Source organism: Camponotus vicinus, unplaced genomic scaffold (genome assembly GCF_025532165.1).
Source record: "Camponotus vicinus isolate PSW18456_S1 unplaced genomic scaffold, iyCamVici1.0 SCAF_10, whole genome shotgun sequence".
Classification (NCBI taxonomy): domain Eukaryota; kingdom Metazoa; phylum Arthropoda; class Insecta; order Hymenoptera; family Formicidae; genus Camponotus; species Camponotus vicinus.
In genome coordinates this window covers 14940018-15012106 of record NW_028141946.1, presented here as the reverse complement: position 1 = coordinate 15012106, position 72089 = coordinate 14940018, and the positions used below count along the sequence as shown (strand labels likewise).

The 72089-nt window shown below is 34.6% G+C and overlaps 1 protein-coding gene, 1 long non-coding RNA gene and 2 pseudogenes across 2 annotated transcripts; 3 read left to right on the top strand and 1 right to left on the bottom strand.

Moving 5' to 3' along the window:
• The first annotated feature begins 37233 nt into the window (after positions 1-37233).
• Positions 37234-48752, top strand: LOC145960681 (uncharacterized). Its single transcript, XM_083080301.1, has 6 exons — positions 37234-37309; positions 37681-38014; positions 38547-38915; positions 39014-39220; positions 39633-40013; positions 46822-48752. The coding sequence occupies exons 2-6, from the start codon at positions 37924-37926 to the stop codon at positions 48435-48437; spliced, it is 2664 nt and encodes an 887-aa protein (XP_082936427.1). The 5' UTR covers positions 37234-37309; positions 37681-37923; the 3' UTR covers positions 48438-48752.
• On the bottom strand, positions 41656-44144 carry LOC145960814 (uncharacterized; annotated as a pseudogene).
• Positions 48753-53136: 4384 nt separating the features above from the next.
• LOC145960928 (uncharacterized) lies at positions 53137-54153 on the top strand. The gene is made up of 3 exons (XR_014435497.1): positions 53137-53359; positions 53546-53719; positions 53820-54153. It is a non-coding gene; the product is annotated as an uncharacterized LOC145960928 (long non-coding RNA).
• Positions 54154-70319: 16166 nt separating this feature from the next.
• The window catches only part of LOC145960128 (uncharacterized), a 2429-nt pseudogene continuing 659 nt past the window's right edge, over positions 70320-72089 (top strand).

Here is a 72089-nt window from a genome sequence, read left to right as displayed (position 1 = left end):
CCAACTCATACCTCTTTGGTCTTTCAATCATGGAGGGGATCGACCTATGACACGACAAATGTGACAAGATGTGCGATAATTCTTTATTTTTATTCGACCTCGATGGATTTAATTAACACCGGAAAGTTCACATTATCTTGTTCCATTGTATTCTATTCCTTTAATTCGTTGCGCTGAAGATGACCCAAAAAAAGGGTCGAAACGTTCGCGTCATTTAAATATTTAATGTAATTCGAAGAAATGGTGCATGATTTGTAAACCTATCAATCGTTACATAATATACGTGCAAAAAACCTGCGCTGGCTCTTATTACCTTATTCCTTCTATATATCTATTTATTTATTTATTTATTTATCTTATTCTTTCTTAATTATTATTCTTCTCTCTAATTTTTTTAGTTAATATGGAAACACCCGATGAATTAAAGAAAAGATCAAAGCAAAAATTCTCGCTAGCTAGCCAAGCTTCTGCTAAGCCACAGCGATGATCATTACAAATCTTGGATTCGCCAAACATCAGATGACACGCTTTATTTTTGTATCGTTTGTAATAAAGCTTTTTCATGTTTATCGCGTGTTTTCAGGCATGCGGATTCTGCGTGTCATAGAAAAAATAGTGAAGAAAATCTTGTACATACTGATGGCAATATACAAGAAAAAAAAGAACAGTACAAAAGAAAATTCAGACAGCAATGGCTAGATATACAAGATTTTAAATCATGGTTACGCGAAGGACCCGATAATACTAACCATTGCTTAATTTGTGATAAATTAATTGATAGCACTCTACATCATATATATCGACACGCAGAATCCGACATGCATAAAACAAAATCAGAGAAAAGTAATATTAATGCGAACAAATTGAATGAGGATTTAAATGCGCAAACTGATGAATCTCTTTCAACATTTGATGAACGGAAAAAAATAGCTGAAATAAGATATGCGGCATTGATTACGGAGAAAAATATCCCTCATCAAACAGTAAAAGAAATTCTCAGTCTTTCAAAACATAGAAAAAGATCCTAATATCTTGAAAAACTGAATATGGGTTATCTGTCAACCCGAAAAAGTTTTCAGCAACAATATATTCAGATCATGATTATTTCTTCTTTAACAAGATTTTTTTTTTAATAATTGAAGAATGCTAAGCTGGGCATTCTTGGTGCATATCTTTTACGATTTTCAATCCTGATGATTGTTTATACATCAACTTTACCGGCCGGTGATATCAAAGAAAATGCATTTCTCCGGTGATATGAAGATTCTATCTCATATAAACGACTTGTTTACAAGCTGTGATGACGAGGAATGTGACTTGTCAGTAAAAAAATAAACTTGTACCACTACGTTGCATTACAGTGATACAATAGATGCATTAATGTACATATTAATAGTATTGTACAATCAAATATAGAAGTATATACATGTACATGTAAAATGTGAGAATATATCGGGTCACGTTTTGCTCGAAGTTCCAAAGGTCGTTCTAATTTGCTACACATGATTTATGAAATGAATGTTTTACTACTTTTAAATGTTTAAAGTCAATACCAATAACAATAGCAATGTTGTGCAGAACAAAATGCAAAAATATAATTTCCAACGTTTCATGTTCGGTTAAGACGGAACGTGTTGTTAATAATATCCAAAACACGAGATTTTCCATTTTTATTGACGAAACATCGGATATTACTAATGAAAAATGGATGACGTTTCTCGTTAGATATGTTGATCTCGAAACTTTAAATATTCAAACGCAATTAGTAAAGTTAATTAATATCGATGCTAAAGATTGTAGCGCAGAAAAATTATTTAAAGTTTTTAAATTAGAAATGATTAGACTACAGATTCTATTTCTAAATATCATTGCTTTGTCATGCGACAATGCATCCGTCATGACAGGAAAACATTTATCTTTTAAAAAAAAATCTAGAATCCAAATGCAAAAATTTATTAACATTTTCGTGTCCTTGTCATTCTGCTGCATTAACTGCACACGCTGCATGCGCTAAGATGCCTGAATGTTGCGAAGAATTTCTGAGAAAAATTGCAAGTTTCATTAACAGCAGTCCAAAACGTTTAGCCATTTTTAATGAATTTTGTGAATGTTCAAGATACGAATCGCAAAATTTTAAAGTTATGTGATGGTTACTCGATGGCTTTCGCATTATCAATATATTGAGAGACTCCTTGTGTCATGGGATTCGATAAAATATTTTCTTAATGAAATAGTCGTGAGCGAGAAAACAAAATCTGGGGAATATTTATTATCTCTAATAGAAAATATAGATATAAAAGCATATTATTTATTTTTAAAATATGTTTTAAATTTCATCAATTCTTTTAATGCTTTTTTCCAAGCTTATGAAACTAGAATTCATTTATTACAATTGAAATCCGTTAATTTTCTTATACAAATTTCTAAACACTTTTTAAAGCCAGAATTATTGCATTCACTTACAAATATTTCATTTCATGAAAAAAAAAATCACAAGTCTCTTGATAACGTATCTTGATCAGAATGTGAAGAATATCTTTGTAAATTAGTAAAAGAAGGACATGCAAATGTTATAATAATTATTCGACAAAACTGTTTGCAGTTTTATATTACTGCGGCTGAGAAAATTAGAAAGAGGTTACCTATTAATAATATATTTTTACACAAATTACAAGTATTTGAATCACATATAGCTTTATTTGATAATAATAGAGAAACATCTTTTAACGATGTTTCTTTTATCGCGAAAACCCTTAACGGCTTCGATCAAGACGGTTTAGAAAGAATGGTTTCAATTATATTTTGATTTAACTATGGAAGAGAAACAAAATCTTTCAAAAATTAATTTTGATAACATGTGGAAGGAAATTTTGAAACGTCAATCCATTAGTAATCCTAAATATCCGAATTTAAAATCACTTGTATATGCAGTAAGATTACTGCCAAATTCTAACACGAATACTCAGAAGAGATTTAATAACACTAAACTCTCTCTGTTTGTGTGTGTGTGTGTGTGTGTGTGTGTGTGTGTGTGTGTGGGTGGGTGGGTATGTATCACAGCAGAGATCAGGACCCCGTGGTTCGTCACTCCCACAGTATTTAACGAGTCCAAACACTCTCTGTCTGTGTGTGCCTTAAGTTCTTAAAACTTTGAATACCCATATATTATGTACGCTAAATAATATATCATATTATATGAATAATAATAATATTAGAGAGAGAGAGAGAGAGAGATTGTATGTATTCGCATGTTTGTATATCATATGTAGCGACCAGCTGAACGCAGCAAGCGCCCCGCGTAAGCACCCGCGTCTGACGGTGAATCGCTTCATCCTTGCCTGCCTCTTGTATCTGACCCGTCATAAGTTAACTACTTCCTTTAATAATTCAAAAACTAAGCTTCGGACGAAATTTTGCCAAAGGAAAAATCACCTTAGAATTGATTCAAGAATGTGTCATTTCAAAGACAATAGGGTTATTTTAAATCACCCTATATATATATATATATATATATATATATATATATATACATATATATATTATACACACACACACACACACATATATATATACAGGGTGTCCCGAAACTAATGCTTGATATTTTAAAGGCAGATTCTCTGGCCAATTTAAAAACGATTTTTCCTCAGCGAAAATGTCGAGGGAGATCATTATTTTTTGCATGTTCCCAATTTTTGTCATCATGTATCTTTCTAACTAAGCCTTAAATTAAAATTCTATTAAAGTAAATTCTACCTAAAATTAACTAAAGAATGTGTTATTAATATTTTATTCCCATAAGCCTTAGTTTGCGAAAAACCCTTTATTTTCAATCGTTTATAACTCGAAAAGTATTAGTGCCGCGACATTTTCGCTGAGGAAAAATCGTTTGTAAATTGGCCAGAGAATCTACCTTTAAAATATCAAGCGTTAGTTTCGGGACACCCTGTATATATATATATATACATATATATATATATATACAGGGTAAATCACAATGGTTGTACCAACCTTTTACCATTAGAGATCAATTACCGACTGCAACTGTAATCAATTGAATGATTCATAGATGACAGCTGCTTGGATCGACCGTGTCTGCAGTAACGTACAAGCGAGTTAAATACTGTGAATCAAATAATATACATATTCTATGCATACATACTTTTCTAATATATTTAACTCTTTTATGTACATATTTTTCTTTCTACACGGTTTCTTTGTAATAACGCGATTTCTTATTATTGTGAAACGTATCTGCCGCGTAAAAAGAGATATCTTTTGCATTCGTTTATTTTTTAATACGATTTTTTTAAAATAATGGTTTTTTAATATAAAAAATTTGACGGCGATTTTTTTCATTCTTACGCAGAACATTTTAACGCGTAAAAAGAGTTGGAATGGTAAAGATAAAAAAGTATTCTTTTTTTATAAAAAAAATGCATAATTCTACTTTCTACAAGAAATATTCTGCTGTAGACATTAAGAATGTAAAAGTTATAACTTAGAAAATGAACAATAATAATAGTAGACTTCTTCACACCACTTTATGTATTATTAATGGCGCGTTAGATTCTTTAAAGTGGACCTTTTTAAAAAAATCGTAATAAAAAATACACGAATGCAAAAGATATTTCTTTTTACGCGGCAGATACGTTTCACAATAATAAGAAATCGCGTTATTAGAAAAAAACCGTGTAGAAAGAAAAATATGTACATAAAAGAGTTAAATATATTAGAAAAGTATGTATGCATAGAATATGTATATTATTTGATTCACAGTATTTAACTCGCTTGTACGTTACTGCAGACACGGTCGATCCAAGCAGCTATCATCTATGAATCATTCAATTGATTACAGTTGCAGTCGGTAATTGATCTCTAATGGTAAAAGGTTGGTACAACCATTATGATTCACCCTGTATATATGTATATACAGGATGTCGCAGACCACCCGTATCAGCCGAATATCTCAAAAACTGAGCACAGCAGACAAAAATATTTCAGACAGAAGTTGTAGGGCTTAAAATAACCTATTTAACGATCATATCAGTTTGACTTTGAATAGCACCGTCAAGGTCACATAAAAAATACTTTGAATTTTTTAAATGGAAACCCTCATTTTTTATTGCATATTCTTGTAGCTTACCTCGAGAGCTTTCCAAAACACTATAATAAAATATTTTTTTCTTAAGTACTTTTCGAGTTATGAGGCTTAAAATCATTTCTTAATTTTACATAAACCGTAAAATATCTAGCAAGATATTAATTTTTCGATTATCTTACCTTAATACTTTTATGTACAAAATAATGAGAGGAATCAATTGGTGTAATGAAAACACATAGTTGTTTTGAAGAAAAAATATGTAATTTGCAATTAACAATTCCATATTTTTTCTTAAAAATAACTGTATGTTTTCTTCACACCAATTGATTACCCTCATTATTTTGTACATAAAAGTATTAAGGTAAGATAATCGAAAAATGAATATTTTATTAGATATTTTATGGTTTATGTAAAATTAAGAAATTATTTCAAGCCTCATAACTCAAAAAGTACTCAATAAAGAAATACTTTATTATAGTGTTTTAGAAAGCTCTCGAGGCAAGCTATAAGAATATGCAAAAGTATATAGGGTGTCCCATTCAAAAAGTTGGAGTTGACCTTCACGTGACCTTCAAACGACTTTTCAAGGTAAAACCAATGACACCATCTTATGGCTCCCTTAAAACCATACAACTTTTGTTTAAAACATTCTCACCCAAACCGCCATGGTTTCGAGTTACTTCGATGTCTCAAGTTAAATGGGATACCCTGTATATACAGGGTCATTTTTCGATTATCTTACCTTAATACTTTTATGTACAAAATAATGAGGGTAATCAATTGGTGTGAAGAAAACATACAGTTATTTTTAAGAAAAAATATGGAATTGTTAATTGCAAATTACATATTTTTTCTTCAAAACAACTATGTGTTTTCTTTATACCAATTGATTCCTCTCATTATTTTGTACATAAAAGTGTTAAGGTAATGTAATCGAAAAATGAATATTTTACTAGATATTTTACGGTTTATGTAAAATTAAGAAATTATTTCAAGCCTCATAAATCGAAAAGTACTCATTGAAGAAATACTATATTATAGTGTTTTGGAAAGCTCTCGAGGCAAGCTATAAGAATATGCAAAAGTATATAGGGTGTCCCATTTAAAAAGTTGGAAGTGACCTTCACGTGGCCTTCAAACGACTTTTCAAGGTAAAACCAATGACACTATCTTATGGCCCCCTTAAAAACCATACAACTTTTGTTTAAAACATTCTCACCGAAACCGCCATGGTTTTGAGTTACTTCGATGTCTCAAGTTAAATGGGACACCCTGTATATATATATATACAGGGTGACCCATTTTAACTTAGGCAGCCAAATAACTCGAAAAATAAGCAAGATAGAGAAAAATGTTTTAGACAAAAGTTGTATGGTTTCGAGGGGGCCATAAGATGGTATCATTGGTTTAACCTTGAAGAGTCATTTGAAGGTCACGTGAAGGTCACTTCAATTTTTTTAAATGGAATACCCTATATATTTTTGTACATTCTTGTAGCTTATTTCGAGAGCTTTCCAAAACACTATAATTAAGTACCTTTCCGTTAAGTACTTTTTGAGTTATGATGCTTGAAATAATTTCTTAATTTTACATAAACCGTAAAATATCTTGTAAAATATTCATTTTTCGATTATCTTACCTTAATACTTTTATGTACAAAATAATGAGAGGAATCAATTGGTGTAAAGAAAACACATAGTTGTTTTTAAGAAAAAATATGGAATTGTTAATTGCAAATTACATATTTTTTCTTCGAAACAACTATGTGTTTTCTTTACACCAATTGATTCCTCTCATTATTTTGTACATAAAACTATTAAGGTAAGGTAATCGAAAAATGAATATTTTACAAGATATTTTACGGTTTATGTAAAATTAAGAAATTATTTCAAGCCTCATAACTCAAAAAGTACTTAACGAAAATGTACTTAATTATAGTGTTTTGGAAAGCTCTCGAGATGAGCTACAAGAATGTACAAAAATATATAGGATGTTCCATTTAAAACAATTGAAGTGACCTTCACGTGACCTTCAAATGACTCTTCAAGGTCAAACCAATGATACCATCTTATGGCCCCCTCGAAACCATACAACTTTTGTCTAAAACATTTTTCTCTATCTTGCTTATTTTTCGAGTTATTTGGCTGCCTAAGTTAAAATGGGTCACCCTGTATATATATATATATATATATATATATATATATATATATATATATACAGGGTGTCCTAGACCACACGTACACCCCTTTTCTTTCAAAAACTAAGCATTTTAGAGAAAAACGTTTTCGACAAAAATTGTATGGTTTTGAGGGGAACATAAGATGGTGTCATTGGTTTGACCTTGGATGGCATCGTTAAGGTGAGGTCAAGGACATCTTTAATTTCTTAAATGAAACCACCTATTTTTTATTGCATATTCTTGTAGCTTATCTCGAAAGCTTTCCAAAACACTATAATTAAGTACCTTTTCGTTAAGTACTTTTTGAGTTATGAGGCTTGAAATAATTTCTTAATTTTACATAAACCGTAAAATATCTTGTAAAATATTCATTTTTCGATTATATTACCTTAATACTTTTATGTACAAAATAATGAGAGGAATCAATTGGTGTAAAGAAAACACATAATTGTTTTTAAGAAAAAATATGGAATTAATTGCAAATTACATATTTTTTCTTCAAAACAACTATGTGTTTTCTTTACACCAATTGATTCCTCTCATTATTTTGTACGTAAAAGTATTAAGGTAAGATAATCGGAAAATGAATATTTTACAAGATATTTTACGGTTTATGTAAAATTAAGAAATTATTTCAAGCCTCATAACTCAAAAAGTACTTAACGAAAAGGTACTTAATTATAGTGTTTTGGAAAGCTCTCGAGATAAGCTACAAGAATATGCAAAAGCATATAGGGTATCCCATTTAAAAAGTTGGAGGTGACCTTCACGTGACCTTCAAATGACTCTTCATGGTCAAACCGATGGTATCATCTTATGGCCCCCTCGAAACCAAACAACTTTTGTCTGAAACATTTTTCTCTCCTGGGTTTGGTTTTCGAGATATTCGACTGGATGGATTAGAATGGGCCACCCTGTATATATATATATATATATATATATACAGGGTGACCCATTTTAACTTAGGCAGCCAAATAACTCGAAAAATAAGCAAGATAGAGAAAAATGTTTTAGACAAAAGTTGTATGGTTTCGAGGGGGCCATAAGATGGTATCATTGGTTTGACCTTGAAGAGTCATTTGAAGGTCACGTGAAGGTCACTTCAATTTTTTTAAATGGAACATCCTATATATTTTTGTACATTCTTGTAGCTCATCTCGAGAGCTTTCCAAAACACTATAATTAAGTACATTTTCGTTAAGTACTTTTTGAGTTATGAGGCTTGAAATAATTTCTTAATTTTACATAAACCGTAAAATATCTTGTAAAATATTCATTTTTCGATTACCTTACCTTAATAGTTTTATGTACAAAATAATGAGAGGAATCAATGTAATTTGCAATTAACAATTCCATATTTTTTCTTAAAAACAACTATGTGTTTTCTTTACACCAATTGATTCCTCTCATTATTTTGTACGTAAAAGTATTAAGGTAAGATAATCGAAAAATGAATATTTTACAAGATATTTTACGGTTTATGTAAAATTAAGAAATTATTTCAAGCATCATAACTCAAAAAGTACTTAACGGAAAGGTACTTAATTATAGTGTTTTGGAAAGCTCTCGAAATAAGCTACAAGAATGTACAAAAATATATAGGGTATTCCATTTAAAAAAATTGAAGTGACCTTCACGTGACCTTCAAATGACTCTTCAAGGTCAAACCAATGATACCATCTTATGGCCCCCTCGAAACCATACAACTTTTGTCTAAAACATTTTTCTCTATCTTGCTTATTTTTCGAGTTATTTGGCTGCCTAAGTTAAAATGGGTCACCCTGTATATATATATATATATATACATATATATATATATATATATATATATATATATATATATATACAGGGTGATTGAAAAAATATATATATATATATATATATATATATATATGCACATTATTTTCTTGATATTATATTAAGTGAAACATGTGCGCTTTTTTCTGGTTTTGTGCTTTTTCTATGTTCTATTCTTTATATTCATTTAAATTTTATATCTTTTTATATTTATTTTATATCTCTATCTTTTCTATAACTATCCTCTGTTCTATCCTCTGTATTCTTTGGAAATGTACAAAAATCTTTTCTTAGATTTTCTAAGAAAACATTTTTTATATTTCCTCTTGACGGAGGAGACCACCACCTTCTCGCGGTTTCCGTTGAGCAACAAGATGTACTTTATTTATTTACGAATTGATAAATTATACATGTTATTAGAATATTATTTGTTAGAGGATATTATTAACATGCATGATTTTTTGAGGGAAAAACGTATATGTTTGCAAATGAACGCAAGGGTGTTGCATTCTGTATAAGATAATTAATATTATATTACGATTATTGTACGGTAATCAACCAAGAATTATCGTTATTGGTCCTAATAAAGTAGCACCCAAACAATATTTTCTTGAAGTGGACAAGAAATTTATTTTATTACCAACGAACGACATTATTAAATCAATTGATTACCTTTTCAAGGACTACGCTTTTCATGTGGAATTTGAAAACGATCTTAAAAATTTTTAGATTTTTCTACAACATTATTTTTACACAATTCCAAGTAAATGTACGAGCAAACTGATTAAAGTACACACGAAATCTTAGATTACAGAAAACAAATTATCGTCAAATTAAAGGTACTATCCAAACAATTATAAGAAAAATATAATAATATTTCTTATATTGTTTAAAAGATTATAGAAAAAAATATATAAGTATTAAAGTATTGAAAATTGACATTCATGCAAAAATTTATGAACGCATTGTAATAACAAACAGTTATTACAATTATTACAGTTATAATATTGTTACGTCCCTGCTTCGTGTTTCGGTGCCGCGTCGTGCGACCGCTCGTTGCGGCAAAAGAGAAGATCGTCTCCGGGATATTGTGGATTCAAATGTCAAACGGAGTCGGAAAATAGCTGTCAAGCTATACGGACGCGTTTCGGTTTACGAGCGATAATTGTGATATAAATACGTTGTGAATCTGTTGTTCGTGTGTGTGTTCTGTGTTCAGTTATTAAAGTTCTTTGTTACTTTTAAAAGTGTCTTGTCATTTAACGCGATCCGCGACCGCCGTTCTTAGTACGCGCGCGTTCGAGATATATCGTCCCGCGGACGTAACATTTTGGGGGCTCGTCCGGGATAGACGGACGAATTTGGGAGTGAAACCCAGAGAATTTTGTGAATACTTGAATCTTGTGATGGCTTCCGGCGAAGGGAATGAGAATGTGGAAGTTGCGGACCCTCCGGCGGCAACGGTCGCGCGGAAAAGGATGCGGGCCGCTACGCCCCTCAAGGCGGCGGAAACCACGGCGTTACAGGCTGCGTTGCAAGAGATTCACCAATTGCGACAGGAGCAACGGCAGCAAAGGGACAATTTTGAGGCGCTTCTACAACAACGCGATGAGGAGATTCGTCGGTTGACGGAGCAATGGGAGCCGCATTTAAACCAGCTAAGTCATTTCCAATTAAGAGAATCTCCTATGGTAGAAGAAAATAGAGACCGGAGAGTAATAAACGAGATCGGTTATAAGTTGAAATCGGATATTTTTGACGGGAGTGTTCCGTTAAGGGAATATTTTGCTCAATTCAATTTGATAGCGCGCGCTAACGGGTGGAACGATTCGTTAAAAACGGTAGCGTTAGCTTCGAATTTGAGAGGAAAGGCGCGTTCGGTTTTGGACGGTGTACTAGAAATTGAAAATCTCTCTTTCGAAGTGTTGAAAAATAAGTTAGAACTCCGTTTTGGAGAAGCGCATTTGGCGCAAACCTACTATACTCAGTTCACAAATAGAAAGCAGAAATCGTCGGAAGATTTGCCTTCTTTGGCTGCCGATTTAGAGAGATTATCGCGGTTGGCGTATCCGGAGTGCTCTCATGAGGTGAGAGACAAAATCGCGTGCGCGCAGTTTGTTACCGCATTATCTGACGGTTTCTTGAAGAGAACGTTGCAGTTGGAGAACGTCTCTTCTCTGAAATCTGCCGTAGAGAGGGCAATGGCCGTGAAGGTCATTCAGGAGGGTTGTTTTCCAAAAAAATATGGAAATCGGAATTTTAGTAATTTCTCCGGTAATGACAGAAGGAATAATGGCGATTTTAATGGAAACAAATTTGAAAACATTAACAAAAGTAAAAATAACGTTGCGCCCCGGAAATAAATAAAGTTAATTCGATTTATAAAAAAAGTTTTCGGTTAAGTAGAATTATTTCCGAGACCCCTTTTTGTTTTAAAGGGATATTAGATGGTAAGGATTGTGTTTTTAAAATTGATACGGGTTCCGATGTTTCCATTTTAAATAGGAATATGGTAGAAAGATCTAAATCTAGAATCTTAGTGAAGGGTTGTTGTCTTATATACCCAATTTAGGGAGATGTCCTGAAATGAGAATTCCGATGCTAGTGGCGGATATTTCGGACGAGTGTATTTTGGGAATAGATTTTCTTGAAAAAAACAATTTGTTGGGAATTTTTTATTCAATTTTCGGGAGTCAAGGTTCTGAAACGTTTTCTTGTTCGCGTGTAACTTCTTCTGTAATAGTGCCTGATTTTCTTGAGGAGCTTTTTGCTTTAAATTCGGAAAATTTGAATTCGCTGCAAAAGGATATTTTTGCAAAATTCTTATGGGAATTTCGGGATGTTTTCTTCGATAATGTTACTCCTGGGAATTGTAAAATTTTGGAACATGCAATTAATTTAAATAATTCAAATCCTATTAAACAAGCTCCTCGTCGAATTCCAATTCACCTTAGAAAAGAAGTGAGTGGGATTATAGAAGATATGAAGCGTCAGGGTATCATCGAAGAATCAAATAGCCCTTGAGTGTCTCCTGCGGTTTTAGTGAAGAAAAAGGATGGTTCGTTAAGATTTTGTGTTGATTACAGGAAGCTGAATGCGGTTACTATCAAGGACTCTTATCCCTTGCCAAGAATAGAAGATATCCTTGACCAGCTTTCGGGAAACTCTTGGTTCTCTACATTAGATCTGAAGAGTGGGTATTGGCAAGTGAAGCTTCGTCCTGAAGACAAGGGAAAGACAGCTTTTTCTGTCGGGAACGGACTGTGGCAGTTCACCGTGATGCCTTTTGGTCTGTGCAACGCACCAGCTACGTTCGAGCGTTTAATGGAAAAGGTTCTTCGTGAGGTTTTATTTAAAATCTGTTTCGTTTATTTGGACGATATAATTGTTTTTAGTAAAACATTCGAAGAAATGATTGGTAATTTAAGGAAAGTCTTTCTTCAGTTTCGTTCTGCCAACTTGAAAATAAATGTTCTCTTTTTAATAAAAAAGTCAATTATTTGGGTCATGTCATTTCCGAGCAGGGAATCTCTACGGACCCGGAGAAAATTAGCGCGGTAAAGGATTGGCCAGTTCCTCTGAATAAAAAACAAATTCGAAGTTTTCTGGGATTTTGTTCCTACTATAGGAAATTTGTTAAAGATTTTTCGTTAGTAGCTAAACCCTTATTTGATCTGACTGGGGATCGAATTAAGTTTAATTGGACACAGGAATGTCAAGAGGCTTTTGACAAATTAAAGGAAAGATTAGTTTCTTCAAGGATTTTGTCTTTCCCAAACGAGTTTGAAGACTTTATTTTAGATACTGATGCTTCGAATCATGGGATAGGGGCAGTTTTATCGCAGATTCAGGGTGATTCTGAAAAAGTCATTGCCTATTACAGTCGGATTTTGACTAAAACAGAGAGGAATTATTGTGTTACGCGTAGGGAACTTTTAGCCATTGTAGACTCAGTTAAATCTTTTCATCATTATTTGTATGGAAGGAAATTTTTAATTCTCACAGATCATATTTCCCTTCGTTGGCTTTTATCTTTTAAAGATTTAGAGGGCCAGTTAGCTCGCTGGATGGAGAGACTTCAACAATACGAATTTGAAGTGATTCATCGTAAAGGGCGTTTACACTTGAATGCCGATGGTTTATCGAGGCGGCCTTGTGCGGAAAATCGATGCAATTATTGCAACAAAATAGAATTTAGGGAAAAATTATTAGGACGAATAACTTTTTCAGAGGATAGTCCCGTGGATTGGAGGAAACTTCAATTGGAGGATTCGGTCGTTTCGATTTTCTTGCAAGCAAAGCAAGAAGATAGGCGTCCTCTTCGACAGGAGATTTTTGCTCTTGATAATTCGGCGAAGATATATTGGTCCTATTGGGATTCCTTATTTGTTAAAGATGGGGTTCTTTTTAAGAAATGGGAATCTCCAAATTTAAAGAAGATTATTTTTCAGATTGTTGTTCCGAGGAAATGCATAGCCCAGATTTTGGAATTGGCTCATGATGTAGCTTCTGGTGGACATTTTGGTGTGAATAAGACTTTGGATAAAATTCGGAAACGATTTTATTGGGCTGTAAAATGGATGTTGAAGATTGGTGTCGTTCTTGCGACCTATGCATAGCTAAGAAAGGCCCTACTGGAAAAGGAAAATCTCCTTTATAAGTCTTCAATTCGGGAGCTCCGTTTGAGAGAATTCAGATGGATATTCTTGGTCCTCTTCCCCGTTCTTCGAAAGGAAATCGGTATTTATTGGTAGTAATAGATTGTTTTTCTAAATGGGTCGAAGCTCTTCCGCTTAAAAGTATTAGAGCTAGAGTTGTAGCGGAAGTTTTTGTGGATCAAATAGTTTCTCGTTTCGGAATTCCTTTAGAAGTTCATACCGATCAGGGGAGGAATTTTGAATGAGACTTTTCCGAGAGACTTTATCCTTATTAGGGATCAAGAAAACTAGAACTACTGCTTTACATCCTCAATCGGATGGGCAGGTTGAAAGACATCATCGAACAATCTTAGAATATTTGGCCAAGTTTGTTTCTTTGAATCAGAGAGATTGGGATAAATGGGTCGCCTTGTATCTTTTAGCTTATCGATCTTCGAGGCATGAGGCCACAGGATATTCCCCTGCAGAATTATATTTCGGGAAGGATCTAAGGTTACCTTTAGATTTAATTAGAGGTGTTCCTCCAGGAAACGAAAGAGTTAATTCTTTTGGAAGTTTCGTTCAGAAACTTAGGCATAAATTAGAGGGTATCCATGGAAATGTAAGGCAGAGTTTAAATATTCATTCCCTTCGAGCCAAGACTCGTTATGATGAAAAAGTTAGACGGTTACATTTTAAGGAAGGTCAGGAGGTTTGGTTTTTCAATCCTCGTAGAATTAAAGGTAGGACTCCTAAGTTACAGAAAAATTGGGAGGGTCCTTATAGGGTAATTACGAAGCTTAGTGATGTTGTTTTTAGGATACAGAAATCTAATAAACATCGATATAAGGTTGTTCATGCGGATAGATTGGCTCCGTATTTTAGAAGAAAGATTTTTGATTAAAAACTTGATACTCAATTTTCTTTTATGATTTTGATGTTCGTTTGATTATTTTTCTTTTTCAGAAATATTTGTGTTATGGGTGGCCTTTAAGGAAGTGGACGTCCAGACCATGGAAAGTACTTCTTTTTCTCAGAAGTCTGCCTTGCCCGCGGTTTTTGAGCCGTGGTTTTCCCGCGGGCCGGAGGGCGAATGCCGAGGCAGGGATTTGGGGAGTCCCCTGTGGACGATGGGTCCACGGCAATTACCCTCCCCCCCTTATCCATAGATCCCGGGGAAAGGCGATTTTTCGAATAAGGACGTCGGCATCTTTGGAATTGTGCAGTTGTTGGGAAGCAAAATTGACGGCGCTCGGTAACCTGTGGCAGTAGCTCAGGGTAGAGCAAGAGACCGTCTAGTTCCCTAGTGAGATTTGGCTGTATCCTGAGGAAGTTGATTGGGACCAAGTACAGCGGCGCTCGGTAACCTGTGGCAGCAGCTCAGGGTAGAGCAGGAAGTCGTTGGGATACCCTGGAGTTAACGTTTGGATAGCGGTCAATCCATTATTAAACGATTGTCGTGGCGACAATTTTTGGAACGGAAGGGGAAGTGTTACGTCCCTGCTTCGTGTTTCGGTGCCGCGTCGTGCGACCGCTCGTTGCGGCAAAAGAGAAGATCGTCTCCGGGATATTGTGGATTCAGATGTCAAACGGAGTCGGAAAATAGCTGTCAAGCTATACGGACGCGTTTCGGTTTACGAGCGATAATTGTGATATAAATACGTTGTGAATCTGTTGTTCGTGTGTGTGTTCTGTGTTCAGTTATTAAAGTTCTTTGTTACTCTTAAAAGTGTCTTGTCATTTAACGCGATCCGCGACCGCCGTTCTTAGTACGCGCGCGTTCGAGATATATTGTCCCGCGGACGTAACAATATTATTACAGTTATTAATATTATCATTTTGTTACAATTATTTTTGTTAGTAAAAACGTGAATATCAAAAGAAAAAAAATATATATACATATATATCATTTTTTGTTTATTTAAAGAAATAAGATTATAATATAATAATAATAATTATAAATTTCACATTTTTCCTTTTTGTATGCTTTTTCCTACGTAATTGTAATTAAAAATGTCTTTTCAGTGTTACTTATGCAAGTATAAAACATTACAGATTAAAGATATAAGCCATCACTTACGTAATGTACATATTTTGTTTGAGAGCTCTAATCTTATTTTAAAATGTACAGGTCATATAGATTGTCTTGCTGTTTTTAGAACATATTGTGGCTTTACAAAGCACTTGAAAAAATGTATTCTCCAAAAAGAAAATATACTTTCTACAAGTAACGATTATGAAAAAACAAGCGACAAAAATGTTGAGATTTTTGAACAGATTAATATTAATGATAGTTGTAATTCGATTGAAAATGAAATTGTAACATCAGATAAGTCAGATACCGAGAAAAAGCAACTAATGCAAGAAAATATATCGAATTACGTAATACACTTATATTCTTTAGGTTTGTCTGATCTTGTTATGACAAGTATTTAAGAAACAACATCAAACTTAATTTTTCCACTCATTGACGATATTATATCACATTCACATTTAAATGAACGTCAAAATCTTGTTCTCGACTTTAGATATGCATTTGAAAATTACATGACTATATATAAACGAAATAAAAATTTGCCAAAAAATTTTGTGCAGCCTATTCAGAAAGCTCATGATATCAAAATGGAAAAAAATACGATAATACAGCACAATACTATAGACAAGTTCCAGTTACACGTACTTTTACGTACATATCTCTACTAGAGACTCTTCAATTTGTATTAAATAATGAAGCTGTTCAACAATTCTTTACAAATAATATTTTTGAAAATAATAATGCTTATACTGATTCATTTATGGTACAGTTTATAAAACTAATCCTTTTTTTTTCAATAAGAATGCAATTCAGATTCAATTTTATTTCGATGAATTCGAAGTATGCAGTCTTTTAAAAAGCAAAAGCTGGAATTCATAAAATCGGAGCGTTTTATTTTACAATTAATAACTTTCCTATTCATATTAATTCAATGTTACAAAATATTTTTTTAGTAGCTTTAAGTTATAATATTAATATTAAAGAATTTGGCTTAAATCCTGTATTAGAGGTAATTGTAAATGATATTAAAATTCTAGGAGAGCAAAGAATATTTATTGAATCTTTGAACACTTATATGAAAAGTACATTAATATCCAAGTTATTATCTTTATCTTGTAATAATTTAGCCGGAACTATGTTGCTTAGTATGAATGAATCTTTCAATTTTCATCACTATTGTGAAATTTGTACAATGTATAAAGAACATGCCCAAAAAATATGTGTTGCAGATTCAAATTTATTACGAACAACAAAAATTTTTTGTCATTTATCATATCAACGAAATTATGCGAACAGCGATACAATTAATTTTTTTGGAATAAAACATAAAAGTGCTCTGATAAAATTAACTTATTTTAAAATTTCCGAAAATCTTAACATAATTGATATAATGTATGATTTTTTGGAGGGCATTTGCCACAGAAACTTAAAGTTATTTATAGATTTTTGTAATAAATCTGGACTTATCACTTTAAATGATTTGAATGATAAAGTACAAGCGTTTGATTATGACTTATGTAATAGAAAAAACCTTCCAAGCATTATACATTTTAATAAAAATTCAAATTCAATTGGACAACGTGCAGCACAAACTCTTTGTTACTTTTTTGTCTTTAATTCTAGAAGATATAGTTCCAAAACTTAGCGAAAATTTTAATAAATGGAAAATAATTTTATTACTTATAAAAATATTAAAGATTACTTTATCGCCAAAAATTACGCCTAATATATTACATGATTTACAAATAACGATAAAAAAATATCATGAACTTTTAATCAAAGAATTTTTTGTTCCTTTAACACCAAAAAATCATATCATTACGCATTAATAATAGAAAAAATGGGCCCTTCAAAAGCTTACTGGACTATGCGATTGGAAGGCAAAAATGGTTATTTTAAAGATTTAGCTCATAAATTAAAAAGCTTTAAAGATATTACATTTACTTTATAGTTACATCATCAAAAATATATTATCTCCGAATGAAAAAATAAATGTAATTTTTTGGAGGAACAGTCAATCCTCCAAAATTTTAAAAAGGAACGTATGAAATCTACAAACTATGCAGCAATAATTGCAAAGCATTTCAATATTACACTTGAGACATTTATTTACGTTGGAAAAAGCGTCCAACTGAGAGATACAAATTTAAGATTAAATAAGTTTATATGTATTACATCTTTTTCTGAAAAGTTTCCAAAACAAAATTACTTTTTTCTGTAAATTCTATAATATTTGTTTTATATGAAAGTTGGAGTACTGTTGATTAAAGACCTATAATCAGAGATGCGCCAATGACTCCCCATCACGATTTCTATCCGCCATCTTGTACCCTATGACGTCATTGACATCACATGTGGGCTGCGTTCCAAAATTCAATACTGAAAATCTATAGTTTACGTGACGTACACCATAGCTTTTCAGTACTGGCAGTGAATTTTGGAACACAGCCGTGCTTGTTCCTAGTAAAACAATCTTTCTTAATTTAAAAAAAATTTATGGAAGCTAATTGAGATTATTGTTATGAACTTATAATATTACATAATACATGAAAAAACAAGACCTTACTCAGATTTAACACGAGCAACAATTAGCATGACGTCAATAAACATCATCAGTAACGTCATTAATGACGTCATGGGGTACAAGATGGCGGAAAAACCACGTGATTTTACAAATGACCAATCAAAAACTGTTCGCCATTGGCGCATCTCTGATTATAGGTATCTACTGTTGATATTTCTCCACTAAATTTAGGATACGTCATAAAAAAATAATTCTTCTTTACTTATAATGAAAATGGTCAATTTTCCATTTACCAAAGCTTTGGAAATGTATACAACATCAAAAAATGATATAGTTATTATAATCGAGTATTTTTTGTAATTTGTAATTTTAAAAAAATTTGTAATTTTGTATAAAAAAATAAAACTAAGAATTTTTCAGTTAATCAGATAAGGAATTATAAAAATAAATTATAAGCAGATATAGATTATAAACAGATTATAAAAATATAATGTATAAAAATTATAAAAATTTTACAATTAAAAAAATTATAACATAAAGTATAAAAACGTACGCAAAAAAGCTTATGTATATGATTATGTAACAAAAGTTATGTATGATATGAATTTAATTTTAATAATTAGAGATTTGGTTCAAGTAATCAAAAAATTAAAAAGAAAATGGCATAAGAGCCAACGCGCGGTAGTTGGAGCGCAGAGAAGCAATAACACTTCTTTCTTTTTTCAATATTAGTTTATTAAAAAACACATTATAATAACAAAAAGCGAACGTTTCGGATCATCTTTTGATCCTTTTTCAGCGCGATGTTAACAATTTATATTACAGATAGTGACGCGTTACATTAAACGAATTTGTTCTCGACGCGTAGGTGACGCTAAATTGCATCCCGCGGAGGTCTAGTAAGCGCTCTGCTTCCAACAGTCAATTATATATACTATAGTTATGCTATGCGACGTCACAGCAGATCAGATTCCGCGCTTTTTACAATTAATAATATAGTATGCCGCTGTGCGCCCCATGTCGATTCGAGATTCGATGACGAACGTTCGTCACTATGCGCACAGCGGCATACTATATTATTAATTGTAAAAAGCGCGGAATCTGATCTGCTATGACGTCGCATAGCATAACTATAGTATATATAATTGACTGTTGGAAGCAGAGCGCTTACTAAACCTCCGCGGGATGCAATTTAGCGTCACCTACGCGTCGAGAACAAATTCGTTTAAGAACGTTTAACGCGTCACTATCTGTAATATAAATTGTTAACATCGCGCTGAAGAAGGATCAAGAGATGATCCGAAACGTTCGTTTTTTGTTATTATAATGTGTTTTTTAATAAACTAATATTGAAAAAAGAAAGAAGTGTTGTTGCTTCTCTGCGCTCCAACTACCGCGCGTTGGCTCTTATGCCATTTTCTTTCTAATTTTTTGATATGAATTTATTTTTATTACGTAATGTATCATTGAACATGTAACATTGAATAAAATAATTTGTGCAGAAAAATGTGTTATTTTTTAACAATAAATAACATTGTAGTATTACTGCAACGATAATAATAATATAATAATAATAATAATAATAATAATAATAATAATAATAATATAATAATAATAATAGTATAATAATAATATAAAACTAATAATATATTAATTAACATTTTGAAAATGTAACGTTAACATTTTTATTTGCGTTAAAATATAGAATTCTTAACACATCAATTATGTAAATTTAACATTGTAATTTTATCAAAATCTTTAAATAACTACTTCTAAAAAATGTAAGAATAACATTTTCTTTTAATTAAATTTAGCATTATAAATATGTTAATTTAACATGAACTTTATTTTCAGATAATGCTTAAGTGTTACATTTTGGTGTTAATTTTTCACATATTACTTGTGTTATTTATTTACATACTTGCCTTCTGTTAAATTAACATTAAAATTAAAGTGGATAAATTGGGACATGTGAAATATGTTAAATTTAACATAAAATTATTTATTGTGTATGCTTAAAATATTCTAAAAATATGCTCAATATACCAAGAAATCTTCTCAATATATACTGATTGTGAGAAGGTTTCTACAGCAGCATGGAAACATCCGCCGTACATTCTCAAAATATCATAGTACGTATTTCGAATTAATGAAATATACACAATCTACGTTTGCGATATACTGCATATACAGGGTTTGCCAAAAGTGTGGAAACCCCTTAATGTTTCGAAAAATACGCATTTTTAGAAAAAATGTTTTATACAAAAGTTATAGGGTTTTATGTGGCGCATTACACAGCAACATTATTATGACCTCGAATAGCGTTGTCAAGGTTATGTGAAGGTCACCTCCAACTTTTTAAACGGGACACCCTATATGCTTTTGCATATTCTTGTAGCTTATCTCGAGAGCTTTCCAAAACACTATAATTAAGTTAGTTTTCATTAAGTACTTTCCGAGTTATGAGGCTTGAAATCATTTCTTAATTTTACATAAACCATAAAATATCTAGTAAAATATTCATTTTTCGATTATCTTACCTTAATACTTTTATGTACAAAATAATGAGAGGAATCAATTGGTGTAAAGAAAAAACATAGTTGTTTCTAAGAAAAAATATGTAATTTGCAATTAACAATTACATTTTTTTTTCTAAAAACAACTATGTTTTTTCTTTACACCAATTGATTCCTCTCATTATTTTGTACATAAAAGTATTAAGGTAAGATAATCGAAAAATGAATATTTTACTAGATATTTTACGGTTTATGTAAAATTAAGAAATGATTTCAAGTCTCATAACTCGGATAGTACTTAATGAAAACTAACTTAATTATAGTGTTTTAGAAAGCTCTCGAGATAAGCTACAAGAATATGCAAAAGCATATAGGGTGTCCCATTTAAAAAGTTGGAGGTGACCTTCACATAACCTTGACAACGCTATTCGAGGTCATAATAATGTTGCTGTGTAATGCGCCACATAAAACCCTATAACTTTTGTATGAAACATTTTTTTTTTAAATGCGTATTTTTCGAAATATTAAGGGGTTTCCACACTTTTGCTAAACCCTGTATACTCCGGATATACCTGTGCTGTATGGGTGCATAGAAACAAAAAAATAATGTTTAATATTCGTTATTATTAAAAACTTACCTTCGTTTTTATTTCTTTTTTCGATATTGTTTTGTGAATAGAAATGTTCCTCAACAGGCTGGAACTATCCCGAGAAGAATACGACGTGCGAACCGGAATGGTAACTGTTAATAAATTCACTTTCAAGGTTCGCAAATGATTTCATTGACGAGTGATTGTTCCTCACTCGTGCACAGTACATAAATTCACAGTTGCGAAATGCGAGAAATCTGTCGCAAGGGCGAGCGGATGTCACCGAACGCGTACAGTTTACAACAGAAATGATTCCTTTAAATGAATAATTGAGAACAAGTGCTCACAAGAATGTTCGCTCAAGTAGACATAAAATAACATTGATGCCGTTACAATGTACATTGAAGTGGACAATATCGCACACGATTAACACTTTCTTACGGAGGCAGTCTGTCGCCATTATAACTCATGCATTAATTAATATTCGTACGAATTGATCACTTGAATATACAATAAAGCCGTCGATTACAACGAGCAATTACGACATGAGCAAAGACACGACAAGATGGCCGAACTCTGGTAGCTTCGTGATCGGCACGTGGAGATCTACGCACGAGAATTCGGCGGCGAAAAGTCGGCGCACTTCACTTATGACACTTCCGTTTAGCAACGCGAAATGCGGTAAATATCCGAGAGAACATTACTCGGACTTTTCCTGATTGTAAATGCAATCGACAATCAGAAAACTTGAGCGATCGAACGTCTCTTGCACAGCACCCTCAGACTCGTTCTGAAGGCAAGGATTGCGAGAAGAAGGATGTGCCAGGACAATCGATCCGGTTAGCCAATCGCGGATTGGCACCTCGAATAACGCGATTAAATCATGGGCTAATACCGTGTATTCATACGCGTCGTGCAATTGTCGCGTGGCACACACTTACAGCGGTGAGGAGTGGCGCGGGGACGGAAAGGTTCGCAGGGTAGCACAAGGATGGCGCCATCGATCCGATTATCGATTCAATTTGGCAGGATTGCGTCGCGAATCATGACTTTTCTATCACGTATTAATCACGAAAACATATTCTATCTGTCCTTCGTGTAACATTTACAGAATTCCCGAACAGATATCAATTCGATTAACAATGAATAGAAATTACTTGGGCGATGAAATAGTAGATACATCATAATTAATTTCTTTATTAACCCTTTCGTACTTCCGCCTTTCCCAAAAGAGATGTGTTTTATATGAAAACAGTTTTATAGGTTTTTGGGGGTGCTGATTCCAAATTTATCATCAAAATTTAAATTCAAAATGGGAGATTCAAGATGGCGACTATGAAAAGCTTAACTATCAATATATTTAAAATATGATCTTATTCTTTTAAGATTTTATTCTTTTAAATATATATTATGTTTTTTCCTGAATATACACACACACGTTCGATTCGTAACGTTGTTATACACTTTTTTTGCAAACCGCGCATCTGCCGCGAGACTTTGATATCTGTCGCACGCGTTTACTTTGATTATACATATAAAATATATATATTATAATATTTATCATAATAAAGTTGTAATCATATTTAAATAAAACTTTAAGTTGATATAATTAGCGCATAAATTCTATAATTTTTCGATTAATATATGGTTCATCTTCATTCTCTAAAAGTTTGATTTTTTTGCAAAGTTTAGATAATTATATTTTATTGTAAACATTACATTTCAAAGTGCGTGGTTTTTTCACATGTAGCTTGAACCTTCTTCTTTAAAACAAGCTAAAGTAAAAAGTCGATAGGATTATTTGTTTAAAAGTTATGATTTTTTTCGTAGATGGGATATATATGTCCCGGAGATACAAAAGAGTTAAGGTTTTTTCATGCCTGTTCAAGCACAGTATGTGAATTGTTCTTAATACTTTATATCTTATTGTATTTATGTTGAATTGCAAATAAAAAAGAAATAACACTTACATGTATATATTACGTAATATTAATAATTTTCTCAGGAAGTACATCAAAATGGAATATCTTAAAAAAATCTACTTCAATATATTAGAACAGTCATTAAGAAGATTCAAAAAGAAATTATGTTCTGTTTTCGATTTCATCGTATAAGTAGTTATTTCGCTTATAATCGATACAAAGACGAAGAAAAACAGTTTAATTATAATGAATATTAAGAGTTAATAGTTTTTACTTGTATATATTGAATAAAACAACATATGCTTTAATAATATCCAACATTACACGATCTTCAATTAGAAGCAATAAAATTTTCTTTTAACCTCATATAACGAAAAAATATCTTCTGTTACAATCTTATAATGCAAATATTATAATCATGCGTGTATTATATATATGTAATGTACGTACTCAATTTTAGTACCAGTGACCGATTTGTAACATATTACAAGTGCCTCAATACAAAGTTGAACCATATTATTAATTTGTTGACAAAGCATTATACAGAAACGCTGGAAGAAGGGGAAAATCTTTTGTCGAATTTCCTTTAAAAACTGTCCAAGAGGTTGAACAATTTCAAGAAAATCTTGTCACATCTTTGGAAATACAAAAACTATACGTAAGCAGATTATTTATTATATTTTCCTTTATAATGTTCAAATTGTAATCTATTTTCATAGATTCGCGAAATAAAAATGGTCGGAGGATCTGATCCGGGTAAATTCATTAGAGCTACATTACATTTCTTAATATCGAATGAGTTAGCATTGCAGTATTTCTGGTCTGGCCAAAAAAATACGCGAAAATTTCGAGATACCCTAATTTCCCAACTCATTGTCGGTTAGTTAATAGGTAATATTTAAGTTTTTTGGTTTTCAGGTAAGCAAATGTTAATATTACATATAAATTTTCCTTTAAAATCTATATATCTAATTATAAAATTTTCTATCGAAGAAACTATTTCAAAAATAAAGAATATTCCTAAGAGTGACATCGAGACAATATTATAAAGAAATGGCTACAACACGCTAGTGACCGATTAAAGAACCGAAAATAGATTATTTCATAACGATATGATTATTTTAATGATAGTATTGAGCAAAATTATTTTTTTCATGATTTATTAATTTTTTGGGAGCTGATCTTGGTCTTACAGTTATGGAGTTGGATATACTCTGTTAATATTATATTAGGATGTGGTATATACAGGGTGATTCAAAATAACCCTATTATCCGTGAAATAACACATTCTTGAGTCAATTCTAAGACGATTTTTCCTTTGGCAAAATTTCGTCCGACGCTTAGTTTTTGAATTATTAAAGGAAGTAATTATAGTAACTTATGATGGGTTGGATACAAGAGGCAGGCAAGGGTGGCGCGATTCACCGTCAGACGCGGGTACTTACGCGGGGGGCGCCTGCTGCGATCAGCTGGTCGCTACATACACACACATGCGAATACATAATTCTCATTCTCTCTCTCTCTCTCTCTCTCTCTCTCTCTCTCTCTCTCTCTCTCTCTCTCTCTCTCTCTCTCTCTCTCTCTCTCCCTCCCCCTCACTCTCTCTCTCTCATTTACTTACTCACTTGAAGTTATTATTACTCTTACTTATATATAAATTATTATTTACTTTTCATTATTATACATTTTCACTTTAATTATTATTATTTTCTTATATTTTACTTTTTTTTACGAGAAAGGGGAAAATGCATTTTATGCATACTCACAAGCCGGTCCGGTGAGTTATATGGGACTCGAGTACCAAGTCGAATTACAAACTCGGTACTCCCTACCCACTAAAAACCCCTCTCTTTCGCGAATTTTCTCTAACACTGTTTATTTGACATCCCGAAATCTGGTTTCATACAATACCAAAGAATAGTTATTGTTACCTTGTTCGATGCATTGCTGTAATTTCATGAGAAATGAATTTTCCGACAGATCGTAACTAACTTTCACTCAAATTGAACGTAGATTTCACGTTCTAAGGGACAGAGATCCACACTAAATAATTAATCGAAAGTTCTTTTTTCTTTTATAAACTGTATTCTTTTATAAACTTCAACATAATCACATTCATTCACTCACTTGATAAGACAAGAAATTTACCAATGATTCTATTACTAATCACTATCCAGACAGCACACGGACGTCTTTTGGATCTCCTAAGGACGTCCTACATGGATATAGGAGATATCCTGAGGATATCTGTTTGTAATCCTCGTACATTCTGAGGATGTCCTGAGGAATAGTAAATGAGCGCCTCACATAAAGCCTAGATATATCCTCAGGAGATTTTATTTCAAAGTCCTAAGGATATTTACAGGATGTCCATAGGAAATTTTATAACTCTTGAAACGTCTACAATACATCCTAAATTGGTCCGGAATATATCGTTGAGATGCTTTATATGCTATTTTTAGGATTTTAATTTAGGTTATATCTAGCATATTTTTTCTCATATTTTATATCGCGTTGCTTGATTTGGCAGTTTATATGTCGAATATATATGTTTGTACCCAAACAGCATCAAGTCGACTGTTAATTGATTGTCAGTCGACAGAAAAAGTCTAAAGTCGATTTCAAAGTCAGATTGAATGTCAACTTAAAGTCGACTAACAGCCAACAAATGACTCGACTATAGTCGATTGTCAGCCAGTTAATAAGTCGACTTACAAGTCAACTTTATGGCGATTATAAGTCAATTTTCAATCAATTTTTAGTCAATTTTCAGTCAATTTAATGTCATGTCCATTAACTACTAAATTTTTATTTTAATATCATTTCTCAAAAATTTGATCGATTTAATGTTCTGTATATAGTTACATATATGATGGAATTAAAAAAAATTAACTGTCTGCGGTTAATTACATGGAACTCTGAAGATCCTTGCAAAAGCTAGAGGAGATGCAACTATAATAGCGCTCTTTGACCGATAAGCTGTGATTCGTGGGACTTGTGTCGCGGCCTTATATTACTGTCTTACAAGAGGAGGTCGCAGTGTGCTACCAATCGATTTCGCCGAAACTCGGTGTATCGGTTGGGTAGCATATGAAATGAATACCTGTAAACGGATAAGACGCGCTTTTCAACCGTTTGCAAAATAATAAATATTAAAAAATTTCAGTTCGATATAAGCAAAGTAAGTAAGACCTTAAATCGAAGAGCGCGTAGCGTAGCAGCAGAGTGCTAGATTCATAGTCCCAACGTTGCGGGTTCGAGTCTCGGAAAAAAATTTTTTTTACTTTTTTTTTAATTATAACTTTTACAATATAAAAATGTATATTATATATATTTATGCGTTTTGTATATTTTTTTTTACATTTATTATTCAAGTGCACATTTATTTATCCATGCATTTTTTTGTTTGCGTTCTCTGATTGTAATCCATTTGTTCACAATTAGATAAAATATTTTACGAAGCAGTTTAAAATAATATAATACGTTATTTTAAACTACTCTATAACCTTCGAAGCAGGTAGAAAAAGATCGTTAGAAGGGTCGATAAATAAAAATAAAAGAAGGGGAAGACCATTGTATAACGGACGAACAAGATTTCGTCATTCGGTTGCTAGCAACGGTAGAATACAGAGTGTACAATTTGTGAGTTAACAATGAACAAAATGGAAAATTTACCTGGTCCTTCGCAAACAGCGGAAGATGAATGTGATGTAAATTCACTTTATAGTGATAAATCAAAATTGCGATTAAAAGATGCAATTATTCATATGGAACAATTAAATATGCATGGATAAGTAAATGTATACTTGATTAATAAATGTAAAAAAAAATATACAAAACGCATAAATATATATAATATACATTTTTATATTGTAAAAGTTATAATGAAAAAAAAAAGTTTAAAAAAAATTTTTTTCCGAGACTCGAACCCGCAACGTTGGGACTATGAATCTAGCACTCTGCTGCTGCGCTACGCGCTCTTCGATCTAAAGTCTTACTTACTTTGCTCATACCGAACTGAAATTTTTTAATATTTATTATTTTGCAAACGGTTGAGAAGCGCGTCTTATCCGTTTACAGGTATTCATTTTATATGCTACCCAAACGATACACCGAGTTTCGGCGAAATCGATTAGTAGCACACTGCGACCACCCCTTGTTAGGTGAATTCCACTTTCGGGTTAAGCGTTTTCCTTTTCGCCACCTAGCGGCGAGGCGTAAAACTCGTGGAAGTATATGAATATTTCTATTTATCCATTGGATATCTTTGGTAGCTACTTGGTGAATATACACTCACACACAAAAAAACAGGCCACAATAATAAACGTCGACTTAAAAAGACGACTTCAAGTTGACTAAAAAATGTCGACTAATAGTCATTCAGTCGGCAAATAGCCATTCGTACTGTGTGGATATATGCAACGCATATATAATTTTTTAAATTTCTTCTTAAATAATCCTTGAAACATATACTGGATATAATCTAAATTAATCCTTCAAATAACATATATATAGTATCAATCACATATTTTCTGAACTAATTTGGGATGCAATGAGGAACACAAAAGGATATCCTTAAAATATCCCTTACAGTTTCGCAAGACTTCCTTAAGAGATCCAAAAAATATCCTGAGCTGTTTGGCTTTATACCATATCCTGAATAAATCCCGCGTATATCCCGAGGATATTTAGGATATATTCAGGATCATCCTGAGGATATCTTGTGCTGTTTGGGTATCAATCACTGTCGAATAATCACTGTTGGCAATTAAAAATCACTCGATTAAAGAAACACACGCGCACATATGCTATTACACGACGCGACGACGCGACAACGCGACGATATTTACCCGGCGACAGCAAACAGTTTTTGGTTATGGTAAGTTACGGTAGGTTCTTCAATCAAACACATGTTCACGTTTGACAGCGCTGTTAGTACCTTAACCTACCGTAACCACACATAACTCACCGGACCGGCCTGTGAGTATGCATAAAATGCATTTTCCCCTCTCTCGTAAAAAAAAAAAAACAGTACAATATAAAAAAATAATAATAATTAAAGTGAAAATGTATAATAATAAAAAGTAGATAATAATTTAAGTAAGAGTAATAATAACTTCAAGTGAGTAAGCAAATGAGAGAGAGAGAGAGAGAGAGTGAGGGAGGGAGAGAGAGAGAGAGAATGAGAATTATGTATTCGCATATGTATGCGACCAGCTGATCGCAGCAAGCGCCCCGCGTAAGCACTCGCGTCTGACGGTGAATCGCGCCACCCTTGCCTGCCTCTTGTATTCGACCCGTCATACGTTAACTACTTCCTTTAATAATTCAAAAACTACGCTTCAAATCAAATTTTGGTAAAGGAAAAATTGTCTTAGAATGGTGTCAGGAATACGTCATTTTATAGACGGATCGTTTTTCGGGATCGCCCTGTATAATTGACTGTTGGAAGCAGAGCGCTTACTAGACCTCCGCGGGATGCAATTTAGTGTCACCTACGCGTCGAGAACAAATTCGTTTAATGTAACGCGTCACTATCTGTAATATAAATTGTTAACATCGCGCTAAAGAAGGATCAAAAGATGATCCGAAACGTTCGTTTTTTGTTATTATAATGTGTTTTTTAATAAACTAATATTGAAAAAAGAAAGAAGTGTTGTTGCTTCTCTGCGCTCCAACTACCGCGCGTTGGCTCTTATGCCAGTTTCTTTTTAATTTTTTTATTATTATTTTGACTCATAATGTTTTCATTGTCCTTATTTGAATTGTCTTGTGTAATGATTTTAGAACTACAATTTTCTTTGTTAAAATTGACACCTTGAAATTTTTCTTTAGTAGATATATCGGGCCAATTCGATCCGAGTAATTCCAATTTATCTGTGAATCCACTAGGGGGGGGCACTACTTTCTGATGTTATATTGTTATTCAAAAAATGGGTTCCATTTTAGCGCCTTTTATCTTGCAATATTACAATATATAACTCCAAAACAAACTCCCTAACCTATGGAACCATATTTACTTATGTAAGCATACACTGTGCAGGCTAAATGGCGATGCCAAAGCCTTTTTCTTTTTATTAAAAAAAAAGTTACTCAAAACAGACGAATTATGTGAAAAAATATTTGATATTTCTGAATCCAGAGCTGGTTAGTTATTATTTATTGGCGTAGAGAATCCCTTTTCTTTTATTTAATGACTTTGGAAAGAATCAGATAATCGACTATTTTTTTTATTTGACTGTGGTACAAAAGAATTTTCCTTATGAATCAGGTTCTCGTTTTGTTTTAGTTTGATTTTAAGCTCAATTAAATTACCTTGAGTATCTAAAATTTTTTAAGATTTTCGATAAATATTAAAATTATAATAGTAAAAAAGTAAAAAAAATCAAATATTCTCAATAAAATAAATAGAAAAGATAATAATTTTATTATATGTAACAAAAGAAATATTTAAAATAATTGAATACTTTTACTAATAAACATATAAATTTATTGCATACGTTATAGCTCAAATAATATTAAATGATATTAAACTAATTTAAGAAAGAATAAACAACTAATTAAAAAATTCCTTGTTCATTGCATTTTAAAAAATTAATTTGAAAATTTTAAAAAATTACTGTTATAATTATTTTAAAGGTAATTATAAAGAAAGAGGGCAACCTCATGTATAACTTTGACTTTGACATATGTTATCAAAGACATGACTCTGAGTAACTTTTCCTTACAACTTAATCGGCGATCTCTTATAATTTCTGAGATATTTAAAGTTAAAGTTGGATTAGAAATAGGTTTGGGTTAGGTTATATCTTTCGGGGTAATTATTTACTTTAGGGGAGCAACCTCCGATGACCTTGACCTTGACATATGTTATAGTGGTCATCCTTCTGAGTAACCTTCAGAAGGTTTTAGCCGTCGCTTGTGATTCGTTGAAAAGTTATCAACATAAGAAGTTATAATGGAATGTAAATTTTATTGACACCGTGTAGATAGAACTATAGTATATATAACCTATATAAACATGAATTGTAGTATTCTCGATTCTTATTCATATACAAGTGTTCAGTTGTTCCTTAGACATCATTGTGAACAATTTCTATTACTTATTCTTGTGAGAGGTCTATGGGTCCTCGTTTCGCATGGAAAATTACACTCATGTGGAACCACACCCTAATAGACCTTGTTTCGCGCTGACTCAGGGGTGGTGTGGGGTGGACCTAGCTTCGCATGGAAAGTTGCAAACCCATGTGAAACCATACAATAATAAACCTCGTTTCACACTGACTCAGGAGTGGTGTAGGGTGGACCTCACTTCGCATGGAAAGTTGCAAATCCATATGGAACCATACAATATAGATCTCGTTTCGCACTGACTCAGGGGTGGTATGGGATAGACCTCGTTTCGTGCTGACTCAGGGGTGGTGTGGGGTGGACTTCGCATGTACTTTGCAAGGTGAAGCAAAGTTCACTCTCTGCGAGAGTCAAAGTAAAATGTATACGCGTGGATACCGATTCCACCCCCATGCGGGAGGCTCCACTTTCGAAAGATATAACCTAGCCCAAATCTATTTTTTATTTAAACCAAATTTTAGTTTTAATGTCTAAGGAACAACTGAACACTTGTATATAAATAAGAATCAAGAATTTTAAAGAGACTACAATTCATGTTTATATAAGTTATATATGTGTACTATAATTTTATCTACACGGTGTCAATAAAATTTACATTCCATTTTAACTTCTAATTTTGATAACTTTTCAACGAATTACGAGCGACGGCTAAAACCTTTTGAAGGTTACTCAGAAGGGTGACCACTATAACATATGTCAAGGTCAAGGTCATCAGAGGTTGCTCCCCTAAAATAAATAATTACAAGAAAATTTTTTTTTCCGTGTGTAATAAATACACATTAACTCATCAACATGATATGATTAGAGCACAACTCTGCTTATTAGGACGCTTTAAACTAGAAATAATGGCACTTGATAATGAAATTCATGAATTTAAAGATATATACACTCGTCAACAAAATTATCGCATAGATAATTTCATGTCAAATTTTCGCATAACTTCAAATAAGTATAACTCCGGTCAAAAATAGTCGTATTTGAAAATTTTTTTTTCATTCTCAAGCTTAAAGCCTCTATTTTAAAAATCATTTGTCAGATTTAGAATTTATCCTCTTCCCTTCTCGTCATCTCCTTAAAAGTAAGGACGTGTTTCGTCTTCAAAAAATTACATAATTTGACGCATTCCACGGGGTGGAATAAATTTTTTTCGCAAATTTCATGATAATTATCATAAAATATGGATTTTTATGTGTGAATTAAAAAAAATAAAGTTTGTTGATTTTTTTCGCGGAGTTACGACACATCACAGTTACCTACACATTTTTGTTCATTTACCGCCAACATTAGTATTACCTGATGCGCATCACGAGGAGATTGCTAGTCGAATATGGAGGATGCGAGTGTGTGTGTGTGTGTGTGTGTTGGAGGACGGGAATGTGGAAATGATCACAGCGCTAAATCAAATATGGAATGAAATTCCCCAGACAATAATTAAAGCCTGCAACAATATACATGAGCGTCTGCAAGAGATTATCCGAAGACGAGGCGACAATACACATTTTTAAATGTGAACATTTCCACATTTCCGTCTTCCAACGCACACACTGCGCCACATCGGACCACCCAGTGAGCATTGTTAAGAGGAAGAGTTCTTTAAGTTATCTTTCTAAAGACGTCTATTAAAAAAGATCTTTATGTTGTCTCACTAATGTTGATATAAATGCGCATGCGCGCAAGTATATATGCTGCTGAGAAATATAGAGATATCTTCCTATTAACTTAAAAGAAATTGAAGTCGGGCACAGAATTTCAGGTAAATATCTTATAAATTATATTAATATAATCTATATTATCATATTTGCTATATAATGGATATATATATATATATATATATATATATATATATCCATTATATCCTAGACCACTCGTACACCCCTTTTCTTTCAAAAACTAAGCATTTTAGAGAAAAACGTTTTCGACAAAAATTGTATGTAATTTTGAGGGGAACATAAGATGGTGTCATTGGTTTGACCTTGGATGGCATCGTTAAGGTGAGGTCAAGGACACCGTTAATTTCTTAAATGGAACCACCTATTTTTTATTGCATATTCTTATAGCTTATGTCGAGAGCTTTCCAAAACACTATAATTAAGTTAGTTTTCATTAAGTACTTTCCGAGTTATGAGGCTTGAAATCATTTCTTAATTTTACATAAACCATAAAATATCTAGTAAAATATTCATTTTTCGATTATCTTACCTTAATACTTTTATGTACAAAATAATGAGAGGAATCAATTGGAGTAAAGAAAACACATAATTGTTTTGAAAGAAAAAATGTAATTTGCAATTAACAATTACATTTTTTTTTTTCGAAACAATTATGTGTTTTCTTTACACCAATTGATTTCTCTCATTATTTTGTACATAAAAGTATTATGGTAAGATAATCGAAAAAAGAATATTTTACAAGATATTTTACGGTTTACGTAAAATTAAGAAATGATTTCAAGCCTCATAACTTGGAAAGTACTTAGTGAAAACTAACTTAATTATAGTGTTTTGGAAAGCTCTCGAGATGAGCTGCAAGAATGTGTAATAAAAAGTAGGCAATTCCATTTAAAAAATTGAAAGTGGCCTTCACGTGACCTTCAAGTAACTATTCAAGGTCAAACTAATGACACCATCTTATGTCCCCCTTGAAACCATACAACTTTTGTCTGAAACATCTTTTTCTAAAATTAAAAATAAGAAAGTTATTTGGGGTGGGACATTAAAATGGGACACCCTGTATATATATATATATATATATATATATATATATATATATATATATACAGGGTGTCCCATTTTAAAAGTTCCACCCTCATAACTTTTCAGGATCAACGTTTGAAGGAAAACGACTCGGATAAAAGTTGTAGAGAACAAAGGGGGCTATCTAATAGTGACCTTGGATTTGACATTAAAGGTCATTTGAAGGTCATTTGAAGGTCATTTTCAAGGTCATTTGAAGGTCAACTTCCGTTTTTTAAATGGGAACCCCTATTTTCTATTACTCATTCTTGTAGCTTATCTCGAGAGCTTTCCAAAACACTATAATAAAGTATTTCTTCATTTAGTACTTTTCGAGTTATGAGGCTTGAAATAATTTCTTAATTTTATATAAACCATAAAATATCTAGTAAAATATTCATTTTTCGATTATCTTACCTTAATACTTTTAGGTGCAAAATAATGAGAGGAATCAATTGGTGTAAAGAAAAAACATAGTTGTTTTTAAGAAAAAATATGTAATTTGCAATTAACAATTCCATATTTTTTCTTAAGAACAACTGTATGTTTTCTTTACACCAATTGATTCCTCTCATTATTTTGTACATGAAAGTATTAAGGTAAGATAATCGAAAAATGAATATTTTACTAGATATTTTATGGTTTATATAAAATTAAGAAATTATTTCAAGCCTCATAACTCGAAAAGTACTGAATGAAGAAATACTTTTTTATAGTGTTTTGGAAAGCTCTCGAGATAAGCTACAAGAATAAGTAATAAAAAATAGGGGTACCCATTTAAAAAACAGAAGTTGACCTTCAAATGACCTTGAAAATGACCTTTAATGTCGAATCCAAGGTCACTATTAGATAGCCCCCTTTGTTCCCTACAACTTTTATCAGAGTCGTTTTCTTTCAAACGTTGATCCTGAAAAGTTATGAGGGTGGAACTTTTAAAATGGGACACCCTGTGTATATATGTATTAATATAATATTTAATATGATTGCAATTATATTAGTGCATGTGACTATCGGGGTTATGTATGTTTCAAGATTTGCATGAGACGAGCATTATTCGTATATAAAAATTGATCCAGTAAAAACTACAGATAATGAGAGTATAGAGAAAAATATGAATTTTAGTGACACTAATTTAGATTTAATTGAAGTTAATAATGAATCACGAACATCTGATGAAAGTACTTCTAATTTACGTGATAGACTTTTTTTATGGGTAATACAAGAAAATATTACACAAAAGTCTGTTACTTCATTGCTACAAATACTACGTGATTGTGGTCATGACACATTACCTCGAGATGCTCGGACTCTAATGCATACTCCAAAATAAGCTACACGAGAAATTAAGAAAATAGCAGGTGGCTCTTATATACACTTTGGAGTAGTGGATGGTCTTCTACGATCAATAGCAAAGTACTTTAAGGTATGTCCAAATACTATTGATATATTAATTAATGTTGATGGTTTATCAATATCAAATAGTTCATCGAGTCAATTTTGGCCTATTTTAATTTCTATTTTTACTAATATCCGTACAAAACCATTTGCCGCTGGCGTGTACCATGGTATGTCAAAACCAAATGATGCAAATCAGTATTTAAGTCCATTAATTAATGAACTTATTTTACTTGAAGAAAATGGTATTAATTACAATGGAAAAACTTGCAAAGTTTCAGTTAAAGGAATTGTTTGTGATGCTCCAGCAAGGGCATTTATAACTTGTACAAAAAGTCATTCAGGTTATTTTGGCTGCAGTAAATGTGTGCAGGAAGGAGAATATATTAAACCTATTATTTTCCCTGAAATTAATTGTCCATTGAGAACAGATGAATCATTTCGGAAAAAACAACAAGAAGAACATCATATTGGATTATCTATTTTGGAATCACTGAAAATTAATATGATTTCGCAAATTGGAATAGATTATATGCACTTAGTATGCTTAGGAGTAATGAAGAGACTCCTTCAGTTTTGGACTAAAGGTTTTAAAGATATACGGTTTTCTATAGATCATCAAAATTATCGTTCTAAAATATTATTAGCTTTGAGAACATCCATTCCATATGAATTTTCGCGACTGCCCCGTAGTTTACACGAAGTGGACAAATGGAAAGCTACAGAATTAAGATTATTTTTATTATATATTGGCCCTGTAATTCTAAAGTCAGTAATGTCTGCAGAATATTACGAACATTTTCTTACTTTAAGTGTAGCCATAAGAATTTTATGCCATCTGGAATTATGTTTTACATTAAATGAATACGCTCATAATTTATTAATTTATTTCATTTCTCATTATGAGGACTTGTATGGTCGACAATACATGTCATATAATATTCATAACTTATTACATTTAGCTAATGAAGTGAAGACTTTTGGTTGTTTAGATAGATTTAGCTGCTTTCAATTTGAGAATTATTTAAGAATTTTAAAGCTTAAAGTTCAAAATTCACCTAAACCTCTTGAGCAATTAGTTAATAGAATTAATGAAGAAAATCGATGTCCAAATGTAAAAGAATTTGAGAAATCATATCCCATTATTCACTATTCAAAACTTAAATCTAGAATTATTTTAGTAGAGTTTCAAGAATTTATAATTTCTCTTAAAAAACCAAATAATGTATGTTTTTTGAAAGATAATTCAATTTTAATAGTAAAAAAAATGTTTATGTCAAACAAAATTTTGAAATTTTGTGGTGATAAATTAATTACAACAAAACCGTTGTTTATAAAACCATGCAACTCAAAAAATTTAAATATTTCTGTAATTAATGATTCTGCCATTGTTAATAATATAATAATTCCTTCTTCTCAAGTACAAGGAAAATGTTTTAAATTAATACATTTTAACAAAGAAATCATAATTCCTCTAATACATCATTAAATTTAATTCTTTCATATTATAGCCATTTCATTTATAATAACATTAATATTCTAAATCAATAAATATAATCAAAAATTTATTCATATTATACATATATCATTTATGCAGATATTATTTTTCATATATTTTTCGTATTATTGTTTATGACTATTTTTTATGTATTTAAAATAATAAAAATTAATTATTTTTGCTTATATCTACAACAACAACAACAATTCAACAACATATATGTTTAACATAAATATAAAATGTATTTTATTAGTTTTGATTTGCCGCTTTTTTAATATACAGGGTGTTTCATTTTAATACGACCAGTCGAATATCTCGAAAACCAAGCCCGGGAGAGAAAAATATTTCAGACAAAAGTTGTTTGGTTTCGAGGGGGCCATAAGATGGTGACAATGATTTGATCTTGAACAGTCATTTGAAGGTCACATAAAGGTTACCTTAAATTTCTTAAATGGAATACCCTATATATTTTTGCACATTCTTGTAGCTGACATCGAGAGCTTTCCAAAACACTATAATTAAGTACCTTTTTGTTAAGTACTTTTTGAGTTATGAGGCTTGAAATAATTTCTTAATTCTACATAAACCGTAAAATATCTAGTAAAATATTCATTTTTCGATTATCTTACCTTAATACTTTTACGTACAAAATAATGAGAGGAATCAATTGGTGTAAAAAAAACACATAGTTGTTTTGAAGAAAAAATATGTAATTTGCAATTAACAATTCCATATTTTTTCTTAAAAACAACTATGTGTTTTTTTTACACCAATTGATTCCTCTCATTATTTTGTACATAAAAGTATTAAGGTAAGATAATCGAAAAATTAATATCTTGCTAGATATTTTACGGTTTATGTAAAATTAAGAAATTATTTCAACCCTCATAACTGAAAAAGTACTTAACGAAAAGGTACTTAATGATAGTGTTTTGGAAAGCTCTCGAGATAAGCTATAAGAGTGTGCAAAAATATATAGGGTGTTCCATTTAAAAAAATTGAAGTGACCTTCATGTGACCTTCAAATGACTCTTCAAGGTCAAACCAATGATACCATCTTATGGCCCCCTCGAAACCAAACAACTTTTGTCTGAAATATTTTTCTCTCCCGGGCTTGGTTTTCGAGATATTCGACTGGTCGGATTAAAATGAAACACCCTGTATTTTCAGTGGTGCCGCTACTGTGTGTATCGTGTATTGTTATCTTTTGCTTCACGAGGTTACGATCGTTTACGAGAAATGAATACGACAAGTATATTTATTTATATATTTAAAACTATTTTTTAAATAAACAATATATACTTATCTAACCATTTTCTTTTTATATTACATGTGAAACTATCAATTAGTTTATTCAATAAGTCTTGAAAAATTTGAAAATAATTTATAACCTATTTTTTAGTATTTTATAACCTATTTTTTATATATTATTATTTACTTCGATAAAAGAATGTTTATATAGATTTTATTAATTAAAAATATTATTTATTTATATAATTATTACATTTTATATTAAAATATTAAAACAAACAATAATAATATTTGAATAGTTTTTTAATGTGTGTGTGCGTCTATATATGTAATCTATAAATTTTATTAATACAATAATTTTTATACATTTAGGATAATGGCGTATGCGGTCGTTTCATTTTGTGATGATGAACTTGTATCTGAAGTGCCTACCCAGTGAGAAATGACAATCGCAAGTCGGATAGACGTTTGTTAGACGTCTAAGATGTCTAATAAACGTCTAATAAACATCTATTAAACGTCTTAAACGTCTATTCGATTTATCATTTCTCACTGGGTACAAATTGGCTTCAAGAAGATGGCAATAATTATTTATGTTGGTGGCCACCAGCGATTATGAAAAACGTACCATCTCTAATATCTAAACGTATCAATCCTGATATTCAGACGTGGCAATTACTTCCAGTAACTGTAGAAAAATATTGTCGTAAGTTTTTTTATTATTAAAAGATTTGTTAATAAATTTGTTATTAAATCACAATATCAATAACAAAGTTTTTTGTACTTTCTATATATTGTAATTTAATACTTTTTTTAGATTAAAAAAATTCTAAACAAGTGTAAAAAATTTTAAATTAGCCTTTGCATACAATATAAAAAAAATAAGAAAACATTAAGAATAAATATTAAATATTAGGGAGTGCACCTTTGGAATTATTTTACTTAAAACAAGGGAATGGAATATATTAATTATTTTTAATTCTTAATTCATTATCCATTAATTCATTCTTTGTTCTAAAATAAAATAATTCCAAATTGCTCTTCCTAATATTGTTACTATTTTTAATATTTTCTCTATTGTTTTCTGTATTGTAGAATCATAAATATAACAACACATTTATAATTAAAATATATCTTACAGTAATTTGATAATATAATACTGTTTAGTTTTAATTTTTGCAAATCAATATTATTTTATTTATTTCTATTTATAATTCTTCTTATTTTCAACTGTTTAGCTTCTGTTGAAAAAGCACGAAAAATTGCAGAAGATAAGAATTATACTTCTTGCGAAGAATCCCAATTAGGAAAAGGTTTTAGAACTAAAATTCCTAATAAACAAATTTATTCTGATTGTGATTCCGAAGAAGATAAAGAAGACAAAGATAAAAAGGCAAAAATAAAAAAGGTCATAAGAAAAAACTCTAATCGATCTATACATAAAGATAGCAGCGGCTCAGATAATAATAATAACAAAACGCAAGAAATTGAAAAAAATAGAAAACCTGAATTACTACAATGGCCAGATACTGACAATCAAGTCGATGAGACAGAATCGTTTTCACAGTCATCAATTCTATTGACGTTCAATGAAACTAATGATGATGGTAAGTGTAGTTAAGAAAATTAAAAATTAATTTCTTTATGTTGATCGTAGTTATTCATTATATTTATACAATTATACATATATAATGTTTTTATGTAGAATCCGGAATAAATTATTATAGAAAGAATGCATTTGAACAGTCACCAATTTCTTCATCCAAAATTAAGATTAATCAATTAGAAAATGTACATAAAATGCAACAAATTAAAGAGGAGATGTACAAAATGAAACAAGAAATGCGCAAAATAAAAGAGGAAATGTGCAAAATGAGATATGACATAATGACAACAGTATTAAAAACAGAAGGTAAGAAGATGTTTAAAAATACTTATTTAGTCAATTTAAGCATTTATATATTTCTTAAGAGATAAATATCTTTGAAACTCGCAAAATTAATATTTTGATCTTTCAAATATTAATTGTATTGAACTTAAAGAATAATTAACAAACATATATAAGTGCAATATCCAATTTTATCAACAAAATGTATTAACTCTCTGCATGTAAAATACCTTAATATTATTTTCTTACTATTTACACTATATTATATTAATAATACTATACTAGTAATACTATTTACATTATTTCTATAATAATAATAATTTTTCTATAATAATTTCTATAAAAATTAATATTATAAGACATTAGCAATACAATAATATTTTATTTATATTTTTTTTATAAAAACTTTATTTATTATATTATTATTTGATTACAGAAAATATTCAAACATTAAACAGAATGGTTGCAGCATCCGACATTCGCTTGATAAATATTCAACAAAGTATTGACAATATTACGCCAGGAGGATTACCAATTGTTTCTACAGATCGAGTAACAAAGTACTTACCCTTGAAAACTATTAATGAAATTCTTGAAATGGAAGAAAAATTAAAAAATGAAGGAGAAATATTCATCAACGAATATAAAACTTTTGTCCGAAGAATTGGTGGTCATACTGCGCGTGAAATTATTAGAAATACAATGTCACAAGTTTTTACAAATGAATGTGCTTTGCAATGTTCATGGAAGGGTCGTAAAGAAAATTTTGGAGTTGCCTCTTTATGTATCATAAAACACATGAGAGAAGTAGTATTAGGTATGTACACAAATTACACTCAAAAAGAATTTGATGAAGCCGCAAGTGATTGGTTGCGTTTTGCTAAGCAGAGATTCACAAGAGAAACAAGGCAAAGAAAAACAAATGAGTAGATATAGACAAAGCTTAAAGCCTCGTCTACAATGAATCGCAAGTCGCAAGACGTAAGCAAATTGACCAACTACAGTTGATTATTCTGATAAATAATAGACTGTGATTGGTCAATTTGCTTACGACTTGCGACTTGCCACCCATTGTAGACGAGCCTTACGAGTTAAATAGTATTATATGCAAAAGTAAATTACCAAAGATAATGTCTTTTGAAAATATATAAGAATTTTATTTTTTATTATAAAGATTATATACAAATTCTGTTTTCTTTTTACAAATTTTTTAAAATTCTATGATTAGAATACTGATTTAAGGCTCCGGAGTACTCACCGTGAAACTCTGAGTTGACGGTGGCGACATAAGAGAATGCGGTAGGAATAAGAACTATATGCAACGACTTACCAGTGATCATATGGTAAGTCGTTACATACAGTTCTTTTATAATAATAGGTGCTTTCCATTTATATCAAAACTCAGATAAATCTCACTTCTGTCTTTCTTTAACATGAATGTTGAAGAAAAACAGAAGTGATATTTATCTGAGTTTTGATGTAAAGGGAAAGCACCTAATGACAGAGATAATGATGATAATATATAGTTAGTAAATAAATTAACATTAAAAATTTTAAACCAAAAAAAACTTTCTTATATTTTCGAGCATCGAAGCTTATAATAAATATAATATTATATATCTTATATTATATATATAATAATAATATATATGTAATTAATAATAATTATATATCTTATATAATACTACAATTTTCGTATTATATGTCATCTTGTTATAAAAAATAAATTTTTTTATTGCGCATTTTATCGCAAGTTGGAAAATAATTTTAATGAGACTTTTGTGATTAAAATGATACCAAACACAATATGAATCGGATAATTTTTAATTACATGAATATTTTTATTATTTATGTAATTAAAAATAATCCGATTTATGTCGTGTTTGGTGTCATTTTAATCGTAAAAATCTCATTACTCCATTACAATTATTTTCGGATCAATAAAATGCGAAATGTAAAAATTGTATTTTCTGCGGAAAGATGAAATATGATACGAAAGACTGGAGATAAAGGAAGGCTCGCGAACGAGACTTCGTAACTCTTTCATGTCGTTCATCTCGCTTACTCCTTACTTGGTCTCTCCCTCTCTTTCGACGACTCACCAGTCTCGCGAAGATCTTATCTTATCTATAATATAAACATTTTAGAAAATAAAAATTGAAACTTTTATTTCGCATTTTATCGGTTTGAAAATAATTTTAATGGATTAATGAGAATTTTCTGATTACAATGACATCAAACACGACATAAATCGGATGATTTTTAATTAATCAATAATCAAAATATTAATTATTTATGTAATTAAAATTATCCGATTCATATTGTGTTTGGTGTCATTTTAATCATAAAAATCTCATAAAAATTACTTTCAAAAAATGCGCAATAAAAAAATTGTATTTTTTATAGTAAGATGACATATAATACGAAAATTGTAGTATTTTCGACAATCTTACAACATCTTACCACAAATGTTTATTTATCTAAAAACATATTAATTTGTTTTTAGAGAAATAAATATTTCGTGATAAAATTACATAAAAAATATAATTGAAAAAAACGAAAAAAATTGGAGAGACGGAAACCGAATCCTACTGGATAGTAGACATCCTACTGTACATACGGATTGCAATCATATCTACCCATTAGAGAATTGATAATTTCAACTCTAACGGCAAGATATAAATGCATCCATATGTATATATGGGTAATTAGCACGATTCTATATTTTTTCATTTTAGATTTTCACTGCGCTCAACGCAGAATGCAAGTAGATAAGCGGAATTGCACATATATTTCATTTGTCTATGGTTAACTGCGCCCAGCGCAGAATGCATTTTGATATTAATACTCACTGCGCCCAGCGCAGAATGCATTATTTTGACGGTAATCACTGCGCCTAGCGCAGAATGCATTATTTTGACAGTAATCACTGCGCCCAGCGCAGAATGCATTATTTTGACAGTAATCACTGCGCCCAGCGCAAAATGCATTATTTTGACAGTAATCACTGCGCCCAGCGCAGAATGCATTGTCATATATTTATTCCTTTTTCTAATGCAATGCTTATGTGTGTATCTGTCTTTTTTTCAATATTTCCACGTAAATCTATTTCTTCATCTTTTCTTTTTCCATCATTTTTTGTCTTTTTGCTTCAATTATATAATCTGGGTCACGAATTGCCATATTTCTTTCCAGTCTTGGATCAAGTAATTCTGGTAAAACACAGTCTTCATAAAATTGCACCAGTTTATTAACCATATTTTCTGACCAGAAAATATCATCACGTTTAATTTGTTCCATTTTTAATCCAAATGGTGTCCATAATGCGAAGATGCAGTATTCTCGTTGTGTAATATGTAATTGTCCTTGTATTTGATAATAGTAAACGTGACTGCGTTTCATTTCTTTATCTGTTCCATTCTTATATAACGATTGCAGATTCGACATATTTGCTACAATCGCATCTTCTGGTGTTAAAAATCGTGCTGCAAAAGGACATTTTATTTCTACAATTCCATTATCTCCTATTAATCCATCTGGCGAAGCGCCTAAAAATGGTATTTCTTTATCTATAAATAATCCGCAACGTTTAATGTTAATATTCAGTGCACTTTCGATACTTTTGCGTGGAATATCCTCGTATTTTGTCCCGTGTTCCACTGATTCCACATTTAATTGTTGTGGATATATTATTGATTTAACTCTTGACACGCAAGAAGTACTTTTTCTCATTTTACATATATGTCCAAAGTGAGAAGCGGTTATTATTTTTGTGCTATAATATCGCCAAATGCCGCTTGCTGCTTGTTTTTTAGTTTCTTCTTCTATTGCTACTCGCTTTAATTGCCAATCTCGTAGCATATGCATGTGTTGCGCTTTTCTTAATTCAATTTCGGCTGATGTTGCATCAGGTTTATCAGCCTGCGGCCCATAATCTTTGTCACCTATTGCACGTTTTACGTAACGTTGCGGTGTTGATCGTTTTCTCATGTCATGTGCACTTGTTTTTTTCTTATCTTCTAAATGCACTGCTATTTCCCCTGGTTTTGTTCCCAGAACATTACTTAAATGACTTATAGGCTTGCCAGTGTTAAATGTGACTGCTGCAGCATTACAACGCGTTTCATACGATCCTCTTAGACCATAATTAACTCTTTTTCCACCAGTACATTTTGCTATTACAGAGTTAAAAGTTTCTACTCTATTACTGTCTTTATTTTGTAATAAACTTTTGGCATTCCAACTTATATATTTTAATGCATTTTGAAGCTTTTCATATAGTCCACATCTTTTTAATTCTGGAATATAATTTTCTTCGTTTTCTTTTTGCGATCCATCGCAGAAATATCCTTGCACATCCATTATGTTCGCCTAAAACGTGATTTATTATATTATCCACGTCTATTTTGAGAGCTTTAATTTTTTCTTGCATTGTACTCTCCTCCTCCAAACGATATTCTACAGCTTTCGTTACAGCTGTTCTAATTCGAAGTATCCGATTACCAATTACATTTCTTAATTTGCCAAAACGTCCTTTTGTCTTTGCTATTTCCTTTATTTTTGATGCCAAGTTGCGCAATAAATGATTTCGACATTCTATTTTTTCTATAAAAACATTAGGATATGGATTTGCTTGTATTATTTTTTTATATACACTGCTATCTCCGTCTGCTATAAATGTGGAATAAATTAGTCCGCGCTTTTCTATGCTTCTCTTAAATCCTTCTACAATCGCTTCTGCTTCCATGCTTGTTGAACTACAATCTCTACCCCAATTTTTATAACATTTATGATTTACAGGTTCTTTTTTAAGCTTCTCTGCTGTAACACAAACTGCACAATATTTATTTTTTACAGACATGTGCAGTACTTTGCCTGTTCGTGCACCAATTATTGTGCCTACACCTGATAAAGAATCATACCGTCCTGTTCTGTATGATCTTTTCATCCAGCTTCCGTCACCTTTTACTGCTATATGTGGTATTCCATTTATTATTTCATTGCGTTGTAATGCCAAATCACGTTCTTCATTCGCAGCAGCATTCATGCTTTCTTCTGCAATTTTTGCAAATGCTTCAGCAGCAGTTTCATGGGCCTTTTCATAAGTTTTTTTTGTCATGCACTTAATATTCATAGCAGCGCAACTTTCTTGTAACTGTGTATATCCTGTACCAGTTAGTATTGCGCCAGCCACTGCCCCTATATTTACATGTAGACTTTTGTCAGGGGGCGACTCACTCCAGACGAAGCTTTCAAAATTGCACATTCGGCATTTGAAAAAGAATTTATTTTTTAGTCCATACGCTCGGGCACCAATAAATATTAAGTCACGAAAACTACATTCTATTCCGTGACTATGGTTATCAAATTTTTCATGTAACTGTTCAAAAAGATAGACAAAATCTACGATACATTTTCCTGGCATACTCTTACTTTCTAGGCGGTATGCATCTATATTGTTATCTGTTATTAAAGTGTCACTTTCTTCAGTCTCGCTGTCCTCTAATATTTTTCTCAATTCATTATCACTTAATGTATGTGTCGTTATTTCCTTGTCTGTATCTATTTCGAGACCCATTGCAGCTAATTTGCCATGCATAATTCTATCATCGTGAAAAGTTAGCTCATCACTATCTAATGTGTCATTGTGCTCTTGTGTCAATTTTTCCTCATCTATATTTATTTCGATATCCATTGCAGCTAAATTATCATGCATAATTACATCATCCTGAAAAGTATGCTTATTTTGATCTACTTGCATTATTTCTTTATTTAATAAATTAATTCCTTTATTCAATATATCTATTTTTTTCAATTTTTCTTTTCTCCTATAAATTAATGAGATGAGTTAATGAGAATAATGCGCGAATGTCTCAAATCAATAAAACGTTTGCATATGGTTTTTTATAATAATTAAATTGCAATATAATTGAATATAATAATTTATATCATAATATAATGTTGCGATATAATTATTAGGTGTTTACCGCAAGAAACTTTTTTTCGTTATGTTATACAAGGTTTAGCAAAAGTGTGGAAACCCCTTAATATTTCGAAAAATACGCATTTAAAAAAAAAAATGTTTCATACAAAAGTTATAGGGTTTTATGTGGCGCATTACACAGCAACATTATTATGACCTCGAATAGCGTTGTCAAGGTTATGTGAAGGTCACCTCCAACTTTTTAAATGGGACACCCTATATGCTTTTGCATTGGTGTAAAGAAAATACATAATTGTTTCTAAGAAAAAAATGTGTAATTGTTAATTGCAAATTACATATTTTTTCTTAAAAACCTATGTGTTTTCTCTACACCAATTGATTCCTCTCATTATTTTGTACATAAAAGTATTAAGGTAAGATAATCGAAAAATGAATATTTTACAAGATATTTTATGGTTTATGTAAAATTAAGAAATGATTTCAAGCCTCATAACTCGGAAAGTACTTAATGAAAACTAACTTAATTAAGTGTTTTGGAAAGCTCTCGAGATAAGCTACAAGAATATGCAAAAGCATATAGGGTGTCCCATTTAAAAAGTTGGAGGTGACCTTCACATAACCTTGACAACGCTATTCGAGGTCATAATAATGTTGCTGTGTAATGCGCCACATAAAACCCTATAACTTTTATATGAAACATTGTTTTTTAAAATGCGTATTTTTCGAAATATTAAGGGGTTTCCACACTTTTGCTAAACCCTGTATATATATATATACATATATATATATATGTATATATATATATATATATATAAATTTAATGAGCTTTTTTTATAGTATAGTACTTTAGTATAGGAGTACTGCAGTGTAGCAAAAAAATGGAACGCTCAACCGTTTTTGAGAACATTTATTTAATAAATACAGCATTCTTTATGTATCAGTAACTTTGCACCATTCACCATGAAGGCAGCGTAGCGCGAGCACTTGAATCCGAAAGTATCACGCTGCGAACTAGAGTTTGATCTCTATTTTCGATCTTTTTTCCAATTTTTTTTAAATATAATTGGGCCACAAATTGTGTTTATTGATTTAAAAACGAATTAATGTTTAATTATATAAAATTATTTTGACTAACATAATTCTTTTAAGAATAAAGCAATGAAAAAAAATAAATAATACCAAAAAATCAACAAAAAATAATATAAACAAATAACAAAAATAAAATAATATGAAATAATTTTATTTTGAACCAATAAAATATATATGTAATTTTGTTTAAAATAAATAAAATACATTATAAATAAGAAAAGTTGTTTTACTCTTTTGAAAACAGCATATTTGTTACTTAAATTTATTTTTTTTTAATAAATAAACATTAATTTTGTTTTTAATAAATAACCATAATTTGTGACCCAATTACATGCAACATAAGACATAAAAACAAACATTAAAAAAATTTGAAAAAAAATTGAACAGATTGGAATAGAATCCTAGTTCGCAGCGTGATCCCCTCAGGGGCATCATAGAGCTTGTCTCTTTGGTGTACGGGCATTTGCGATCCCGAGGTACCCGAGCTTGGTGAAGGAAAACACCATGTAACACTCGGAGTGGAGGCTTCGTTAACCAGGTAAGGTCTCCTCCTAAGGGAAGGAAAACCCTGACAGAAAACCAATTCTTACAGATATGGATGACGTCACAAAGGAGATGAACTCCCTGGGTTCGGATACCAGGGGCCGGCGGGAGGGTGGTACTGTCCCGGCCACCCTCTCGTCGTCATCGTACGACGGGCCATCTGGATTTCTGCCGGCGGGGAATCCAGAGGAACTGGCTACCGCTTGGGAATGCGTGAAGGACTGCCGGGTTTGCAGGGTCTACGCGCAATTGAGTGCACCGTGTGTGGATGAGTGCGGGATCACAAAACTCTTTGAGATTGTGTCTCGCATCAGGGATGGAGCGACTCTCGGTGAACGTAGGTGCCCGCGATATTGTGTTGTGGTGAACAATGAACACCGGAAATTAAGTAAACTTGTGAGTAGTTTTGGTGTGGCGAGGAAGGACTCTATTGAGCGTCCTCGCTCCCCCGAGGTGGTTCGTGGAGACAGTGGAAATGGGGGGGAGGAGGAGAGGGATCCCTCCTTCATAACCATTTCTTCGCCGAGCTCTCCTGAGGTCGTGGAGCGCACTTCGGAGGAGTGGACCCCGAAGGACAAGCGCCTGTTGACAGGAAGGAAACAGTACCCTAAGGGAGGTAAGTCTCGAAATCCTTCTTTCTCTGGGAAGGGGACGCGCGGACGTCCGGCCACGACTGGCGACTATGTTGGTCTCGCTGAGGCCAAAGAACGCCTCAACGCGGCCAAGCGGGAGGAGCTCCTTCTGAGAGATATGGAGAGGCTTTTGGACCCCACATCGGGCCCAATTCTTACAGCGGTCGGGAGGAAGAACCTCCCACCTCGTGGAGTTTTTGCGGCCAGTCTGCAGGGGATCACCACCTTGGAGCTTAGGAAGCTGGCCGGGACTTTCGGCTCTCAAGTTGAAAGGGTTGCGGGAGTCTCTGGGATGGATGAAGTCCTCTCCAGGGAGCTTCTCGTATCCTCGATGAAGCTTGAGGGCATCGTTGAGGAGTTAGCTGCGAGGGTGGGTGTGGCCGCGGATCCTCGGGTGGACGCTCTTCGGAGCGAAAACCAGGGGCTAAGGGGCCGCATATCCTCCCTCGAACAGGATTTAGAGCGCGTTTCTGGGGAGCTAGCCGCCCTTCGTGCGGCGCTCCCTTCCATTGAGGCTCAAATGTTTCAGAAGCCTGGGAAGAAGAGACCTCGTGCGGTTTCGCCCGGGGGGTCTCCGTCGCTTGTTGTCGCGGGCGATTCTGCCGTCGTTGGGACGGGGGATCGACCCGTCTCTCTGTCGGAAGTGACGTCCCTCTTGGATCGGCGGTTGGTAGATTTGAGGGGAGATATCGCCTCTATAGTTTTGGCCACCTTGCGGTCGCCCCCTGAGGAGGGTGCTGGGGCTTCTCTTTTGAGAGGGGCCTTTCAGCCAGGGTCCCTTCCATCGGGTCCGGATGTTCGCGATGTTCGGCGCGAGACGTCCCTTGTTTCTGGGGGTACCGCCGCCCCCGCATCTGCGGGGGTCTCGGTGGGTGTCCCCGGATCGGGGACGGTATCTAGGGCTGCCTCTAGTGGGTCTAGGAGAAGGCGCAGGCCCAAAAGGCGTCTAAGAAGAGGGGTATTTCCACCCAAAAATGGGAATAATTCGGTGGCTCCCGCCCCCCCCCCCCCTCGACGTCGGTGGTATCGTTAACCATCGACAAGAGGAGGGGGGGGAATGATAGGACTTATGCCTCGGTTCTGGCCGAGGCTAAGTCGAAGGTTAATCTGTCGACTCTCGGTATTCAACAGTTTAGCATGCGCCGGGGTGTTACTGGCAGCCTTCTGATGTCGGTAACTGGCAAGCAGTCGGTTGAGAAGGCCAAAGCATTGGCTGACTCTCTCACACAGGCCTTCTCGGCGGTAGAGGACGTAAAGATAAACTGTCCCATGCGTAGAGGTGAACTTCGTATACGAGGACTTATGAGTTTTGTCTCGCGGGATGAAATTCTCATGGAGGTAGCGGCCACTGGTGGATGTGAGTTGGAAGACCTTCGTGCAGGTCCCATTAGATTTTCTTCCTTGGGATCAAGCGTGGGCACAATGTGGCTCCGTTGTCCCGAGCGGGTGGCGCAGAGCCTCGTTCGAGCTGGTGGAGTAAGGGTAGGTTGGACTACTCTTTCGGTGACGCCGTTAGATCGCCGCCCCCTCCAATGCTACCGTTGTTTGGCCTTCGGCCATGCGTCTGCGAGATGTGACTCGGAAACGGACCGCAGCAGTTGCTGCTATCGTTGTGGCAAGGAGGGTCACAGGCAAAGCTGCCAGATCTCCGCCGCAAGCAACATGCAACACGGCGTGGAGGGGGTAATGAGGATGTGAGCGTAAGCGTACGTGTGAGCTCGGCGCTTCGGCTAGCTTCGGATAGTAAAAGAGGACAGAATACAATCTTCTGTCTCCTTCCTACCAAGTTGGCAACGAAAGACGGGCGACGCGCGACGCTGCTCGCTTCTCGATATCTCAATGCGTGCGACAGCGTTAAATGTTTTTCCCTTACAGCTTTTTATATTACACACATATTTTTTAACTGATAAATATTAATCTATTTAATATATTTTTTAACTAATAAATATATTATACATTTATCAGTTGTAAGAAAATATCGATATATTTTTTCATGTGAAAAATTAAATGACATAATTCTTATAAACAAATGTATATATATATATATATATATATATATATATATATATGTATGTATGTATATATATTCATTTTTAAGAATTATACGATTTGATTTTTTAATATGAAAAGATATATCATAATATTTTCTTACGGTTAGCAAATATATATAATATATTTACCAGTTATAAAAATATCTAATATAACAAGCTAAAAGAGAAAAACGTTTAACGCTGTCATACGTATCGAGATATCGAGACGCAAGCAGCGTCGAAAATTTATATGCTCGTTATATATCGAGCGGAAAGAATGAATTCTCAACTAACAGCGTAGCGCAGTGGGTAAGGCGCCTGATTAGTACGCTGCCTGTCGCTGGTTCAAATCTTACCTTTGATTTTTTTTTATCTTATTATTGTGCTATATATTTTTATTATTTTAACAGACAAATTAGTATTTTAATTATAAAATATATTTAAAAATCATTGAATTAATATTTTTTTATGAAATAAACATTTATTTATAGTTCTCATTGCATAGCAAATAAATTAATTCAATGATTTTTGAATATATTTTATAATTAAAATATTAATTTGTCTGTTAAAATAATAAAAATATATAGCACAATAATAAGATAAAAAAAACTCAATAGTAAGATTTGAACCAGCGACAGGCAGCGTACTGATCAGGCGCCTTACCCACTGCGCTACGCTGTTAGTTGGCAATTCATTCTTTCCGCTCGATACATAACGAGCATATAAATTTTCGACGCTGCTTGCGTCTCAATATCTCGATACGTACGACAGCGTTAAACGTTTTTCTCTTTTAGCTTGTTATATTAGATATTTTTATAACTGGTAAATATATTATATATATTTGCTAATCGTAAGAAAATATTATATCTTTTCATATTAAAAAATCAAATCGTATAATTCTTAAAAATGAATATATATATATATATATATATATATATATATATATATATGCACCTTTGTTTATAAGAATGTCATTTAATTTTTCACATGAAAAAATATATCGATATTTTCTTACAACTGATAAATGTATAATATATTTATCAGTTAAAAAATATATTAAATAGATTAAGGCCCTACGCACAATAGGAAAAGTATTAAATATTAAATATTAAATATTAAATTTATAGAACGAGAGAAAGAGAAAGGAACTCTTCTCTTCTCTTTTTCTCTTTCTATAAATTTAATATTTAATATTTAATATTTTTCCTATTGTGCGCAGGGCCTAATATTTATCAGTTAAAAAATATGTGTATAATATAAAAAGCTATAAGGGAAAAACATTTAACGCTGTCGCACGCATTGAGATATCGAGAAGCGAGCAGTGTTGCGCGTCGCCCGTCTTTCGTTGCCAGCTTGGTAGGAAAAAGACAGAAGACTGTATTCTGTCCTCTTCTACTATCCGAAGCTAGCCGAAGCGCCGAGCTCACACGTACGCTTACGCTCACATCCTCATTACCCCCTCCACGCCGTGTTGCATGTTGCTTGCGGCGGAGATCTGGCAGCTTTGGTCACAGGGCCGCTGCTTGCACGGCGTCCCCTCACTGTACGCCGTGCGCGGTTAAGGGCAAGCCGGCAGATCATAGAGCAGGATCTAAGGCTTGTGCTCGTCCGTTTGTTCCCCCGAAGAAGCTCACGGGAGATCGGGAAGACAATCCTGCGAAGAGGCGGCAGGTGCCGGGTAGACCGGATGGAGAGTTGATCCCCGGAAGTTCGGCGGTAACAGGTGAGAGTAGTCGGGAGGGGGTTCGAGCTGCGTCTGAGGACGCTGTCGGGCCCCTTCCTGACTCGCAGGGCTCTACGGAGCCCATGTCGTCGTCCCCTTGAATGGAGTTTGTCTGGTGACGTCTAATGTAGCTATGGGGGCTGCGGCCATGCTCTCCGGAGAGATCCGGAATTGTTTGGTTCGGATACGCCCTCTGTCCATAGTCTGGTGTTGGTACCTTTACCGTATGTTGGCGCGATTATCTGTGCCCTATGTTAGGTGTTAGGTGTTACGTTTAGTACGTGTAAATGTGTTCCCCACCCTCGGGTGGGTTGTCGTTGCTCGTTTCCTTATTGTTTCCTCGTGGTTTCTGCGCTTCGGCGTTTTTATGTGTGGGGAAGGTGCTGGTTGCCTTCCGTTCCGGGGAGCAGCGGGTGGGAGTGAGGGCTCCCACTCGCATTGCACGTCTCCCTGGGGACGAGGGGAGAATGGCTAATAGCTCGGCCGTTCTCCCTACAGACTCTTGAGTCAGGGTTATGTGTGTGTAAGGGGGGCGACTCCCTTCGGGAAGGGTCCTCACAGACCAGGCTATAGGGTTGTCCACTGGATGTTATGCGCGAGCGGTTCCCGGTGGACGTAAACCCCTATTAACGGCCAGGGGCTATAGACAGGTTTTAGGGTCCGGTGCTGACATTTCGGGTCAGTACTGGGTGGTAAACCGGCCCAACCCACGTGGGTTGGGACAAACCGGGAGTCCCCCACGACAGCAATCAAACCTCCCTCGGGTCTGATTGCTAAGTGCGCAAAGCATTTCCTGTCTTAAAAAAAAAAAAAAAAAGTTCGCAGCGTGATACTTTCGGACTTAAGTGCACGTGCAATACCGTCTTCATACTGAATAGTACAGAGTCAACGGCAGATAAGGAGTGCTATATTTATTAAATAAATTTTCTACAAAATGTCTGACAATGAGCTTTGCGCTCTATCGCTTCACTCGGGTACGCTTCTAATAAAGTACTCAGTGCCGTAACTGCATTGCGCCCGGTGCGAGTTTAACAGTTTACGTCTCTGTTGCCAAATATTTATAATAAAAAACAAACTTTTCAACTAAAAAGGAACATTTATTTGTTGTAAATAAATACATTTATTTATTTTTTTATTTTATTATAATGACTGCTCATTTCTACCTAAAGTTTGCGCCCGGTGCGGGGTACTGATGGTACCGCCCTAGTTACGGTACTGACAGTACTGCATTATAAAAAAAGTTCATCAAAATCCGTGATACCAAGATTAATTACCGTGATTGATGTACACTGGCTTTCATTACTTTGGCTATATGACGAACAGTGTGCACGGTAATTTTTCTATTTTCTTTTCTATTAATAAAATAATGTTACCTTTTATTTATTGACGATTTTCGTCTGCTTAGCCGCTTGCATGATAATCGGTACTTTTTTGTATTGCGCCTCCTTCCATAAATTCGTTCATTATCTTCGTCGCACATTTTCTCACTAATTTCACGCGTTTCCATAATATCAATAATATTATGAAAGTAACGAAAACTTGAGCTGTCTATTAGATCGCTCGATTGTTGAAGTACTTAGCGCACAAAGATGTAATAAGATATCGCGCGCGACGAAAACAAACAACTAACGAAGAAGGCGGCGAGAAGCGGCGAGTATGTGTGTGTGTATATTATACAATGTATAGAATTTAGTGTAAACCAGTCGATGCTTTACTGCGGTGCAAACAACATGTGAGTATGCAATATATACGTAAATAGTAGAATAATAAATATAATAAATAATTATATCCCAGCAAACACAGAATATTGCAGCAACATTGCTGCAATGTTGTAATATTGCCACGACATTGTTGCAATGTTATAATATTGCCGCAATATTGCTGTAATATTCTGTGTTTGCTGGGACAATAATTATAATTCTTTCAATATTATAATAGAAAATCTTTCAGAGTATACTGTAATAAAAAATAACGTGAAGCAGTGACGTAATATTTATACACTAATTTTATTTATTATATAAATAGATCCAGCCGACAGAAAAGAGAAATGATGAGAAAAGAAAGCGAGAGGATGAAAGATGAGAGAAGGATGAAGAAAGATGAGGAAGATAGAAGAAGGAATGAACTTGAGAGAAAGAAAGAGGAAGAGAGAAGAGAGAAAAAGAAGAAGGAAGAGAAGGAACAAGAAATAAGAAAAAAAAGGTTTGTATGTTATTATATATATATATATATGTGTATATATATATATGTGTATATATATATATATATATATATATATATATAACATGTATTGTTTTCTTTTTAGATTATTTTCTTTTTTTTGTTAGAGTATTCTTTAAATTAAAGTCCTGTAAATAAAACATTTAATAAACGACATGATTGAATTAGGAGATTGGAAAAAGAGCAGGGAAGAAAAGATGAAAGAAGAAAGGACGAGGAAGAAAATGAGATGAGTGTAGAAGAAGAGACGACTAATGAAGACGAAGATAAAGAAAATGAAAGAAAAGAGAAGGAAAAGAAGAAGAAAAGAGGAGGAACAAAATTAAAGGAAAGAAATAAAAAGTATGTTAAATTTTAAATATATACAAAAAGTTTTAAAATTATTTCTATTTTGTAAATTTAATTAAATTTTTTAATTGCTACGTTTTCTGTGTACATATAGTTATTACTCAACAAGAGTGAAAAGAGGAGGATGGAGAGGAGAATGGAGAGGAAACTGGAGAGGAGACAGTAGAGGAGACAGTAGAGGAGACTGGAGAGGAGGATGGAGAGGAAACTGGAGAGGAGACAGTACAGGAGACTGGAGAGAAGGATGGAGAGGTGGAAGATGGAGAGGAGGAAGAGGAGGATGGAGAGGACGAGGACGCGTTGGGAGGATGGGTCACTCAGACTCTCGTCCTGGATCTAGGTCTGTCTTTATTTTTAATTACACACATTAAAATTATTAAAATATTAAAAAATATTAAAAAATATATATACATATAAAAAAAAGTTTTATTATAATAATATATACAATAATAATATTAATAAAATATCTTATTTCTCAGATTTATGAAGTCATAGATTTTAATATTAATTATTTTCATTATAATAAATAATATCTTTCCTCTCTCTCTTTCCTATATTCTTCCCTATTCCTATTTCTCTTGCTTGGCATTGTGCAAGGGCCTCATTATGTATAAATATTTCTACGTTACCTACATGGTATCGACATATTACCCACACGTTACCCACATGTCAAAATTCTCATGCAGCGCCTCACTGCTATAAATCGGTGAACTATAAGGCGTGAAAAATGGCCTTGTAAGCGAGAAATGACAGCCCAATTTACGTTGCGTCCCATTTCATAATTATTTGCTTTGTGCTAGTGTTGTGGTGTGCAATGTATTAAGGAAACTTATAAAAATGGACGGATATTAAGCTGTATAAGGAATAAACTTTAGAAAGTAACATTTTCCTCTCCTTTCGACAGCTGTCAAATCGCGTGTTTTTTCGCATTTTCAAGGCTTCATTTCGGACTCAATTTACGGCTATTTATAAATTGTGAAAGGAAAGGATTAGTATCCGTCCATTTTTACAGGTGTGCTGAAGAGATTGGTAGTCTTATTTCATTCAAATATGTTTTTATTTAGATGTCAGTCGCAATATAAATCTGGGTGTCCTTTCTCGCTTATGACGTCACGATTTCAAGATGGCCGCGGTGACTACTCCGGAGCCTTAATACATTGGTTTAATATTTAGTAATATATCTGTTTAATATATATATATATATATATATATATATATAATACATAATAGATTACGTATTAATTATAAATATTATGTGTTATTTCTAAATATAAATATATAATATGTTTAATTATAGCTCTGTTCTTTATAGCTGAACTGGCTGCACTGGACTGCACTAGTTCAGAGGTTATCTTTTTCTTCTCAATATAGAGAAAAAGGATAACCTCTGAAGTAGTGCAGCCCAGTGCAGCCAGTTCAGCTATAAAGAACAGACCTTATGATTATATAATATACATTTAAAATATGTTTACATACCTTTATAATATGTTCAATTAAGATTATAATTGTTTCTAATAACATGTCTCACTTTTTATGAAAATGTATCCCTACAAAAAATATACAAAAATGTACAAAAATGTACAAAAAAAATTAAATAAAACATGTACATCTTAATATGCATAGAATGAATATTTATACTGAAAAAACCCTTCATATATTTAATAATAAATAAATTTATAAATATTATATACATATAACATATTATAATAATATAAAAAAAATATAACTTTGATATGTAATCGTTACATAATAAATGTTATATAATATGTTACATTTATGAGTGGGAAATAATTATGTTACGGTAACATATCAGTAACACTCATGCAACATTAATTGTAACAATCGGTTTTATAACATTAATGTAACATTTATATAACAGTGTTTTGCGGGATACAAGCAATTATAATGAAACTGCTCAGATTCATTCACATTGTGAATATAATTTATCTTCTAATGTTCTTGATAACAATGATATCATAGAATCAGAATCGGATACTGATAATAGTAATGTTACGTCCAGCCGACTCCACGTTTCCTTCTTTCCGCGAGGGTTTGTCCATACTGATATATTTTTATCTCGGGCCTAATAATCCGTAAATATCCGACGTGAGAAAATTTAGAAAATATCTCTGACCAAACTCTATAATCTATCTCGAGGGATAGGGAATCGAGGATATAAAATTTTATCATAAACACCTGAATAAATATCAAGAATGAAACCTAAATTATCAAGGATCGACAATATACTAAACTTCCCAGTAAGCAAAATGTTAACAAATTGCGTGCAAATTGGCAGCAAATTTAATCAAAATTCCACACCAAATCCATAGCCATCTGTGTCCGCATTAAGCTCGTGTTTTGCTAGCAAATCTTGCTAACATAACCTGACAGCAAATTAGTGACAAAACCCGAGCATAGCTTGCTGACATGTTGACGTCAAATTGTCGGCAAAAACTGAGCAAAATCTGCGCGCGCGCAGATCTGACAGCATATTGACGGTAGAAACCGAGCATGATCTGTTTTTGACCAAAGTGCAATAAAATTTAATATTACAGAATAAGTTTTATTGGTAAATTATAATTTTCTTTTCATAAATAACTATGAAATGTAATGTTATATCGTAGTTATATCTCACGTAGCAAATTCTCTTTCAACTTAATTAAATTACTTAATTAAATTAATAATAAAGTAAATTGTGAAAATAATTAAATTTAATTTATAAAATTTGAGACATAATTTATATGATAATTAAACTCTTGCTTTATGCTTCAAATAGGATAATTTTCCATTTATCCTGTTGATTCTAATCAGTTTAATATTCTCATATTAGGCTTGTATGAGATATCAAAAATTAAACCAATAGAAATATACTTTTGATCTTTTATTAATAGCCACTAGCAGGCTTTATATCTACTTCTAACAGAAATTTGATTGCGAGAAAGCGTGCATCGCGTAGCGGAAAGCGAAGGAACTATTGAATCAAGGCATCTAAATACCGATTATGCAGGTTCTGCTCGGTTTCTGCCACCAATCTGCCGTCAAATTATGCGCGCAGATCTTGCTCGGTTTTTGCTGCCAATTTTACGTCAAGTCATGCAGCAAGCTTTGCTTACTTTTTGCTGACAATTTGTCATCAGACTTTCCTGCACAGATTTTGCTCGGGTTTTGCCGCCAACTTGACGTCAAATTTTGTACGCACAGATCTTGCTTGGTTTTTGCCGCCAATTTGACGTCAAGTAATGCAGCAAGCTTCGCTTGCTTTTTGCCGCCAATTTGTTGTCGGATTTTGTCAGCAAGCTTTGCCCGGTTTTTGCCGCCAATCTGCCAGCTTAATTAGGTAATAACAACTCTTGTAGCAAAATTGTAGCCTTTTTGCTGACAACAATTTTTAGCAAGCACTTGGCGAAATCTGTTCGAGCAGACTTGGCTAACTGGGTTACAAAAATCGAAACTTTAGACACCTGAACAAATTTTGTAAATCTAATCGAAGGAGAAGATATGTATCTACGAAGGAACCGGGAAATCTAACGAACCACCTGAGCAAACCTTGTCGAAGGACAAGATATGCAAAAGGTAACTGAAGACAGAGTATAAAAAGGAAGCTCTCGAGGAAGCATTCATTCAGTTGTGACCAGTCTATACCCGGTGCAAGTCCTTCCAGTCGTGACCAATCTATACCCGGTGGTACAAGTTCCGAATAACTATCATCCAACTTTATCGAAACGACTCCTTCATCGACGGGGACATCACGATATTCTAGAGGACTTTGCGCATCAGCAACCGACCAGTTCTCTGACCATCAGCTCTTCGACGAACAGCTCTTGACAATCAGCTCGATCAGCATCCATAAAATAGTAAGTCCATCCGATTCTTCATCGCGGTCTCTCGATTTTCCTCATTTTTTTTATTTTTATTTATTTGTTATTATCTTGCTCTCAGTGGAATCCCGTTCCACTCGCACTAACTCTGACAAGGAGACTTACGGAAGTGTAACTCACCGATTTTAATGAAACTTTGCACACTTGTAGAACATCGAAAAATAATCGACACGTATTTTTTTATTTCGGCAATGGTGCGGGTTTAAGGGTAGAAACCACCCTTTGAACGTTAGGGGTGGTCTCCAAGCATAGACAGAAAACATTCATTTAATTTAGAAGAAAAAATACTTCCAGGAGGGTTTTAGTACAGCTGATTCCGAATCTGACGTCAAAATCCAAAATTTAAAATGGCGGATCCAATATGACGATTCTCTCAGCATCTCATGACAAAAGGGTGGTTTTTAAAATAGAAATCAGAAAATATTACATAAATAAATTAGTAGAAAAAATGCTTTGAAAGCTTCTCATCTGTAAAATTTTTTCTAAATAACAACGTATGAAAGTTATTAGTGGGTAATTGAATATTTAATCATTTTTCTTTTTTTATATGCATTTATATGAAAGTAAATTAAATCGGTCGTTTTCATAATTGAAGTTTGACAGTTTGGCAACATATATAGTTATTAGGTCTTTAGATACTTGTGCGTTGAGCTTGATTGCCAAAGGCAGCGATAAAATTATTTTAGTTAATGATATATTTTTCCAGATATTTTTGGGATGTTTTTTTATAAAAGTTTATATACATACATTATAGAAGTAATTTTATTTATTTTAACCTATTAAGTTTGCCAGTTGTTTACTTGAGCTATATTTATGTGAAACACGAATTCTACACATTTTATTCAATTAATTTTAGAGTGCAGCATTGTCTGATGCATTTTTATTTGAATCATTAGATGAATCTATCCAAAATTAAGTGTAATACTTTTTGTTACAAGTAGGTATACAAGGCGGGTTCTAACTCAGGTCCTCTCAGGGGGGGTGAGGCGCGAGGGGATCTCAGCGGCGCGGGAGAATGACGTCACGCAGGATGGAGGGGGTTTTCGGAGGCGCGGGGGAATGACGTCTCGCGGGACGGAGGGGATTTCGTAGGCGCGGGGGCTGCGGGGTGGGGTGGGGGACGCTTGTGTTGGATGTTTTATAACAAGTATAAACAATCATAAACCGATGTCCGGTTGATAAACAGCGGTATTTGAAGAGGATTGGGTCTTAAGGCTGACTAACGCGTCGGGACATGTTTTCGCAAATAAAATAGTTTTGTGCTCTTGCGGTACACCCTCTCTCCCACAATATAAGTAATTCTAGATTTTTTTCGAATTAAACAATATAAGCGGTATTCCTTTGAAGAGGATTGGGTCTTAAGGCTGACTAACGCGTCGGGACATGTTTTCGCAAACAAAATAGTTTTGTGCTCTTGCGATACACCCCCTCTCCCACAATATAAGTAATTCTAGATTTTTTTCGAATTAAACAATATAAGCGGTATTCCTTTGAAGAGGATTGGGTGGATGGAAATGCGTGCGAAGAAATTACGTCATGATTTAGACTTAAAACTCTTTATTTATGTTTTATATATATATATATTTTTTTTTTTCTTACGTACTATGGACTAAAAACTATAGCTGCCAGCTCGCAATCGACGAGCTGATGCTTGTTGAAAGCATCACTCGCGCGTATTACATATGATACTTCTTTCGGATTTATTACAGTGGCTGCGATATTGGAGAATTGCGTAAATTTGACATCAACTGTTTCGATAATTTTACCCAATCGATCAAAAGTTACATCTATGCATTGATCGAGATCGAACATACGATGTAACGTCGATTCGACCATCATCAAGCATATGTTTGAAGATTCGAGACTTATGAGTTTGACGTCGTTAATCATACGAACTCTCACTGTTAGCGGTCCAACGCTTATGAAATTGTAGTCATCTTTAGAGTCGTTCCGAAGTAAATTTTGAATATTGCGACGTTGCTCGTAGAGTCCCTTCCATGTTTCGAGAGATAATATCAGTTCCTTTCCTCGATGATCTCCTATGACAATCTTCACGTAACTCGGTGGACCCACGTTGATATCAATTTCGAGGAATTTGAATTCCGTAGCTGTCAATGCGTATAATCTACCTAGTATACGAACCGCACGACGTTCCAACGAAATGCTACAGAAAAATTAAAATTAAAATAATAGTAATAATACAATTTGTAAAAAAATATATATAAAAAAAATAGAAAGAAGTTAAATAAAACTTATTCGTCACATTTGTTCTCAAACGATGGAGTTTTATCACGACTCGGTACGTAATTATTCACGCGTTTTCCGATGCCGCTGCTGCTGTTTCTATTTCTTTCGACGTAGTACATTTCTCTGGGAGTTATGAAAAGTGAACCACGAGAGCGGTGTTAACGCGACACTGATCATATAAGAAATAACCGAGTATACATGACGCTTATCTTCCAAAAGTATAATGTGGTGGGGGGATCAATGCTTCTAACGCTTTGAATTTTAGGAGAAGGGGAGATAACGCTCAGACAAAAAATTCTTAGAAACGCAAGGAAAGGTCTAGGAAGGGGAAATAAGAGATAAAACGTATTAATGTTTACATATTTTATTTTCTTGCAATTCTTTCTGGCGTTACGACCACCAGTTAAATATTTTGAATACATTTTGTAATGCGCAATTCTTAACATGTTTTCCACATCGCATACTATTGGTAATATCTAATTTATTTAGAGAATCAATATCTTCATAGTCTGCATCCAAGGTTTCAATAATATAGCCGTTTCCCGCATCGTCTAGTATATCGGTCAGCCATTTTCGCTTTTCAAGTCCTTTAACGTACACGACAGACGATTCTTCTTCTTCTTCTTCGTGTATCGTACCAACGACAGTTGTTGTAATTACACGCTGAGCCAAGCCATACGGAACGTTTCCGTCTTCCCATTGTAATCCATGATGATTTCTAATCACCCATGAAACTTGACATCGCTCAGATTTTGTAAGCACGCTCCACGGTACAGGACTTGCGAAAAAATAATGTGAGAGAACATATCCCTTTCTCAGGATTGCCGCTTCCTTCACGAAGAATAGTTTGCCGATGGTAAATCCTTGCAGATCCACAAACGTTGGTACGGACATGACGAGATCTCTCTCTCTCTCTCTCTCTCTTTCTCTCTCTTCGATACGTTAGTCGAGAGGAATGACAAAACTCTAAAATCATCTCGCAGCACTTTGATTTATATCCTGCTCCTCCTCCCCTCTCTTATGTCGATATTATCGCTTAGGTGATTTTGCGTACAACGTTGGTCAACGGATTGTACTGGATCACGCGATCATGTATGATGAGACAGTACGCAGTGGTATTCATCGGCACGTTCTCCTTCGAATTCCAATCTCACATCCACGGTTGCGGTCTTGACCGATTCGTTTTGTCGAGAACAATCGATAATCACGAACGGACCGTTAAGTAGAAACGTCGAGACGGTGAGACTTGGTTCGAGATACTCGTATCCGTAATAGTTCTTGCAGAAGCGCGTGTACGTGTCGTAGAGAATGGACCATCTGTTTTTATCGAAATCCAGATTCATATCGTCGTACGGATAACATTCCGAGTTCAGATAGAGTTTCACGTTGATCAATTTGCAGTCGTCGAATCGACTCGTATCCTCAGACATGATATTTTTCCGGCTTGTCTGCAGAGCGAAGAAAACGTATCGTGGTTTCTCCAACTGAGTCGCGGTCTTAATGGCCCACGAATGCTTGGTTGTACGCTGCAATAGCGGAAACTCGTACAGATCCCACGAGCGAAAACCCATGCTGAGATATCGTCCGCTTTCCAGAGCACGCAGCATCGACAGTTTTTCGATCTCGCTCAACAGCACGTGTGGCATTCGCCATTGTATCTTGAATATGTTGATCACAGGTTCCAGTGTCGAATCTCCAAACAGACAATTGTTGTCGTTGCGTGATCGTATTAAGATCAATTCGTGACGAGCGTTAATCACCACGCGTCTGTAATCCCAATAACATGTAGAGCGGTACGCAAAAATTGAAGTGTCCATTCGCATGGGTCGACGAATCCTAGCCGGCGTTCCTCATAATCACGTTTCTATCGGATGATACTGTTACATAGTGTTTGAGCGTAGTAGTTATTCCTACGTTTCTATTGCGATCAATCTCAACGCCATCGAGTTCGTATCGAATCTCATCGAACATGAATGCGACGCAATTATTTCCCAGTATCACATCACTTCCTTCAGCTGGTTTGGTTTTCATTAGTTGTCCCTCGATGTATAGGAAACTCTCATACGGCAATGTATACAGATCCTGTTGTTGTATGGGTATTCTTATCTCGTCACTGTGTCCGAACGTTGTATTGGCGAACGGGTTGTACGCGTGAGTCTCGATCTTGACGATACGATCGTCAAAGATCGGTTCGTCACCGATGTTGAGAATGTCGGTCATCGTTCAGCTGTTTCGCACCGCGAATCCCAAAGATTGTAAAAACGCAACGTTCGATGCGCTGAGTTTCTTTTTCTTGGATGATTGGATATTAGCAAACGTCGACGTCGTTGTTGTTGTTGTCGTCGCTGGTCTCGTAAAGATTGTGTTATCTCTCACGTCCTTCGATCCGTTCAATACGAGCATCTCATACGTCGCATACGTACGTTATCGTCGTAGCCGTCGTACGTGCAATCTTATCTCTTCTCCTCGAAAATCAAGCAATCGTCCGTTCTGATCGACAACGCGTAACGTTAAATCCGTAATGCTCCGCGCGATGATCGGTAGGTAAATGATCTGTGCAGGCGTTTCCGATATCTTATATCCCGGTGGTACCCTCGGTGAAAATTCATGTATTGTATGAACGAGTTTACCGTTGTTGTACGCACTCGCGGTCACGTTACACTCTATACGGATAATATTCACGTTGATAATGTTAATCGGCATGTTCGATTCGTACCATTTTCGCGGCTCGAGAATGCGATTCGAGAATCCTAGCAGCGATCCAATGTTGTTGGGCTTGCTAAAGTTTATTCTGTAGGCGCATTTGATCTCGCTCCTCATCGTATTGTAATTAGCGCGCAGCGCTATCGGATATTCTCCATCTTCATAGTCAATGTGTTTCTTATCGCGATGTTTCCGTGAAATTGCACGTTTCAAAAATTCATGTATATTTTGCAACTCATACGATCCCTCGGGAATCGTAATTTCCTCATCGTCTTTGCCAAAGTAAAATTTATTATTCGAGGAATTCACATTCGGTATCGTGTGATAAGTCTCAAAATCCGTTAGACCAAGCTCGTATTTATCGTCGCTCAAATCTACGGTGGGAAAGAAGTTTGCCGCGAGAACGCTACTCTTCCCAGTCAACGTGAATGTCATAGACATGTCGACAAAACTGTTCAACGAATACTGAGTTAAATAGCGTAATATCTATCTTTAAATTCACATGCATCGGCCGTTCGAAGAAACTGCAAGCACAATTGTCCGCAGATGCTCTGATCGTAAGTTTGAACAGGTGTATAATTGTACTGTATCTTCGTTACGTTTCGTTCGAGATATCGCACCAATTCATTCGGTGGTCGAAGATTGCCGAAACTGTCGAAATATATAGCGCGATTCCCCCTCTTTGCATACGCTACCCAATGAGTACCTGGTCCTTCGACGCTATCCAAATTTACAATACTGCTCTCGTTTTGATATATACCACCGATCGGTAACGAGTTGCGCATGAAAACACCTCTAAAATATGGAATGCGCATACGTTTTGCCAGTTGCAGCAATTGTACGTTGGTAGTTGTGCCCTGCGGCATTTTTAGCGTCTCTTTGACGTTTTTTTTTTTTTCTCGGTGAGGCTCCTCGTCCGTATTTGTAAGGAGCGAGATATAATCTGCGACCTTCCATGGCGCGATTGTGACGTAGCATCTCTTGCAACTGACGTTGCGCGGCTTTTCCGTCGTTCACCGCCTTCGCTACACCAGCCGCTCCACCGATCAGGGATCCGAGCGCACCCAACATTGGTAGAATCGGCAATACACCGCCGCATTTCGGTACCGGAAGTATCCGTTTCTTCGCCGTTCTTTTCTTCGTCTTTGTCGTCTTCAGACCCATACCGAGCTTCGTCTTGGCTTTCATCGCTGTCCAGACAGCTGTGGCGGCGGCTCTCTCACCGAGAGTCGAATCTCTCGCAACGATGCGATTCCGCGCTTTCTCGGCGAGTATCCTATCCGCCGCGTGTCTCTCGGTGAGATCGTTGCTCCGAGAGTATGCTATATCGTGTTCACGATACGCCGCATCCAATGGGTTGATACCTCGATCGCCTCTGACTAATCGCTTCTCCAACCGTGTACCTGGCCCGCAAAACTGATAGCCGGGAATATGGAATTCGATCGGAAGTGCGTTTATCGCATGATTTAATAGGCCTCTACCTATTTTCGTTGACATTCGCCGCAATTCTTTATCAACGGCGCCGGACCGTCAATGTGCGTTTCCTACCACTGCTGATTGTAGTGTTCGTAACAGCGACGATACGTCTGAACCTCCGGATCCGCTTTTATGTGTTCCGGAAGTTTGTCCCACACGTAGTGGACGCAATCACCGCACGTTCTCAATAGAACTGCTTTCGACACAAATTGTAGCTGTTCGACGCTCAAATCGCGAATATCGGAAGGATTTGTTAGCAGGATGAACATTTTTTCTCTACTGAGCGACTCGTGATTTCGCGCACCTATAAATAGGCAGGCGTTCGATCCAATCAGCAGTGTTGAAAAAATGAGATTCGTGCGACAACCTTTGACGATATGCGTGACAAATTGCGACGACAGATTACGATCAATGGAGGACAATGCGGAGATGCGCAGGCACGGTACGATGCTACCGACTACTATACGCGCGATCGTTTGCGGTCCCTCGAATTGTGGTAAAACCAACGTTCTGATAAGTCTACTGGAAAGTCCGCACGGTGTACGTTTCGAGAACGTGTACGTGTATTCAAAGTCGCAGCAACAGCCAAAATATCGATATCTGGAGAATTTGTTGACATCGATCGATGAAATCGGCTACTTTACGTTCTCCAATAACAGTGACATCATTCCACCGAGCGAGGCACGTCCAAACTCGATTTTCGTCTTCGATGACGTGGCGTGCGACAAGCAAAATACGATAAGAGAGTACTTCTCAATGGGTCGTCATTCAAACGTCGACTGCTTCTATCTCTGTCAGACGTACGCGAGAATACCAAAACATCTTATACGCGACAACGCGAACCTGCTGATCTTGTTTAAACAGGACGATACTAACTTGAAACACGTGTACAACGATCACGTGAATACCGACATGTCGTACGGGGATTTCAGTGAATTATGTCGTACTTGTTGGCAACAAAAATATGAATTCCTAGTGATAGATAAGGACAGCTCATTTACGAACGGGCGATGCAGAAAAGGATTTAACGTGTTCGCGATACCGCAAAACGATTAGTCGCTACCGACACTCTGTCGATGACATGGCTGAAAGCGATAATGTTCGCGAGCGTGAAAAGATTGCGAGGGAGATTGAGAAAACGAGCGAATCGATCCGCAAGAAACATCGCGCTTTGAAGACCGGTAAGATCGACGACGATATCGCGGTCAAGACCCATTTTAAGCCTATTATCGAGCCACTACAAAAAATCGTCGACAACTCTAGCTTAATCGCGGTGAAAAACGAGCCGGAGAGTAACGCTGACGCTATAATTAAAACGTTACCCATCAAGCGATACAAGGAGGAAGAGGAGAAGGAAGAGGAGGAGGATACGACACCGAAAAAGAGACAACGATTGAAGGCGAATCGTTTATCGACACCGCATACATCGGATGAACCGCTGATAACCTCCACACCGTCCGGGACAACGAGAATCGTACAACTACGATACCCGAATCACTCGCAATCGAAAATGTTTTCGAAACCACGGGCAACCCGCTCGAATCACCATCTGTTCGAAACATGTTACAAACGTTGGAAGGTTAAAAAATGTTACGAGAGTATTTCGGGCCACTGCCACAAAAGTACATGAGCGCTTTCCTTAGTGGCGACGAAAAAAACCAGATCGATCACGTGTACGGTGTCTATTTCGACAAGAATGAAATGTGGCTCGGTAACAAATGATTCGACATCGACGCAGATGACTCTATAATCATAGACAAAGTGAGGTACATTGGTACACCTGGATTATACGAGTTGATCTTCAAGAGAATTCCCAATGATGACACTGAGGACGATATGCAAAAATATAAGAGCATATTAATGGCGACGAGTGCGCATAAACGCCAATATGATGCGCAAGGTCAATTAAAGAGCAACAGGGGATACAAGTATAAACACATAATTGCACCGTTGATGTCGATCGAATCGAAAAAGAAAAAATGCGGTACGGGAGTATCCATGCCTCGCGCGATGACGCTAACCGACAATAAGATCGATTACGTGCACTGGGACGATCCCAACGAGCTAGCGGATCGTCTACGATTGCTCGACGCTTCGCGCCGAGCTGGCCACAACGCTCACAACAACGAGATCCTGTCGATTATAGAGGAACTTCGCGAAGTCGGCCTTATTATAAATTAAACGGTGTCTCGACGAAACTGATCAGTCGATCGACGTCACTCGCATCGAGAAAAAAATGCCCATCAACAAATTTGGATTATTCGAACAGAGAAATGAAGCAATTAGAACAAGCGATCATTGAGGTAAATCGGTGACAAGTTACTTGCGTCAAAACGCTCTGTGTCGCGTCGCTACGTACTATGACGCGAGGTCGCGCAAGATTCGCCGTGTAGCGCAACCTGAGGCTGATACCGATACAGTCAACAAACTGTACGTGGAACAATGCGTTAAAACGTTGAAGAATCAGCAGAAAAAATCAGACGAGAAGCTGACTGCGTTCGAAAAGGACGTGCGAGCTTTGCAGACTGCGATAAACGAGCTTCAGCGTGCGATTAACACTAATTCAGAAACAGCTACGAACGGCTAAGGAGCGGCTATTGTACAATTATTGAACATCTACAAAGGCTTATCGAACGAAGGGTTATCGAACTACAATGAGTGGTAGTGATCGAAGAGGAAACGGCTGTGAACGAGGCTACGAACAATTCAAGAACAGCTGCGAACGAGGCTATGAACACTTCAGGAACGGCTGCGAACAAGGCTATGAACACGTCAGGAACGGCTACATACGCCGTTGTACATGTACTAAATAAAAAAATTAAATTAAATTCAAATAAAATAAAATAAAATAAAATAAAATAATAATTTTTTTTAGGCACCCTGGCAATTTGAGCGAGCATTTCGAGGTACCCGTTTAAATTTACCACAGTAAATTCAAGTTCTTAAAAAAAAGTACTAAAAATATTTAGTACTAAAAGTACTAAATTTTGTACTTGGCTATCACAGCTGCATTAAATCAATGCTAATATATTTAATTATCAACACGAGGAGTTTCAGATTCATAATCCCCTGAATGTTTTTTAGTGTATTCTTTCACAACTGCCATCATATCCATGACACATGACACCCGTTCTTCCTCAGGTACTCTGTTAAGTGCAACGGCTAGAAAACCTAACATTGCTTTCATATCTGATGACATATTAGGGCAATCAGGATGGGATGCTGGCTGCATTGGCTGTAATGGTGTAAACCTTTCAAGGGCTGCACCCAGAGATGCAGCCAAAAATGAAACATCTTTTGATGACTGAGAAAGTACGTCATTTGTCTTCTCAGAATCCCGCTTCCTCTTCTTGATAGGATCCTTTGGAGGCACTGTCTTGGCTGGATGAATAGAGGCCGCCATAGTTTTCAGAATTGCTACTGAGGCGGTATCTTCTGATGATTCCTGAATTGCACATTCCTTTCCATCTGTTTCATAGGATATGTTGGTTCCAGTTGTATTAGTTATTTCTGACTCCAAACCTATAAAACAAAAATAACCACCTTCAATGAAATTTCATTATGTTGAATTAAAAGTAATATTTAGTTGAAAATAAATTTTGAAAGACTTACTGGATGAAGGAGATGAGCACAAGTAATTGAGGTCTGAGTTCCATATAGGCGAAAGTGAAGATTGTTTACCTAAGGAACAACGAAAATTCAAAGAGGAGAATTTAGTTGATTTGCAGTTAATACAACCGATATTTTATACAAGTTGAAAACAGGGGATTATTGCCCACCTTGAACAGCAGGTGATTGAGATCGATCAGTTGAGAACTCAGGTCGAACAGCCAACCGTTGAAAATTTGAACTTGTTCTGTGAAAAGTCATATCATTCTTTAACTTCTAATTAGGTTCAGTTAACATGAATGATACGTACTGTCGGGCTATAATATGATCCACAAGAAATAGAAGGTCATTGTAAAAAATCCAAGTAGACTGATAGGTAGGTGTGCCAGCCCCTGCTCCTGATCTTGGCATTGACATTGCGACCTTTTTTCTTTCCTTTCCAAACTTTTCACGGAGACGATGGAAAAGTTTTTCTGCTTGCAAACCTGAAAACAGAATGAAGTCAGATCATATAATCGTTTAACCTATACACATGTCTCAAATGTACTTATTAGTGAGTGCTGGCATCATCGCTGCCCCAATAGTTGCCTAAGTGAGGGATTTATCTTGGCACTTACTATAGCCCTTGCTTCTTTTTACGTACAGTTGTGTATTGGGGCGTACAAAGTGAATGAATGTACGGATATATATCGCACGTTCTTCTGACACATTATTCCCTATTGCATTACCTTCGTCCTCATTATTATTATAATAATCTTCTTCATTCATGTTTCACAATGTTCACAGTTTACAATCAAAAAGCCGAAGACGATACGTGAGCGACCTAAACCGACTTAACCATGAAAACAGTCGGCGTGACGTGGGCGCAGGCGTTGGAAATAAAATTAATTTATTTCCCTTGCGCCGCTGCGCCGCGCCGCTACGATCGGCAACAATCCTCTTGCGCCTGCGCCTGCGCCCTTACGCTATCTTACGCCTTGTCGTGTAGATGAGCCTTAAGAGTGCGAAAAGAACGCGTACGAGAGAGAACGATAGCGAGACTTATAATTAATGCGAGAGCACGCAAAGGATTGGAGCGCAAGGGAAAGGCGTGCAATTTTTTTTTTGTTACAATTAAAAATATATAATTTATTTAAATGTGTGAGTTTAATAAAATAAAGTATACAATATAAAAGAAAAATAATAATATATAAAATAGGCTGTCGGGCTATGTTGGGGAAGCCGTTTCTGAAAACAGAAGAAAACATATGCATTTCATTAGTTTAAATTATTTAATAATTTATTTTAAGATACTTTTGATATATAATAAATTAAAAGATACTTACAATGTTATCCATGACTCATCTATTTTAATTTGTGCAAATAGGGCACATGTTGCAGGGCAATATTTGATTCAAGCATTTTTTGCACTCTTTGCATGACATATTATCCATATTGCCACAAGCTATGGTTCTATGTTCCCGAACAGATCTAGCTTCTAGAAACATATACGATAGTTCAAGAAAGCATTCGGTACAATATTTCAATCCATTTTCCATATAGTAATATGAAATGCAACATATCTTTGTTGCTTCGTTTAATGTTATTATTTCTGGTATGCTTAAATTTCGCTGTTTCTTTTGTAACAGTTCATCACTACTATCACTCTCATAATCACTGTCTGCTATGGGTTCTATTTCTAGACCCATCATCTTCCATCTCCCTCCTTTCTCTCTCCTCTCTCTCTATCTCCATCCTCTCCGCCACAACTGGATCCATCCAATAATCGTAATCATCATTCGTATCGTCGTCGATGATAATTACGTTTTCTTCAGCCACCATATCATCGTCGATGATAATTACGTTTTCTTCAGCCACCGTATCATCGTCGATGATAATTACATTTTCTTCAGCCATTGCACAAGACCACCGAAACACAGAAGAGCAACGAAAGAAATGACACTCTAGTGCAGCAGACTCCTCTTCATTATATATATATATATATATATATATATATTTTTTTTTTTTTAACATAAACAATATAAACACCAGTATTCCTTTGAAGAGGATTGGATCTTAGAATCCCTTCCTTTTTTTTTTGCCGATGTACCTTCGCTTCTCACATTCAAAAGATGAGAAAGGATTGGACGAAATATATAAGGAGGAGGATTGAAAAATATCAAATCATAGTACGGAGGCGCGGGATGGGGGACGCTTGGGGACATGTTGGATGTTTTTTTTTTATCGCAAGTATAAACAATCATAAACCGATGCCCGGCTGGTAAACAGCGGTATTTGAAGAGGATTGGATATTAGGGCCGACCCAGAATTATTTTCCATATTTTTTCTAGGAAGAATTGCAACATATTAGCGCCGATATTCGGCTGCTTTGTGCCCTTGCCGCGCGTGTGAGAGAGAACGAATTCTTTCTGAGATGTAAATAAATGATTATTATGATACACCATACTTATTTATTTTACACAAAGATAAAAAGGTTTAGACGAAATACAGGGAGGATTGAGGCGCATCAAGTCACAGTACGTGATTTGAACGCGCATCGACACATCGGTTGTCAGAGTATAGCGATATTCTGTTAGAAAGATTTTTGCGCGATTATGCAATGTATGTGTGCAAGTGCTCCATAGAAAACTGTGACATAGTGTGTTAAAAGTGTGAAAAAGACAGGAAAAAAAAGAAAAAAAATGGAAAACATCGAACAGACTGAACGCGACCTGGTGGAGCGATCCAACCAAATTGCCACCTTGGGCGAATATTTTGCATGGCTACAGCGATGCAACGAGTACATCGAGTCGCTGGAAGAGCAAAGTCGGATCAAACGACTACGATTATCGATCGGGAATCGACAATCGCTGATTGCTCGGATCGCGCGACTCGAAGGTGCAAAGACTCGATTGCAGAGACAGTTTATGCCCAGTGGTGGTAATTACAGTGGTGACAATAACGCGGGTGCCGGATGTAGCGCGCATCAAAATGAACTTGTGTGGCGCGAGATTGATACCGCGTTCGATAACCGTATTCTGACCGGTGCTGTGATTAACGCAAACCATATCGAACCTCGTCAATTTCTCGATGACGCCAAAGACATTGTGATAGAACATGTGCAGGACGTTATAAGAAGACACAACAGTGTAAAAGTGAACACTATATTCAATGGTGAATTCGTGGCCGGAGATAAACGCGCTAACAAAAGTATTAATACGAGAAACTATGAACTCTTTCGCACATCCGATTTACACGAGTGGTACGAGCGTCGCGTTATCGAATCCACTCTAGCATCGCTGGAAGAATTTCAGGAACGCGATAGCGGGTGGGCATTGTCGCGAATATTGAATTTGATTGTAAATATAAATAAGTATAATCCTATGCGCGCGGGATGTCATATAAAATTGCCGCGGGAGATTGTGATGAAGAGAGCGGTGATTAACGTACAATCAAAAGACAATGCGTGTTTCGCGTGGGCAGTGGTCGCCGCTCTATATCCCGCCGAAAGGAATGCGGAACGGGAATCATCGTACCCGCATTACGCGACAGTGCTGAATTTCCGAGACATTGAGTTTCCAGTGACTGTCAATCAGATTAAAAAATTTGAACTTGTCAACGATATTTCGATCAACGTGTACAGCATCGAGAAAGAAAACAGCATTGTCCCGCTATGACTGACGGAGCAGAAGCGGGATAAGCATGTCAACTTGTACGTGGAAGACGGCAACAACGTCGGGCATTTTGCGTGGATTAAGAATTTATCCCGGCTCGTGAGCTCGCAACTGAGCAAACAGAAGAATCAAAAATATATCTGCGATCGGTGTGTATTATTTAAATAATTATAAGTTATGTAGCAAATTGTATATAAATCTTTAATTTTTAAAAAATTTTTATTTTCTTTTATAGATGCTTGCATTACTTTGGTTCGGACGACAAGTTGCAGTCGCATACTGTCGACTGTAGAAAGATGAACGACTGCGCTATCCGGTTACCGAGCGATAAGGACAAGTGGTTATCGTTCAACAATTACAACAGGAAAGAGCAGCTTCCATTCATCGTGTACGCCGACTTGGAATGCGTTCTGGCCAAGATGGAGGAAGAGAAGAATATGTGCCAGCACCATCAAGTATTTAGCATAGCATATTATACAGGGTTTGTCAAAAGTGTGGAAACCCCTAAATAACTTTTGTAAAAATGAAAATATCAAAAAACGGTAAAACACGTATTTTGATATTTCAAAATAGCTACCCTATGACATGGATACCGATCATCCCCCACCCTCTGGTACGCGGGGGTAAGAGGGGGGTTGAAAATTTTAAATTGGACTAGGGGTCGAGTGGGAGCTCATTTGAAAGGTCTTTTCATAATAAACATACCCTTAAAATTTTAAGTCGCTACGACCCCCCCATTAAAAATGGCGGCCGTTCAAATTTCGAAATTTCATGCACTTAGTGTTATCCAGGATCAAC

What these genes read in the sequence shown, in the direction of transcription:
- LOC145960681 (XM_083080301.1), top strand. Translation starts at nt 37,924, where the DNA reads ATGAAAAACGTACCATCTCTAATATCTAAACGTATCAATCCTGATATT. An exon ending in AACTGTAGAAAAATATTGTC is followed by an intron (nt 38,015 to 38,546) that starts GTAAGTTTTTTT and finishes TCAACTGTTTAG; the next exon opens with CTTCTGTTGAAAAAGCACGA. An exon ending in AACAGTATTAAAAACAGAAG is followed by an intron (nt 39,221 to 39,632) that starts GTAAGAAGATGT and finishes ATTTGATTACAG; the next exon opens with AAAATATTCAAACATTAAAC.